At 48.0% G+C, this 71,133-nt stretch overlaps 4 protein-coding genes across 6 annotated transcripts in view; all 4 read right to left on the reverse strand.

Moving 5' to 3' along the window:
* Positions 1-1,839: 1,839 nt before the first annotated feature.
* LOC144951703 (G1/S-specific cyclin-E1-like) lies at positions 1,840-16,438 on the reverse strand. Its single transcript, XM_078882012.1, has 12 exons — positions 16,106-16,438; positions 15,323-15,412; positions 13,512-13,590; positions 11,245-11,322; positions 10,614-10,768; positions 9,439-9,574; positions 8,524-8,670; positions 7,392-7,487; positions 6,256-6,390; positions 5,217-5,328; positions 2,826-2,983; positions 1,840-1,953 (listed from the first exon to the last, which is right to left on the reverse strand). Exons 2-12 carry the CDS (start codon positions 15,334-15,336, stop codon positions 1,855-1,857), a joined length of 1,209 nt encoding a protein of 402 aa, XP_078738138.1. The 5' UTR covers positions 15,337-15,412; positions 16,106-16,438; the 3' UTR covers positions 1,840-1,854.
* Positions 16,439-22,214: 5,776 nt separating this feature from the next.
* ORC2 (origin recognition complex subunit 2) lies at positions 22,215-42,759 on the reverse strand. Of its 3 annotated transcripts, XM_078882058.1 has the most exons (16): positions 42,560-42,759; positions 41,931-42,086; positions 40,253-40,330; positions 38,693-38,779; positions 37,967-37,986; positions 36,405-36,462; positions 34,281-34,444; positions 32,875-32,973; positions 31,927-32,036; positions 29,580-29,712; positions 29,047-29,143; positions 28,284-28,430; positions 27,803-27,974; positions 25,925-25,986; positions 24,771-24,889; positions 22,215-23,470 (listed from the first exon to the last, which is right to left on the reverse strand). In XM_078882058.1, exons 1-16 carry the CDS (start codon positions 42,600-42,602, stop codon positions 23,384-23,386), a joined length of 1,632 nt encoding a protein of 543 aa, XP_078738184.1. In that variant the 5' UTR covers positions 42,603-42,759; the 3' UTR covers positions 22,215-23,383. The 3 variants fall into 3 exon arrangements, with proteins under 3 accessions (XP_078738184.1, XP_078738181.1, XP_078738182.1); XM_078882055.1 differs by lacking the exon at positions 22,215-23,470 and having other exon boundaries at positions 23,525-24,889; XM_078882056.1 differs by lacking the exons at positions 22,215-23,470; positions 42,560-42,759 and having other exon boundaries at positions 23,525-24,889; positions 40,253-40,319; positions 41,931-42,042.
* Positions 42,760-43,969: 1,210 nt separating this feature from the next.
* LOC144951669 (uncharacterized) lies at positions 43,970-59,960 on the reverse strand. The gene is made up of 6 exons (XM_078881960.1): positions 59,725-59,960; positions 55,743-56,276; positions 55,194-55,341; positions 53,356-53,471; positions 50,474-50,624; positions 43,970-49,654 (listed from the first exon to the last, which is right to left on the reverse strand). The coding sequence occupies exons 1-6, from the start codon at positions 59,815-59,817 to the stop codon at positions 49,389-49,391; spliced, it is 1,308 nt and encodes a 435-aa protein (XP_078738086.1). The 5' UTR covers positions 59,818-59,960; the 3' UTR covers positions 43,970-49,388.
* Positions 59,961-61,954: 1,994 nt separating this feature from the next.
* COX18 (cytochrome c oxidase assembly factor COX18) overlaps positions 61,955-71,133 on the reverse strand; it is a 12,188-nt gene continuing 3,009 nt past the window's right edge. Inside the window, exons 2-8 of the mRNA XM_078882033.1 lie at positions 70,734-70,851; positions 68,365-68,650; positions 67,457-67,557; positions 66,495-66,652; positions 65,267-65,388; positions 63,165-63,272; positions 61,955-62,221 (exon numbers count right to left, since the gene is read on the reverse strand). Of these exons, the coding sequence (XP_078738159.1) occupies positions 62,018-62,221; positions 63,165-63,272; positions 65,267-65,388; positions 66,495-66,652; positions 67,457-67,557; positions 68,365-68,650; positions 70,734-70,804 (1,050 nt within the window). The 5' untranslated portion in view covers positions 70,805-70,851 and the 3' untranslated portion in view covers positions 61,955-62,017. The remainder of the gene's footprint in view (positions 62,222-63,164; positions 63,273-65,266; positions 65,389-66,494; positions 66,653-67,456; positions 67,558-68,364; positions 68,651-70,733; positions 70,852-71,133) is intronic.

Here is a 71,133-nt window from a genome sequence, read left to right on the forward strand (position 1 = left end):
ATCCCCTCGGTATTTACGAAATTGCTATCTGCGATTTTGGCTTTCCACGAATCGCGTCTGGAACTCGACTGCATCGAGAGAGAAAGTGACGTGACGAGGTAAAGTGATAAGAGAGTATGGGAAGTGATGATGTGTGGCATCATCATAATTTAAGGTAAGTTCGTTTATAAAGTATTAATATTTACCTCCTTTATGTTTGTAATAACCAATTTTTATTGTTGTGTTATGATTAATTTCATGTTTTTAAAAGCTTATTTATGTATTTAAGGAAATTCATTAAAAATATAGGTTTTCGTCGGGCAATATTATCCGAGAAATTTGCTGTTCGCGAGTGTCTACAGAACGTATCCTTCGTCGCGAATAACGAGGGAATCCTGTATCACCTCGGCAGACACAATGGGCCTGTTAGGTAGATCTATTTAAAAGCACACAAGTGCGCACGCACGCACGCACACACACACACCGTCCCCCTAGGTTCTCTCAATGTATGTAACATTGAGGCATTTAATTCAAGCGGGTGTCTCTACCCCAATACTGCAATGCATTTGGAAACTCCTGCAAAGGGTTCACATTTGTGCGGTTGAGTTCGAAGCCCCCGGGTTAGTGTTGGTCACTCCGTCCTCCACCACCCCTCCAATTTTATAAAACTGAAATATTAACTTTTTATTTTACCAGATAAGTCCCAGAGCTATGTAGCTCTGTTTCAGAAGTGACCTGACCAAAAATGATAGCCCAACAAAGTGGCTTAGCACGTGAAAATTTATAGCAGTCAAATCCTAAAGCAGTGTTCTTCATTGCAAGGCCTGTGGGCCCCTGGTGGCCTTTAGTGCGGCCCCTGACAATACACAAATGTGAAAACACCCGATTGTGCTGTCAAACCCCAATGGTTTAAAATGTGTGGCGGCCCTCGCACTGACGATGTCTTATGGGCGAAAGTGGCCCCCTTCTGAAACTTAGTTAAGAACACTGCTCTCGACGCGTGTTAATTCTAAAAGCGGAGGGAAAAACCAGAGGACCCGGAGAAAAAGCCACGCGACCATGGGGAGAGAGAAACGTTCAAACTCCAAATATACAGTAGGCGTCAAGGGTTGGGATCGAACCAACCTCCTGTATACCAGGCGAGGTAGTTAACATTAAGCCAACCGCAGGCAATGTCTCTTTGAGGAGATGGGATGATTACGAGCCGTCCTGTCGGGGCTGGTTGAGTGAGAGCAGCTGCTGCCACCTCTAATGTGGTCACCAGCCACTGCAGTTGAGCTCGTCGCACTAACACCACCACGCAAGTTGGGTTTGTTCTCCCTCCTCCTCCGTCCTCGAATTTACTTAAAACCACAAATGCCACCATTCCCAAAAGAAGTTCAACGTATATACGTACCCCAGTCCATTGTTAAAGCCATTGACCAAAAAAAAGCTGAATTCTCAGTAAAATCGCAGGGGGAGGTAGCGGCCAGCAACATCGGCATCAGTTCAGCGTTGAGCAAAGCCTCACGGTGGCCACTTCCTCCGGCAACGCGATGAGCAACTCAGCACTTCTACTCGAGCCGCTTCGACGTGCCCCACCACCCCCCCCCGCTGCCGACTCCCCCCACCTCCCGCATCACACTTCACGCAAGCACGCAGGCCACCGTAGATGCAGCCGAGTTGGTGAGCGCAGGCCGGCCATCCCTCGACTTCTCTTTGCTGGTCTCATCCGCGGCCGTCTTGCCGGCAGCGGTTGTCATCCAGGAGCGATTCCCGAAAAAATATCCACGAGGTAGAGAACCCAAGACATCCGTGACGACACCGGAGGGTCGACGGCACTGCACGTGACTTGCCATTGTGGGCTCTCCCCCCCCATCCCCCACCCCCCCACCTTTACTTCTGCCCGCTGTGCGGTGGGGTCAGGGTGCCAGCAGGCACTGGTGACTCCTGACTCTGCCGCAGGAGCTCCGCCTGCAGGGTCTGGGCCCGGTCCTGGAGCACAGGACAGCGCCAGGGAGGGGGGGTTAAGGGTCGAACATGACACCAGGCAGAGGATGAGTGGTTGATGGGTGCGTGCGTGTATCTAAAGAGGGGTGTGGTAGTGTAGTGGTAGTGTCGTGGTTATTGTGCTACGAACCCGGCTACCCGAGTTCGATTCCTGCTCACGGCCACCACCAGTTACCATAATCTGAACCGGTCCTGGGCCTCCACGAGGTCAACTCAGCCTTAAATGAGTACCTGGTGAGGTATGTTTAAATATCACAAATAGAGATACAAAGGGGGCCAGGCATGGTGCTGGCCACCCAACTGCTCATGTGCCGTGCCAGCCTTTATAGGTGCTCCCTCAGCACTTGTCCTAACAACTTGGTAAAAGCTATACAGGGAATATTTATCTGTGTATGGTCAGATTTTGCAAGTGGCAGAACAGCGATTAGTGTTCTGCACCAGGATCTGAGTTCGACTCCCAGCCACGGCTACTAACATCAGTCGCAAATGATATCAGAATTTTGGCTGGTGGGGAGATGATCTTGAAGCTGGTAAGGGGAATGGAGATGGTGCTGGTGAGATGACCTGCTGCTGGTAAGTAGAGTTACGGATTTAAGGATAAATATTTGCATTTGTAAGGCGCTTCAATTTCTTAGCATCAGAAAGTATTTTCCATAATTGTATTTCTTTTTTTGTTGAGTTTGATGTCATTCCCCCACCCCTCCGATTAGCACTGTTGGCTACGTACGGTGTGAAAGAAGTTCAACATACATCACATATCATCTCAAACATTCCGTCACTTTGCTGCACATCTGCTCCGGGAGAGAGCGCAGTGGGGGGAGAGGGGGGGGTAAGGGTGAGGGGTGGGGGGAACTCACCAGGTTTGCCAGTGCGCTGGTGTGCGTCTGGATGTTGTGCCAGTTATCGGAGGGGATGTGCGTGAAACTGCGTGGCTGGGCCCGCCCGGCCTCGCGCACTGCCATGGCGAAGGGGACCATCCACCGCACGCACTCGCTCAGGTGCTCCCATCGTAGCCCTGCACAAACGATCAATCAACGTATTGGCGGTACAACGGTGAGCGGTAAAAAAAAAAAAGCTACATTTTCACAAAATTTATTTACCCACGATTCCCAACTGCAGTCAGAAAATCTTGTGGAGTGGTACGGTAAGAAGACAAATGTTGTTATAAGCGGTTCAACACGAAGCTCGAGTTTGTTGCCGTATAGCACCCAGCCTGATGACGATTGGCTCACTTGTACCCAAGGCCGGACGGTTCCTCGATTTATTTCCTGGATAAGTTCTTGGCGGACTGTGGCATCAAAAGATTATGGTGTCACACGTTCAAATGCGAAATCTAAGGCAACTTTTGATGGAGAGTGCAGCTCACTCGAGGGCAACAGCGACATCCTCAGACTGTTTTATGAGGACCGGTGTGTGTTATGCTACACCGGTGTTCCGCCAGCAAGTCCAAATACACAACGCAGTGCGGGGGTTGACGTAGCGTCTACACCACGGACTGCACGTCCTGATGCTCAATCAATCGATCTTGATTTTACGTGCCAATATCACGCTCAATAAAGTGGGTATCGGTGCGCATTACAGCGGATTGGCAAAGGGGGTACAGGGCAACAGAAATGAGAAAAGAAATCCATCACAGCTAACAAAGTACAAATGTGTATGTATGTTGAAATTCTTTCGCACCTTATGTAGCCAACTGTGCTAATCGGAGGATTAAATTTGCAACCGCGCCCAAAATTAAGTGCAACCATGCTCACCAAAAACCAAAAAACGGTAGATAGTAAGTAAAAATAAATAATAAGTGAAGGACAATCAATCGTAGAAGAAACAGCTGTTTTCATTTTGAAGCAAGAAAAGGAGGCACTCAGTCCTGGGCAGAGGAAGACAGGAATGTTTTGAGCCTGGAGTGGAAAGAGGGCCTGTGAATTTTAGGGTCTATGCGAGTCCATACAATACCACGGACATTTACGTGGCATCTAAATGTGACAGCTTACAAATCTCCAGGTGCTTTACGTCAATGACAATGGGAGGGGGATGGATAATCAGTATTGATATTGCAGGAGGAATCCAATGGGCTATAAAGCTCTTTGTCACAGATGTCCTGTAGGGGCGGGCCAGAACGTTACAAAAACAAACAATACAAAAACACGATAGGAGTGCAAAGCATAGGAAATGTAACTCCTTCTCGTGGAGGCAAACTGCCCAAATCACATAAAAAATATTTTACTAGGTAAAGCCCACTGAGCTTTTAGCTTCTTCAGAAGCCACCTGGCCACAAATTATAGCTCAACACAGTGGCTTATCAAGTGGAAATTTACAGCAGCTAAATAATCTAAACGCATGATTATAAATAGGGAGGAAAAGACCAGAGGATCTGGAGAAAAAATCCACGCGACCACAGGGAAAACATGCAAACTCGGAATATATACAGAAATCAGGGTCAGGATCAAAACCCCGACCTCCTGCATCCCAGGCAATGAAGAACACATCTCGCCACCGTGGCAAAGTTAAAATATTAAATGCCTTCTCAAAGAGTTTTTAGGCGAGACTTGAAGATTCCAACCAAACGGAACTCCGTGACAGCCCTCGGCATAGTTCAGGTGCCACTGAAGCCAAGGCCCGATCGTCCATGCACTTGGGCTTCGTTCTGGGGATGCAGAGAAGATCTAAGTCTGTCGATCTCAGTCTGCCGTTCTTGTTGGAACGTGGGGGGCACAGCAACTCCCGGATACACGGAGATGCGAGATCATTCAGGGCCTTTAATGTGAAGGAGGACCTTGAATTCAATACGGACTTTAACCGGCAGCTCTTCACTTTTTTGTAATGTTTTTTCAAATTTTTAAATGTTTTCACCTTTTGCTACACACATGCAGAAAATGACTTAAGGATGTTCAAATATAAGTGTTTGTTTTTACTGAAAAAATGCTTTTTAAAGTTATGTTAAGTTACAATACATTTCTTAGGGTTATTTTAATTTATTTTCAAGTAAATTTTGGTATTAGTATGCACTGGGTTTCCAGGAACGGAACCCCAATTTAAAACATGCGCCCATGGGAAATAAGGGTTTGACTTACAACGGCTCGACTTGCGACCGTTGTCCAGGAACCAATTAGGTCGTAGGTGCTGGGGTCGCCTGTATATAAGCAGTCAAATGCAGAAAAAAAAAGGTCTTGAGGCAGGCATTGAACAGGGACAGGGAGTCTACGGGAAGGGAATTCCTCACAAGGGGAAGCACCATGACCCACACTTACCCGAGACTCTGTACACGAGCTCCAGGGAGGTGAAGTGGTAGAGGGCGGAGGCGGCGATGGTGCTGTATGTGAAATCCAGGCAACCCATGTCCAGCACGCACAGGTCCAGCAGCTGTAGTGGACGGATACACGCACGGAAATGTAATAATGAGTACTTAAACTTAAAAAAAAATATTTTACCAGGTGAGGCCCACTTAGCTACATAGCTCTTTATCAGAAGCAACCTGGTCACAAATGATAGCATAACGAAGTGGCTTATGTGAACATTGTTTAGCAGTCAAATTCTCTACACATGTTTATAAATGTGGAGGTAAAAATAAGAGGACCCGGTGAAGTCACACGTGACCACGGGGGGGGAACACGCAAACGCCAAATATACAGGCGCAAGGTCAAGATCGAACCCACAAACTCCTGTATACCAGGCGAGTTAGTTTCTTAGACCTTGCCAGCACCCCGGCGGTTACTGGTAGATATTGCACATCGGTAGAAGGGATGAAAGGCCACTGGTCGAGACGAACGATGGAGAAGAAAACATGTCTGATGATGTTGGAGAATGAGATGAAATCGGCTGGTGTGCTAGTACTAGCGGGATTGTTACACCGCAGGACCGTGAGATATGGCGACAGCTAGGAGAGGGGCCTTCATTGAGCAGAGGACAGACCATGCAGGACCACTGCAACTGGTCAGATGTATTTACAAATGGCGTCCGTGTACAGGGTAGAAACCCAAGAATTGTGCCCCAATGAACACTGCACCGTTGTTTTGTGGGGCAGCCCACAATTAAAATTTGCAAAGCCAAAACAACCTGAACATCAAGCTGGCAATAGCAATCTCTTAATTCTAGGAGCAGGAATTAATCCAAGTTAAGTAAAAACCCAAATTTGATGACTAGGCTGAGAGCCACCAGTTCACGACACCGAAGAACTTGCTTCAAGTCACAGGCGACCGCTGAACCCCAGATTCAAGCCCGGGCCTCTAAACAGAGCTCAGCGCTGTGACCTCAAGCACGCGTCACGGCGAGAGTGTTGCGCGCTCTCACCTGGGAGATCTGCAGGAAGGTGTCCTGGCTGTATTGCGGGAGCAACATTTGGGAAGTATTCTTGAGGCAGGCGATCTGCAGGTACAGGCCGAGCCAGGAGATGATGCTCACGGGGCACAGGGCCCACTTGAGCGACTGCGAGGGGGACACGCACGCGCCGCAGCCAGGTAATCACACGTCTGTCTACGTGCTCGATATATACGCGCGGTGTTCATACTATAACGCGTTTGCGATATAGCGTGGTTCTTCCATTCAGGAACACTTCGCACGTGTCTGTTATAACACGAAAGGCATACCCTTTTATAAAACGGAACGCGCTCCGTCATAACGCGGAACGCGCATCGTTATAATGCGGAACGTGCACCGTCATCACGAGGCTTCTGAGCGGTCGACGTCAAACTACTTTCTTGTGCTGCGTGGCTGAGCGGTACAGTGATAGAGTACACGGAATGATATAATAACACGGCAGCATACCCGCAGTTATTTTCCCTGCCATCTCACTGCGTGTGCATAGTACATCATATCTTGCCAAACTTTATTATTACATTATTTTGGGGGAAATTGTTTTCGCTTTACGCCTCTTTCGCTTAACGTGGAATTCTTCAGGAATGCATCTACCACTTACTACCAAAATGTAATCCCGAGTGTGCTATTTATATCATGTCACAAGTTGAATAATCTATGCGTAACTCTCGCAAAGCATTGCAACAACCCTCCGCAATTCCTTCAAGTGACCTCTAGTGTCTGCAAGTACTTTGAGACTCGCTCTGCTACCGAGAGTGAAATTAATCGCATGACAGATTAATATATATTTTAATAATCTCAGAAAATGAGAGCTACTTTGCTGTGAAGTCAACAGTGGTTGTCCTGGAGAGTTTAGTGTGGTGTCCTTCCTCGTACCTCCGATTAGCACGGTTGGCTACGTATGGTATGAAAAAATTTCAACACACAGGGCTATAAATGGGAAATTACCCTTCCCCAATGCAATTTTTTTACAGGAAAATCACTTTGACTTTTAAAATTCTATTTTAGCACTTTAACCACCCTGGGCGCAATTGCGAGCACATAGCATCATCACAGACGCTCATGAGGGACTGAGGTCATGTAAGCCAGAATGTGGAGCATGGTCTCAATACCTGCAGCATGTTGAGTTCCATGACGACGATGTCCTCCTCCGTACAAGCTCCGTCCGTCACGTAGGCAAATTCCGTCAGCTTGGGCGGGTAGATCTCCTGCAGTCACGTATGTATGTACATATGTATGTTGAACTTCGTGAGCACCGTACATAGCCAACCGTACTAATCGGACACCACAAGGGACGTCGCTAACAAAGGCAGCGATCCGCCCCCACCCCCACGTAGCCTGTACAAGACCGCTGGAGCAAGTGCTGTTCGCCATCATCATGGTTATCAAATACTGGGTGGTCCAGATGTCTTGTGACCCCCCAATTAATTGACCCAAATTAGTTTTTTTCCTTTTCATATCTGTTTTAAATAAACCCGCCTTAAAAAATATTAAGTTTTAGAGAATTAAATGGGGGTCCCAAGACATCTGGACCACCCTGTATATTGTGTGGGCGATCTGAAGAATCATATCTCGTCCGAGCCGACACCAAAGCACAAATTCGGACGAGGTTGGAATACTCTTGCCAAGCACCCAGCTCCTACTTCACTGTATTTTATAGAATTCAACGTAACACAGTCTGGATGACTACCGACTGATTCACGCCAAGTCACTCGCTCACCAGCAGCCAGTCTCCCACCTTATCACTCTTCTATTGCTACTGCTACCATGGCTATTGTTCCTGTACACTTCACTCGTTGACCCCCCCCCATACTGAGGACTAAGAGTTAACCGAGTACAGTGTTCACCCACCATAATGCAGGTCACCACAACTTACTCGTTCAGCCACCATAATGAAGGTCACAACAACACCACACTAAATGATTCCTCCACCCATGTTGAACACGGTCTACCAGCAACGGTTTCATCTCATCCATGCTGTGTTGAACCATCACACTGCAGCTCACAACACCACGTTCCATTACTTCCACAGCATTGCTAGACTTTGGAATTCCCTCCCATCATCACGATTCCCAAGCTCTTATAGTCTTGCTAAAATTAAATAAACGTTTTAACTCTTAATTATTGCAACTTTGATTATCCTATTTGTCGCTGGAAGTTCAGACATTTTGTTCGGGCCTTTAGGGCCTGTGCTCGGCAAATGGTGTTAAAAACAAACAAAACTATTTGGATAAAAATACGCACCTCCGTCTTGGCTGCGATGAAGAGTGCGGTGATGCCGATGAGCTGCAACTGAGACTTGCAGACATCCGTCTGGGTCGCAAGGAACCTGTCGAAGTAATCCAGCGCCAGGTACAAGGTCTCCCGGTGCAGGCGGTACACCTCGCACACCTGGGGGGGACGGGTGGAGGAACGCAGGGCAATGAGCGGTTCGCGCAGTGTTCTTGACTAAATTTCAGAGGGGGGCCGCTTTCGCCGATAGGACATCATCAGTGTGAGGGCCGCCACACGTTTGAAACCATTGGGGTTGACAGCAGCATGATGGGGGGCATCTGGGGCCGCACTAAAGGCCACCATGGGCCGCGCTCGGGGCCTTTGCAAAGAAGAACACTGGTCTAGGGTCAACCCGAGTTCACTCCCAAGATCTCACGGGGATGGGGCACATCACGGATGATTCGGTCGCAGGTTCCATCCTATGTACGAGGTTCACCTTTTCCCCATCAGCCCTCCACGACCCGTGGCCACGTGGTGGCGACAATGGCGACTTCTGAAGCAGATCAGTGCTGGATACAGCAGTCACATTTGCATTGTAACTTAACCTGTGTAATATCAATAGTTAAATATAAAAACAATGTGCCATTTTATCGAGAAACTGTGTTGCCTTGGTGTGGCCTGGGACTGTTTTGTTGTTGTTTTTGCTGTCTTTCCCAATCTTTATAAATTGGGACTTTTATAATGAGTGTATTTATTATTTATTTCTATTTAGTGACTAGCTTACCGTGTTCTCTATTTTGTACTCCTATTGTGTTTTTGTATCGTTTGCCATTGTAACTTGCTGACCAGCCCAATCCTGGACATCTTTGAAAAAAGAGCTTCAGAGTTCATCGGATTCCACCCCCCGACCAAAATAAAGATTTCGATTCCGATGATTCCCCTCACCTCCATGAGCCAGTCGAGCAGCACGGCGCGCATCCTGGCCGTCAGGGCCGGGTGGCGGTCAAGGAAGTGGCGGTCCCGCTCGTGCGACTGCTCCTTCTGCAGCAGGTTCGACCACACCTCCTCGGGGCAGGCCCAGCTGCAATGCAACGGCGCCACCGTAGCAGCCAACGGTTAGTGCAAGCGAGTACTGGGGTGCCGCGGTGGCGAGATGTTAACTACCTCGCCTCGTACACAGATGCTTCGTGGGTTTGATCCTGACGCTGACAATGCCTGCATATTTGGAGTTTGCATGTTCTCCCTATCCGTGGTCGCGTGGATTTTTCTCCAGGTACTCCGGTTTTTCCCTCCAAATTTAGAAACAACATGCGTTTAGAATATATGGCTGCTGAACATTTCCACATAAGCCAATTCGTTGAGCTATCACTTATGGCTAGGTCACTTCGAAAAAATAACTTAATATTAAAACTAAAACTATTTTTATTTTACCAGGTATGGTATATCTATTTTTCAGGAGAATGTATGTTGGACTCATTTCGCGACATACATAGCCAACCATGCTCATGAAAAGCGACCTAGCCACAACTGATAGTTCAACAAAGTGGCTTATCATGTGGACATTTTTAGCAGCGAAATACTCTAAACACATGTTTTGTCAAGAATCATAAACCATCATGAGAACTCCGGTCAATCCACACAGCTGCTTTTGGATAGCCATCGAACAAAGACGGTCACTGCATCGCACGCTTTCAGATGCGCTTCTGCGGCCATCTGGAACGCTCTTCCTTCTGATGTTAGGAAGCCACTGAAGCTATGAACTTTTAAATAATCTATATTGAAAAACATTTCTTTCCAACTGTTTTTCGTGTTTGTTGTCCTTCCTTCGTGCCTCAGATTAGCACTGTTGGCTACGTACGGTGCAAAAGAAGTTCAACATACATGTTTCTAAATGCGGAAGGAAAAACCGGAGGACCCGGAGAAAATTTCACGTGACCACGGGGAGAACATGCAAACACCAAATATACAGCATGCATCAGGGTCGGGATCGAACCCACGAGCTCCTGTATACCAGTCGAGATAATCAACATCTCGCCCATTCTTGCTTTTTTTGGGATCAATATAAAAAAATCAGAGACATCCATTATATATATACATATATTCGCCAATGTTTTCAGTACCCGAGCACTGGCAGTGGCGAGGGTCGGTCTGGGAGCAGGCCAACGCTGGTGCAGCGGCTCTTGGAGAAATGCGGAAGGTCACGTGGCTCCTTGTCTGGCGTCACCAACGATTCGACGTCGCGTAGCTCCAACACCTGCTCGTCCAGCCGGCCAAGCTACGCGGCAAAACATGCGGCACAACCAAACCACATCAGTGCCCGTGCTCTGCTGCCGATGCCACCCTTAAGCGAAAACGGATTCTTGCAGATAACCTCGCACGGTATTGTTCCCTCCTCGCGAGGATAAGTTAAAAATCAGAATTAAATATTTGCACCGTTTTCCCAGTAACTCAACAACCGCTGCAGTTGAGCCCGTGGGTGAGCGAGCGAACGAGGCCCGTTACATCTCCTCGTCACAAACTCCAAGCCACGACAAGACGCCTCGTGATGTCAGGAGCAAAATAATCTAAATAACTTTAATGCATGTTTCTAAATGTGGAGGGAACAACCGAAGGATCTGGAGAAAAAAATCCACGCGACCACGGGGAGAACATGCAAACTCCAAATATACAGGCATCGGGGTCAAGATCGAACCCCCGTTCGCCTGCATCCGAGGTGAGGAAGATAACATCACCACCGCGTCAGTTGCCCACCTTAATCTCATGCAGATGCTTCCGATTGGTGCGTTGGTGGGGTGAGCGCACGTACACAGGAGGCACATCTTCATATTCCTGGACAGGAGACAAGGAACACATGAAACAAAGACCCAGTGAGAAAGAGGACATTATGTACGTATGTTGAACTTCTTTCGTACCGTACGTAGCCAACCGCACTAATCGAAGGTTCAGAGGAAAGACAACAAATTAAACACAAAAAACCATGAGAAAGAAATTAGTTTTCTAAGAAATGTATTTTTACATATACTAGGCAAAGGTGCAGTCCTGCAATTGCATTCTAATGCCGCTGCTTTGTAGTTTGCCTCCACGAGAAGGGGTTACCTTTCCTATACTTTGCACTCCTATCAGGTTTTTGTATTGTTTGTTGTTGTAACATTCTGACCCGACCCTACAGGACATCTGTGACAAAGAGCTTCATAGCTCATCGAATTTTTCTATTCCACAAGATTCTGATTGTATTCTGGAGTACAGCAAACTCTTGCCCATCGTGGCGGTTACGTTCCAGAAAATAGCCGCAATTGGCAAATCCGCAAACTCAAGTTATATGGGAAAACTAGGGTTTGGTTCATAATTCGTAATACGACACGTTCTTCTTTTGTTTTAAGTTACCCTACATCAACCCTAAAGTTAAAACAGGAACTATTTTGATTGTAAAATATGGTTCATATTTTCTCGTGTTAAATAACTTGTGCGGTAAAAGTATAACATGAAAAAATATATATGTACTGTACAATACTGTACACATATCCGTGTACAGTACTGTAAATTGCAGGAACAAAAATGGTGTGGCTGCACCTCACTGGGGACTGGGAACACCGCATGACCTGGGACCCACGATGGGTCGCATGGGAGACGAGATGGAGACAAAATGGCGCGTGTGTTCTTCCGTAACAGCAGCATCATCGCGAGCAGTACAGTTGCGATGCGTGCCGGAATCTCGCGGTAAACCGCGAATGGGCTAGACACACAGGGCACGATTTGCGAACTGTACCTAAATAATTTGGTGCAAAACTGTGATGGCTAAACCCACAAGAGGAAATGTATGTATGTCGACCTTCTTTCACACCGTACGTACCCAACCGTACTAATCGGAGGTGCAGGGGAAGGACAAACTAAATACAAAAAGCAGATCGAAATAAATTAGTTTTCAATCTAGATTTAAAAGTGCATACATAGCTGCAGTAGCTTCCTAATATCAGAAGGAAGAGCATTCCAGGAGGCCACATCACCACTATCACCACCATCAACGTCAACTTCCCCCACTTCCTCATCATGCAGGTACCTCAAAATCACCACCATGAACATCACCACCACCAAGTGAGGGAAGAACAACACACTACATAAAGAGCTTGCCAATCAATGGTCTTCTCATTCTGCCACAATTTTCCTAATTTCTGTATCCAAACCTTTATATTGCTGAGGACAAGCGCCATGTCGCAAAGCGCTCCATGCATACGCGAGACAGTCGTGGTGCCTGTTGCCTGCACGCACGCTGCACCATAACCCAAGGTGGTACCGTAGTAACGCAGCACAGGGACTTTAAACGATGGAAGGAGAAGCTGCCTAGTCACTCGGGGGTGGGGGGAGGAGGAAATGGTTTTCTGTATTTGGTCTACGCTTCCAGGTTGGCCAGACATCTTTGGAGAGTGTTCGGAGGAGATACTTCAACCCACCACACTCCAATCTATCAATCGACTCTGGTATACCCATTTATACTGGCAGTTAAGACAGAATCGGGGAATAATAAGAATTGTTGTCCATCATTTCAACTGGCACGCTGAGAAATGTGTTTACCTTGCCTATAAATTGCACTCCTAAAGTTCTGACCTACTCCTGCTGGACATCTGTAAAAAAGAGCTTCAGAACTCTTCGGATTCCTCCAGTATAGATATTTTGATTCAGCCAGTGTGTTAACTATTACATTGGCACAGTATCCAGTTACCAGGGCACGATGAATATTCACACGGTGGGCACGAGTGACATGACCGTGAAAACGAGGTCTCTCTACCAGTATGTGGTGGGTATAACGGAGACTCAGTCGAGCTCTGGAGGCAACACGTTTATTAACATTAACACAGAAGGGGTGACGGCCCCTTCACCCGGGTTAGCTACGGTCCTGGCAGTACGTCACATGGCGAGCCTTGGCCAGGTAAGCCCCGCAGACGGCGACATGCGACGATGTCGCTACAAGAACACCAGCTTGGAAGAAACCCCTTGCAAGACATTCACTGGCTTCCACTTACCTGGCACTTTCTCTTCCTCGTCCGCAGTACAAATGAGCCATTCTCATCGCTTCTCTCCCTCTTGGTCACCAGCCGACTGCTGCTTGGACAAAATGAAACAAACGACAATCACAGCAAAGTGTGAAAAGTTACAAGAAATCAAGCGATAATATAAAACATTAAAAGTACAAAAAAAAATATTTAACCAAGTATAGCCCACTGAGGCTTATCGTGTGGAAATGTATAGCGGCCAAACACTCTAAAACATATATTGAAGCCAAACATATGTTGATCCTAAATGTGGAGGGGAAAACCAGAGGACCCGGAGAAAGGTCCACGCGACCACAGAGAAATACTATGAAAACTCGAAATATACAGCGAGCTAGTTAACATCTCGTCACATCGGCGCTCTAGAAATGGAATGCGTCAAGAGAGCATCTCCCAAGGATATGGAGCAACGAAATCGGTTAATGTGCAGATGGTTGGTGGATCGTTACATCGTCGGATTGGAGGGGTTGGTGGCCGTTTTGGGGAACCTTTATCTAACAGCGGATTGAACATGGGTGATGATTGTATTCTCAAAATCGGATGGTGTAAGATGAAATGGGGAAGTCAATCGTGGTCCAGCCAACTTCATTGCGGTACCAAAATAACTTTACTCCCATCTCTGACCACCGCCATCATTTAGTCCAAACAAGCAGCGGGTCTAAAACATTAAAATGGTTTGAATAAAACAAACAAATATTTAACATTTGGAAAAACCGAGATTAAATAAAATTAGAGTTCAAACGTTGTACAGCCGAACTTTATAAACATTGTTAGTCCATCTCATCACCACGACCACCCCTCCATCCACCACATTAACTCTGAACAGCAGCCTGTTATAAACAGTGAGAAAATAAATACATTATTTAAGAGTATTAATAAGCGAGGCTAAATGTACCTAAAATCTAAATATGGTCCCGCCAATTTCAAATGAAACAATTACTCGACTTTCGTGACAGCAGGAATTCATATTCTGTGGGTCTTGCGGTAAAGTCACGTAGGTAAGTTCAAATAAAATAACCGAAAGACCCAAAGAATATGAAACAATTACTCCATCTCATACAATCCACACCACCACGTCTTACTCCACAATTCATTACCAACGTTTAAACTGCAGAAATGTGTAAAAAAAATTGCCAAATAAAAACGATTGCTTGCAAAGTTGAAAGGCGCGAGTTTAAAATAAATCAGCAAAAAAACGTGGTCCCGCCGATGTTATGCAATTAGTCCATCCCACACAACCACTTCCTCTATCCTCACCACTCATCGGCCATTCCCTCAACAGGAGGCAACCAATAACGTAAAAAAATCGAAAGATTAACAAATTAAATATGAAGCAAAATACGCGATCCCGCCGAATTTCATGGGGTCCATCTCACCCATCACAACCAAAACAAAGATCCCCCCGTACAGCCTGCAAAAGACTGTTGAGGCAAGTGTTGTTATCGAACAGCACCTATTAAGGCCGGCATGGCACACGAGTGGCTGGGTGACCAGCAACACGCCCGACCGCCTTTGTCTCCCCAGGTACTCATTTGAGGCCCAGGACCGGATCAGATAATCGTCACTGTTGTTGGCCGTGAGCGGGAATCGAACTCGGGAAGCAGGGTTGGTGGTAGCGCAGCGCGCTTAACCGATGCTCTACCGCTCCCCACACCCATCACAACCACCACCACCATCATCATCATCACAACCACCACCACAACCACCATCATCACAACCACCACCACCATCATCACAACCACCACCATCATTATCATCACCACAACCACCACCGTCCATCTCACCTCCTCCTGAGCATCTTCTTCGCGGCAGAATCCAGCTCAAGCAGCTTTTGTCGCGGCGAAGTTGATTTGGGCTTTTGGTATTGTTTTAACCTGAGACACAACCCACATCAACAACAAAAGAAGAGCAAACTAAGGGGCTGAATTTAACTTCGCCAAATTCCAGAGAAACCTTTCGGCCAGCGCCGAGTTGGCGACTCCCGCTCAAACTGCGGGCGCGGAAAATAAAACCGCGCGCAATCCGCTCTCGAACCCCCCTCGCACCTTAGCGACACTCACACACGCGGAAAGGAACTCGCAGATCTACGATCCCCATCCCCTCTCGGTGAGTGCTCGTGTAAATTAATAGAGGCAAGAGCTTCATCGTGATGAGGATACTCCTCCTCGCAAGTCGTCATTGAAACGAATGGCGGGACGGGGCTAACACGCACGGCGCATTGCCCTCACACGGCTATAACAAGCACGTCGTATACATCACACATTAATCAGCTCTTAACTAATTACGACGATCCATGCTCACCAATTAAGCACAGGAATGGCTGATTTAACGGCGAATTAGTCACGAGCCGAGATGTCTATTGTGCTTACTGCAGCTACTCCGGTCTACTCTAAATGACCAAGCGCACAACATCGGCGAAGTACGACCCCCACGCTTCTTGAAGAAAATCAGCCTCACCCCAAATCGTTAATAAAGTAGCTCCCACTGATTAACCCAATCAAGTCACCACAAAGACAAACATCCCGCACACACAACACACGAGCGAGCGACTCGCCAGCGATGACTACCTCTCTGAGGCGGGCTCCTTGCCCTGGAAACTAACAAAAAGCCGAGCTCGGGGGGAAGGCGACGAAGCCGTTCACGTTCAGCCTGGCGGGTTAATCGTCGGCTTCGATCGCTGCTGCTGCTGCTTGCGAGGCGTTGTAGAGGCGTTGTAGTGAAGGAACAGGAGGAACAGGAGGAGGTGTTGGTGGTGGTGGCCGCTGCGCTCGACTCCCTCCTTCTGTTTCCCGCCAGCACCGCGCGCGCGTTCGAACGCCGCGCAGCGGTGACGTCACGTCCGCGCGGGGCCTCATTAACATATATTAACATACATTAACACACATTAACAGTCATTAACATAAACCACATTTGCGCGCGACTCGTTTGCTTGACAATATAGGAAGATTTAAATAATAAAGGTGTTTTTTTTTGTAAACCTCCTCCCCCCCCCTTAATTGTGGATAATATAAACAAACCTTTATTACGGATAATATTGGTGGCGAAAGCCCACGTGATAAGAATTTGTATTAATACTGGAGGAATCCGATGACCTATAAAGCTCTTTTTCACAGCTGCCCAGTAGGGGCGGGTCAGAACATCGCAACAACAAACAGAACAAACACACGAAAGGAGTGCAAAGTATAGGAAAGGAAAGGTTTAACACGTGGGCTTTCGCGACCAAGATGTATTACCGAAGCTACCAACAGAATGTGTGTACAGGATTAACTGCACGCGTGGTGAATGTTACGTTGGGCAAACAGGACGAATGATCAGCACGAAACTAAAAGAACATCAGAGAAATATTAAATTCTCCCAAATGCAACTGCCAGCAGTAGCAGAACACGCGTGCCAACAAGGACACTCAATTGGTTTTGATAATGTTGAAGTTCTGTGCAAAACCAGCTACTACTGGCCAAGACTAATTTGAGAATCTATCGAAATTTAAAGAAATAAAAATAACTTTAACCGTTCGGATAGCTACCGCCTCAGTGCTGCGTTGCAGCGAATCATCTAATAATACATTATTTAAATGCATGCCTACACAGGGCAGCGTACTTCAATAGGCATTACTGTTGGTAGGGCTATTTTAATAAACACAATAGACAGGGAGGACAAGTTTAAAGGGCTCGCATCGTGCACATGCATTGTGCAAGAGCGGAGAAGCGTGGTCACCACATCTACGCCTCTATATTAGGAACGAAACAGGAAGACTTCTCCACAAATCTGGCTGTCGCCTGGTGAAGCTAGTTGTAATATCTGGCGAAACGTCGTACTCAGATTGTAAATGTTGTGGCTTGGCTCTCCAACACACCGGTGTGCTGTACTAGTATACTACACTATACACTACACTACACACTTGTGCTGCACTAGTGACAAATTGGCACGTTCTGTTTACGTGACAACCCTTACTAGTTGGCTGTGTCGGGTGGTGGCGGGTTTTAACGAAACATTTATATATTTTTCAGGTAAGGCCCATTGATCTGTGTAGCTATTTTTTTAGAAGCGACCTGGCGATCACGAATTACAGCTCAGCGAAGTGGACAACACCGGAGGACCCGGAGAAAACCCCACGCGTCCAGGGGGAGAGAGAAACATTCAAACTCCAAACATACAGCGGACATCGTCAGGGTCGGGATCGAACCCAGGACCCCACATACAGCGGGCGAGGTAGTTAACGTCTCGCCACCAACATGGGCGGGTCAGAAAGTTGCACAGCAAACAAGACAAAGACTGGGTTCCACTTGCCTCGAGAAAATGGTAAGCAAGCTACTAAATATCAACAATGAATAACTGTATTATATAAGTACGACTTATCAAGGTTGGGCAAGGCAGCAAGAACAACAAAACAGTCCCAGACCACACCGATATAACACGGAGGAGTGGATTCTTACTCCGGGGTCCTCTGATATTTCCCTCCGCATTTAGAATCAACATGATTTTAAGAGTATTTGGCTGCTATACATTTTCACATGATGATAAGCCACTTCGTTCAAATTTCCATTTAAAGCTTTCGTGACTACAGGGATTCATATTCTTGGTTCTTTCGGTAAAGTCACGTAGAAGGGAAATAATAAAATACAATTTACATTATAAAATTCTCACGACGTTTCGGCCCCAACGCAAACAGCCGTCCTCAGGTGAATAACAAAACTGTCGGAAAGACAGCGTCCTTAGGACCCTAGCAACGGCATCCCTCTGTTCTTCACCTGAGGACGGCTGCTTGCGTTGTGGCCGAAACGTCGTGAGAATTTTATAATGTAAATTGTATTTTATTATTTCCCTTCTACGTGACTTTACCGAAAGAACTATGAATACGACTTCGTTGAGCTATCATTTGTGGCCAGGTGGCTTCTGAATAAGTGATATAGCTCAGTGAGCCTTACCTGGTAATATAAAAAAGGTTTAGTTTTATTTATAGATTATTTGTGATTTGCTTATATATTCTATTCTGTGCACTCCCGTCGTGTTTTTGTATTATTTGTTGTTGTGACGTTCTGACCACTACTGGACATCTGCGAAAAATAACTTCATAGCTCATCGGGTTCCTGCAGTATAAATAAATATTCTGATTCTGAAGGAGAAACATCAAACCAATAACGCTTAGGCTGCACTATTTATTCACCCAAATACAACAACATCAATGACACAATCAACCCCATTACACTCCAAGAGCAGAAGTCAGCACCTAACGCAAGATAGGTTCGTGCTGTTGCTCGGAACGCTGTTACTAGGGATGCCGTTGCTAGGGTCGCCGTTGCTAGGGATGCCGTTGCTAGGGTCGCCGTTGCTAGGGATGCCGTTGCTAGGGTCGCCGTTGCTAAGGACGCCTGTTATGGAAGCATGTTGCTAGGGACGCCATTGCTAGACACACCGTTGCGAGCGATGCCGTTGAAGGGATGCCGTTGCTATGGACGCCGTTGCTACACACCTCTGTTGCTAGGGATGCCTTGCTTGGGAGGCCATTGACATGGCCAGTCACTGCATATGTGCCGTGGTACGGACGCCGTTGCTAAGGACGCCGCTGCGAGGACCGCCGTTGCTAGGGACGTGGTTGCTAGCGATGCTGTTGCTAGGGATGCCCTTGTTGCTAGGGCCAGTCATTGATACGCCGCCTTTCTTCCGGACGCCGTTTCTAGGGACGCCTGTCTGATAGGAGGCCGCCGAGAGGGACCGCCGTTGCTATGGACGCGTTGAATTTATATTCCCACTGTCATTTTCCGATTCCAACAGCTGGCAGGATGGTGGTCCATGGCAATGCTCACCTCCTCGTCTTGACAGGGGAATCACTCGGCTGGCCGGGTGGTTGGAGGGCAGGCGAGGAGCAACTGGGCCCGAGTGGAGGACCACGAGCAGGGGGACACCATGGAGGTGGCCCGGGCGGCCACGGTGCCGCAGCTGCGTGTGCTCAAGACGTCACGACGAAGTCGACACTTCCGCTCGACTCCTTATTTGGACATAGAGCATGACGTCATTACCTAGCTCCCCCAACTTGAACTCTGCTCCTTATATGGACATTGTGTATGACGTCACTAAGCAGCCACCCTTCCACTCCGTACGTCACATGAGGCATGACGTCACTACGCAGCCCACCCTTCCATTCTACTCCAGATGACATTGGGCATGACGTCACTATATAGCTGACCTCACCCCCACCCTCCTTTCGGCAACTTTGCTGTGTCGATCAATGAGGAAGGGCCAGAGTTATGATCGATATCGCCTCTTCTACTTAATGCTGAAATCGTTTCTCCAAGTTGATACGGCTCAGTGTTATCAGAATCTGAATAAGTAATATACTGGAGGAATCTGATGGGCTATAAAGCTATTTTTCACACATGTTCAATAGGAGCGGGTCAGAACGTTACAACAACAAACAAAGAAACACACAATAGGAGTACAAAGTATAGGAAAGGTAAACAAATCATCATGGGACCTAAACAAATCACTTAAAATAAACCGATGAAAACTCAACAAAGTTTTATCTTACCAGGTAAAACCCACTGAGCTATTAATTCATTTTTCAGGAGCGACCTGGCCACAAATCATAGCTCAACGAAGTGCCTCATCACGTGCAAATTTATAGTAGCAAAATTATATCTAAATAACCTCAATGCATGTTTCTAAATGTGGAAGGAAAAACTAGAGGACCCGGAAAAAGAATCCACGCCACCACAGCGAGAAACACGCCGCAAACTGCAGATGGCACCAAGCTCGTAATAAATACCCCACGTGCGAATTTGTACCATCCTACAAAAGCTGTCCATAGCAGCTGCACTTCCATGACCCCGAATAAAGAGGTCAATAAACATTTTTAAAATGTTTACATTTCTAAGGTGCATTACATCCGTAGATGAGCCTACGAAGTCCACACGACGCGAGCATCGAGGAAACTTTGTAAAACAATCAGAACGAATTGCCAAATAAATATATTTAGGGGCCGTCCATAAATGACGTCACGCACCTGGGGAGGGGGGGGGTCAGACATTTGTGACGATGTGTGACGAAGAGGGGGGGGTTGAGAAATGTGACGTCACATCAAAATGCGCAACTTTAAATAAACATAGACAACACGTTCTACTTAATTAGACTTTTAAATAAATGTTTTATCCTACAACATCAGAGTGCAGCGTCATATTTAAGGGGGGGGGGGGTCTGACTTTTTGTGACGTCGTGTGACGAAGGGGGGGGTCAAAAATCGTCCCAAATAGCGTGACGTCATTTATGGACGGCCCCCTATATAATTATTGAAAACACTACAACAATAAAGGCCATTCGCCGCAAAATTGTGGTGACGTCACCACAACGCTTGTGCCAGGCCAGGTGCACCTTGCGGCCACGTGAAGTGTCGAAGGCTCGCTGGCAGGAGGTCACGGGACGGTCCCCAGAGCCACGGGTCGACTGACTGAGATGACCGAGATGACTGGCTGATGCACCACCTGTGCCCCCTACTGCGCCAACTTGCTGGGATTTAGCCGCCCGGCGCTCCGCTCGTTGTTGTGAGCGTCGCTCCTCCGCCCTCTGTTGTTGTTGGAGGGCGACTGCCTCCAACTGCCCAGTAGCGTCCTTCACGAGCCTCCTCCACAGAGGCGGATCTTGACACCGCTGGCACCAGTCTTCGGCAACTCCACTCAGCTCCACATCCTCCTGTGCCGCATCACTCCATCTCTTCTCGAGTCCGTGTCGTGCCCGTTAAGCCCCCTCTACCCGGCCAAACAGAAGCTTCTTGTGCATGCAGTGGTTGGTCATGCTGGCTACGTGTATCCACACACACACAAGGAATACGTGTACACACACTGAACATATATACACACATATGTGGAACACGTGCACACACACTCATGCCCACCGAGATCTCAATCTTAATTGGCTCTTTAAGTTCTTCACAATCATCGGGTGATTGCGGAAAGTCGGAGCGTGGTGGGTGGGGGGCCCACGAGGCTTGGAGTCCCGATGCTCTGTGTAGACGAAAGCTCCAAGGTGCTTCCATCACGAATGACAGCTTCAACTGGGCTGGCGGGGAATTCGTGCCTGGATATTTGTGTTTATTTAAACAATTTTGACCGAAAGGGACGTCGGATGCTCATAAGATCACGAAATCCAGCGAGTCACGGGCGTGTCGGTCTCAACACCCCTACAGTCTGTTAATGCTATATGGGGGATCTTTGTGTACGTGTGTGTGTGTACACGTGTGTGCGTGTGGTGTAGGGAGCGGTTGAGTCGAGCTAGGGTAGACCCAGGGCCAGATATTACTCGTCACTGATGTGAGCCGTGAGCGGGAATCTCACTCACCTCGCCGCGTTCGTAGCACAATGCGCTAAACCACTGCACCACTGCTCCCCATACCCACACAGACTGTGGGGGGGGGGGCAAGAGGTCCTCCCCCCTGGCTGGTGTTTGTGCTTATTGAAGTCTATGGGACGATTTAACATTGAAGTCTATGGGAGCCTTTTCACATTAACCTCTCAATTCAACCCTTATCTATTAGCTGTAATAATGATCTATTATTACAGCTTCGAACGAGCTGTTTGTTGCTGGCCGCTTGACGTTTTCAGCCTGTGATCAGAAATTGTGTAAACAACATTGCACCCTCCCAGCATGAAGGATGAACAGTGGACAAACAACCAAAGAGTGATTGGCATATGCATTTAGTTTCAGGCAAAATAGCCATGTGACTATTTACCAAATACCATTTACAAACAACGTAGAAGCCCACTTTGAGAGCAAACAATTGAGAACACTGCACCGACAATGGCAAACCAAGCACAAATACAACTCAACACCTTCATCAACGAGTGGCTTTATAAGGAAACAGATATAATAGGCTGGACAATGACCTACTATGTGCTATGAAGAAGGGCTATTGCCTGAAAAGTCGCCGAAGATGTACGTACATTTTTCATGACGAGACGAGCATGTTATTGATGAATGTGAGTTTTGTGACGGGTCATATCAGTGACGTCACTGAAGGTAATGTTACAGACCCAGCAGCTGACACAGACACGTGTGTTGACATTAAACCCATTCCTGGACTCATGATAAACACACTTTTCATTTACGATTCTTATATTGTGAATGTTTCCTGCAAACCCTAAAGACTCGTGTGTAAACAGGGTGCTTCAAAAAAAATGTTAACACTTCCGAGAAATTGCAACAACACCACAAGAAATGTGCCTCCGGGGCTCTGGAGACCACCTGGAGAAGATTCCAGGCGTCCGTTGACAATGATGGCGAACGAGTGGAGACTGACTTTCTGAAGCTATGTTACAGCGTATTATCCATTCTTTTTCCATGAAAAACGATAGTCCCTTGTCAAAAGGCACAATACATTGTGTAACACAAAACTACGGGGTTTCGTGTCGAACAAGAACTCATATCTCACAGAGAAGAACCTTTTACCTATAAACGTCTGGCAACTCGCCAGCATTAATTCACGCGGGGCTGACGGATGATAAGACGCTGAAAGTTGAAACGGGTCCAGAGTTTTGTTTGTGTTGAAATAAAGGAGCTGCTGAAATTATACACTCACAGAAAGCAAGACTGTGTGGCTGATGGAATGTGTAAAAAAAACACTTTATTTATTTTCTTGTTGAGGGACAGCTGTGTGAGGTAGAACCGTCTACGTCATGATTGTTAGACATTGCATGCGCAGCCTCCTCCTGATTTGACTCAAGTGTTAGATTTTGCCGCATAGATGTAGTCGCCACTTAAGCCTCTTGTGATGATCAATGCCAGGGGTACAACGCTCCGTCCGGAGTTATATCCACGTCCAATCCAGAGCATGGGCCCAACTATTCCTACCGCTCTGTTCACGAATCCAGGTCTTGGTTTTCCATGAAGCTGCTGAGCGTCGAAGCGTCGATCGGAATGCTCAGGTACTCCACTCCATCAGCGCCCTGCAAACACGAAAACACTCTTAGGATGGCAAGTTACCATTCTTGAATGTTTTAATCGATAAGAGACCAGATGGCTCATTGGGACACTGTCTACAGGAAAGCCACCCATACGGATGCCTATCTAAAACCTGGATGTCTTTGTATTGACAGGCTGGGTGTCCACTGCCCCAGCCTCTGTGGTTGGACCATCTCTAGCTCCACCCACCTACCTTGATGCACCCATCTCAGGCCTATACAAGACATTGTCTCAGCAGCTTTCTCTCTCTCTCACCTGTTGCGATCGAAACGTCGTGATCTATTTTCTATTTAAGTGACTGGACCGAAATACCCAAAGAGTATGAATTCCTGCAATCACGAAAGCTTTAAATCAAGATTTAAAACTCTTAGTCTTTCACAAAAGTCATCATTCGTGTCGTTTAGGAGAATATCAGTAAACAACATGTGCTTCTGCAGCCATCTGGAACGCTATTAGGAAGCCACTGGACCTATGCACTTCAATTGAAAACTAATTTCTATTGAACTGCTTTTGTGTTTAGTTTGTTGTCCTTCCCGCCGCACCTCTGATTAGCACGATTGGCTAAGTAGTGTGAAAGACGTTCAACATACATACAAAATAATCCTAATTGAGTCATTTACAGAATTGAACCTGTGGCAATGTTGTTGTTTAGAACCACCAACTTAAAGAGTTCTAACGGGCAGCAATGAAACAAAGACACCTGTAGACCAGTTTCATCTTAATTAGGACTCATCATCAATGATCACTGCTGCCAAATGTCTCTTAGGCTGGCGGTCTGGATAAGACTGAGAAAGTTCATACATGTAATACACGCCTTTAGTTCGTTTTTAAATCTACACATGGCAGTGTTAACCAAGGCAGCCTACCGGAATCGAACCGCGAAGCTCCCTCTGGGTCATGTCACCACCTATTTAAAATGAAATAAAAGTCACTCCCCATATTTACCCACCTGGTCTGTGCCAGCTACAGGAGCCCTGCACACACAACGACTCGGCATGGGCAGGGAGGGGGGTCCAGTAAGTGACTAGGGCAGGGGTTGGCAACCAAGATAACAAAAATAGCCAATTCTTTTCGAATTCGGTAAAAAACACTCAATATCTCAGGAGCCGTAACGCATGTGAATAACGTCACCAAGTGGTCCCTAAAGAGCCGCATGAGCCTCCGGAGCCGCAGGTTGCCAACCCCTGGATTGGGGGAATGACCGCAGCATTGAATCTCAGCGTGGCGGTGAACGCGACGGCAAGCGACAGCGACACGCATCCCTAGCGGGGCACAGCAGGGCACCTTCTTGGTGCGGATGAGTTTATGGTCGCGGAACTCGGTGAGTTGCGCTCTCAGGGTGAGGTCGCTGTTCACCAGGAACGCCACTCGGCAGCGCTCGTAGAAGTCCTGGAACGACAAACCTGAACGACGCAGCTCGCATGAGCCTCGAGCAGGGCAGCCCTGGCGTGGCCGCCACGAGACCACAACAGACGAAGATCTCTCGTATAGCCTCAAGAGACTGTTAGGGAAAGTGCTGTTTAGCGAGCACCTATGAAGGTCGGTTACGGGCACACAAGAGGGTGGGTGACAAAGCACCACGCCCAGGCACCTTTATCTCCAGAGTGGCGATGTTTACGCATTGCATCAGGTACTCATTTGAGGCCGAGTCGATTTAGGGGAGGGCCAGGACCAGTTTCTGACAATCGTCACTGGTGTTGGCCGTGAGCAGGAAGTGAACTCGGGTCGCTGGGTTTGCAGCGCGGTATGCTAACCCTTGCGCCACCACTCCCCCAGAGACCACACACACTCAATCAGCAGCAACTCGTGCAATACATGGGAAGCATTTGTTGGACGAGGAAAAAGTTACGTCAAAATCCACAATACAGCCCTTTGCAGTAAGCGGTGGAAATTCCACATTCATATGTCAGGGACGAGGCTCTCCATTGCACAATCACTGTTGACTACCTACAAAGGGTTACTCATTTTATTAAACTCCAAAAGACGATCATTAAGTCAACACTCAACCAGGATTTGAGCTCATGAACTGGTACAACTCAGACAATACCAAACTAAAACTATGTTTTATTTTACCAAATAAGGCCCATTGAGCTATATAGCACTTTTTCAGAAGCAACCTGGCCATTATTGATAGCTCAACGAAGTGGCTTATCACGTGGAAATGATTAGCAGCTAAATACTCTAAATGCATGTTGATATTAAATGAGGGAAAAACTGGACCCGGAGGAAATTCCACACAACCATGGGGAGAGTGACACGCAAACTTCAAATATACAGCAGGCGTCAGGGTCAGTGTCGAACCCATGACCTCCTGCACAGGTAACATGTCGTCACCGCGGTGAGATGTTAACGGTACACTCAAGCAGCAGCCGTGATGTCACGAGTGGCAGTCTAGGCGACGCACGGCAAGTTGGTTAGGTGTGGAGAGAGCCTCTCACCTGGGTTGGAGGGGTTGTTTTTATTGTCGATCTCATGCTCCACAAGCAGCTGGAATATTCCCCTGTAAGGAGAGAGTGATTGTAAATGGTCACGCTCCATGCAACAGACAGCCAGTCAATAATAATACCCACACACAATGAACAATGATGTTCTCATCGAAAGTCAAACCATTAATATGCTTGGTACAGAAATCTTATCTTAGCTGTCATGGAACGGCTGCGTTGCTCATCTGGCTAAGGAGGCATCTAAGAAGCGTGGTTGTCTTCTCCCTGCCAAAGCCTCTTCAACTCTGCACAGTCATTACTGCTGCTACACACACCACCGAGTCAGCTGAAGTTGGAATCCTGCTGCCGTCATGATTGGGGTGGAGCACCCAGTCCCTCCCTCCCTGGTCCTGACAGAGTTCCGAGTCAAGCGGTCAGGGTGACTGGAGATCCAGCACTGCCGATTCACTCCCACCTATTAAGCAGTGCAACTCAGCTTTGCAACCTCATCACCTCTGCAACTCTACTCGTTTCAGTGCCAAAAACGTACGAACCCTGACCAGCTGTGAATCTTCGCTCGGTCTGTGCCCTAGACCTTCGATCCCTATGAGCTCGTGACCCCCGCACCTTGGTCAGCGAGTCCCGAGACCTTTAACAGAATCAGAATCTTTATTGAGACTGGAGGAGTCTGTGCAGCACTGATCGGCCTGTGTTTGATACTCGTGAGTTGAGGCTCACACCCCTTCCTTGACTGAGCACTTGAGTCTAGACTTTCGTCACTAACTATTAGGACTGTGTTGTTTTTGTTATTACCTGACCATGTACTTTATACTGCCGTTAATGTTGATATTGTTCATGTGACTTGCATTATTCCATTGCCCTGTAACCGTTGAAAATCTTTTCATATTTGCTTGTTGTTCTTTTCAAACACCAGTTACTCGTTTTCTCTTTGCCTCGACTCTTGCCCCAGAAATTGGTTATCTTGATAGGTCCATGGTTTGAGACACATGCAAGTGAGATTTTGTTTGTATAACTCATACAATATTGTGGTTTATTTTACATTGGACCATGACCGTTTCAGGAGGTGAGATTGAGAATAAATGTCAAGAAAACCAAGTTGTGACTGGACTCCATCTTGTGTTCATAGCTGGTTGTTTGGGTTGTCTGCACTCAGGGATTGGGTTTAGTGGAAGGCTGGGTTTTGGCAAAGTCGGAGTTTCTCCTATTTCACCTTTGGGAGGCGATAACCACAATCTTGACTGCTACAATACTGCTGCTAGATGGACAGGAGCAACGATGCATTATGGGGGCATTAGGAACCTTGCACCATTGTTTCAACTGCCACAACGGGACACGGAATCGAACCTGCAACCTTTGGATTTTAATTCCAGCCATTTGGTAACATTTACACCGCTGTGAGAGCTCCCCTTCTCATCACACAAGGTCAAAGTGTTACAATTGTCGCTCTAGACATTTCTATACGTGCAGCACACTGGTAACTGGCAATAGTTACTGGGTCCTTCATGCCGTTACCGGTGATGCAACAAGAGAAACGATTTCAACACTCCTGGTGTGGATGCACCTGGCAAATATCCAAGTTTGATTCCTGCTAGCAGCAAATATCGATAACGAATATCTGAACAGGTTCTGGGCTACCCTTGGTAGACTCAGTCTTAAACGAGTACCTGGTGCTGTATGTAAAAAAAAAAACACACAAGCAATGGGGAAGACGGGGGTGGCCTGGCGTGGTGCTGACCTGCACCCCCTCAAGGGCCGTGCCAAACTTCATGGTGCTTGCTAACGTCACTTGTCAAAAATCTCTGTCAAGGCTACGCGGGGTGTCTTTGTTCCTGTGTTCGTGTGTGTCGGCCTTGGTATCGGCGTGCTTAGTACCTGGCATTGGGCGTCAAGCTGCGCAATACGTGGGTGAGAGAGCTGAGCGCAAGCGAGTCCGACTGTTGGACGAGCAGCGAGTTCTCGTACGACGTCTCCTCTGCGTAGGGCTCGTAGGTCGTGACCTCGCACCACAGCCAGTTAAACCAGCCAACTTTGCTCTGCTCCCAGACTTAGACGCACACCACACAAAGATGCACCCATATCGCATTTAACGGACTGTTGGGGCGAGTGCTGTTAGTCAGAAGGACCTATGAAGGCCAGCACGACAGCACACGAGGGGGTGGGTGGGCAACACCATGCCCGGCCGCCTTTGTCTCCCTAGCGGCGATGTTTACACACGGCACCAGGTACTAATTTGAGGCCGAGTGGACCTCGGGGAGGCCCAGCACTTGTTAAGATAATCGTCACCGGTGTTGGCTATGGGCAAGAACCAAACAGCGCGGTAACCGCTGCAGCGAATGTACGCGTGTCCCCGTACTGAGAGGGCCGTTGATGTGGTCGACGCTGGCGATGAGGTGCACGTTCGGCAGACTGGCCAGTTGGCCCAGGACCCGCTGGCTCCGCTCGGCGCGCAACATCTCCCCGTCGATGTTGTGAATCACCAGGTAGAGCTCCAAGCTGCTATCTGCCACAGACATGAACACGGACACTCGGGTTCACAAAGTGCTTGCCACAAATTAACCACAATACCTTGCTGATCTCGTCAAGGAGCATAAAGCATCACACGAATTCTGGTCATCCTCGCAGTGGCTTTTGGCGAGCCAAAAGACGGTCACTGAGGTCGCGGCTTTAAGATGTGCTTTTGCAGCCGTCTGGAACGCACTTCCTTCCGTTATTAGGAAGCCACTGGAGCATGCACTTTTAAATATATATTGAAAACTAATTTCTTTAGAATTGCATTTTGTGTTTAGTTTGTTGTCATTCCCCTGCACCTCCGATTAGGGTGATTGGGTCATCAATCACCCTGACCGCTTTACAACGGAACTCTGTCAGATGCAGCGATGTAGGAACTGGGTGCTCTCCACCCCAGATATGACAGCAGCAAGATTCCAGCTTCAGCTGACTCTGCGCTGTGTGTAGCAGCAGTAATGATTGTTCAGAGTTGAAGGGGTTTGGCACGGAGAAAAAAACCATACTTCTTTGACGCCTCCTCAGCCAGATGAGCAACAACACATTCATGAGCATCCAGGTGGCATAGCATCATTCTGTGTGACGACAAACGTGCGGACAGCTGAACCCACCCTGCCGGAACCTGGAGCAGATGTGAGCCAGCTGCTCCATAGGGTTGCGAATGCCGATTCCATCTTCTAGAACTTCTGATATAATTGAATTCAACACCTGTAGAGCCGGTAACACAACACCAATCACCACACCACGTGGGCCACTTTATGAGTCTGTGGGACTGTTTGAGTCTGTGCATCTTGTTGCAAGCCTGTGCGAGTCTGTGGTGTATCTAGCCTGGCATAATCGCAATGAGGATATTACCGCCACTCAGTGGCAAACAGTAGTTGTTGCGAATCTGTGGGTCTCTGTGAGTCTGTGTGTCTCAGGGTGAATCTAAGGGTCTCTGTGTGTGTATGTGGGTCTCTGTGCAAGTCTGTGATGAAACTAGCTTGGCACAAGAGCTATGGGGACGTCACTGCAACTCGGTGCAAACACTGGTTGTTGTTTTAGCGAATCTGTGGGTCTCTGTTGGTCTCAGCAACAGCAACTTGAGGTGTTACATGATAACTCTTCTACTGTGTAATAGCTCGTATTACACTGCACCACTGACCATCTTGATGGTGATGGAGGGGAAGTATCCGTTGATGACCACATGGCAGCGGTTGGGCAGGAGCGCACATCTGAACTCCTCCAGCAGATTGCGCTTGGACCCCAGTCCATACAGCAGCACATTGAACCCCAGTCTACCGAACAGACCGAGTGAAATCAGCCAGCGTCATCATGTACACGGTGGAAGTGGGTCTGCCACTTTCAGTTAGCCGGAACATCTCCTCCATCAGCCAGAATCTATGGGGAGGTCTGACCCACATACCCAATGCAGCCATTGCAGTTGCATGAACCACAATCCTGAATCTTGACTTAAAGCTTTCGTGACTGCAGAAATTCATATTCTTTTGGTCTTTCGGTAAAGTCACGTAAATAGCTTCAAATTAATAAAAATAAGTTAAACAAAAAACTACGACGTTTCGATCACAACACAAGCGATCGTCATCTTTTTTTCCTCCTGATGACGATCGCTTGTGTTGTGATCGAAACGTCGTAATTATTATAATTTTTTTATTAATTTGAACCTATTTACGTGACTTTACCGAAAGACCCAAAGAATACACAATCCTGAACCTCACCCATTTCCTCTCAGCATCAGGAGGAGGGGGGTATGATGCCGACCTCAGCTGCAAGCGCTTATGAATGTCTCGCTTGCAAACTTCACGAGCTAGTCGAGACTACAGAAGGTCGGGTGTCAAGGACATGGGCCCCCGTTCACTGCTCTATCACTATACAGTCCAGCAGATGTTGTGTGGATGCGGCAGTGTGTTGGTGATGATAAACCCATGAGTTTCACACAAGTCCAACAGCCCCTGACCATTGTTATTGAGCTGCTCTGGTCCATGCCTTTCAATGACTCTGGCCTCGGTGCCTGCGTCATAACTCACTTGGGCATTAAAGTCACCAAATGGGATGATGTTTTCCCGAGGGGCCGCTTTAGCTAGCACATAGGACAGGAGGTCATAGAATGTATCTAAATCATCATCCTCCGATGTTAATTGTTATTGCCAAAACAAAGACAAAGATCCTCCAAAGCCTTATCATACCATTGGGGCAAGTGCTGTTAGTGAGCAACTATTAACGTTGGCACCGTACACAAGGGGGTGGGTGGCCAGCACCACACCTGGCCACCTTCGTCTCCCAAGTGGAGATGTTTACACACCGCACCAGGTACACATTTGAGGCTGAGTCTACCTCGAGGAGGCCCAAGACCGGTTCAGATAATCGTTACTGACGTAGTGTAATAGCGCCGGCTGCTGGGCAGCGGCGGCAACTGTGGTGGACAGACGACACGCTGGTGAGCGTGTGCTCGCGTGTGTGGGCAGGGCGGAGGAACTGGGGCAAGGGTCATGGAGGACCCCGTCTGGAAGCCCCTGGAGCCCGCTACTAGTGGGTTCGAGAAGAAAGGCGTGGCCAGGCCGCGCTGGTAGAATAAAAGGAGCCGAGAACGGGAGCTGCCGGTTCTGGGATTGGATTCATCTCCTCGCCGTTGCCGTCTTCGTTCGCTATTGCGCTGCTAGAAAGTAGTTGGCTGTATCAGTCAGCACCGTCAGTGTTAGATAGCTAGTGTTGTGTATAGGCGAAGCTAAGCGACTGTAGAGCGTGTGTAGACGAGACCGTGAATGTTCTAAATAAAAAAAGTTGCCTCCTACAAACCTCGTCTCCAAATCACTGATACTACACTGGTATTGGCCGCGAGCGGGAATCAAAGTCGGGTTGCCGGGTTCGTAGCGCAGTCCGTCAATTTGAGAAACGTGTCAACTCGTATCAGTTACAGCTCTGATGATTGTCGTTTGCTGCCAGTCGCTTGACATGTTGAGACTTTGGGCCCTGTGCTGCGCAGCTGCGTTCAAAGAGTGCAAGAGTGAGGGCCAGATGGTCCCCTATTCTTCTAAAATCTGGTGCACAGGCCGGGAGGTCGGGTGGAGGGGACGGCTATTTGTGCGGGTTGTGCCCATCTTCCGGGAATGGGCGGGAGCGGAGTGCTGATCCGTGGGACGTGAGTTCACAAGTTCATCTGCTGCGTGTGAATTATTGTATTTGTGGTGCTTTATTACATGGCTTCCCCTCTTTTGCCTTCCATCCCCTTCTCTTCCACGCCCCCCCCCCCCAGTTCCCCCCCTAGCCCTCTCTTTTTCCCATTATGTTAGTTACCTTTTCTCTTACCCCCCCCCATCCCCCGTATAAGATATCGTGTCCACACTAGTGATCCCCACCCAGTTCTCCCCCTTCATTGGGCCCTGACGCGTCAAACTCGGGGCTGTTGTTCACGTAACTTTTGTCCCCCCTCCGTTCTATGATCGGTGCTTTGAGTTGTAACAATACAGAGTGCAAGGGGCGAACGTCCCGACCTGAGCTGCGTCATCCACTTTGCAAAGAGGCCTCGGTACTCCCGCTCCAGCTGCTTGCGCTCCTCGCGGAACGGCAGCTGCACAGCTCTGAGCAGGCGGCCGAGGGTTTCCTGCACGGCGCGCAGCACCAACGGTATCACGACACTGACGCTGCCGCCGACGCCGACACCGTCACACACGTAGCCCAGTCCCGCAGCAGCAGCTGCTGCACAGTCAACGTGCAGCCACTTCCAACATCACACTTCGTATGTACAGTATGTTGAACTTCGTTCACACCATACGTAGCCAACCGTGCTAATCAGAGGTGCGGGGGGAAGGACAACAAACTAAACACAAAAAGCAGTTCTAAAGAAAATTCGTTTTCAAAAAGCTCTAATAGGCTCCCGTCCACCATCCGCTCTTAGGTCTTCTCTTCCCTTTTGTCACCGGACTCATGGAGATCGCTGCCATGCCGGTCTCGGCAATCAGCCCTCCATCCGGCACACATGTCCCACCCAGCACCGCTGTGGTATCTACAACGCTCACCTGCCACATTCTCTTCCGGACATATGCATTGTATGTATGTTGAACTTCTTTCGTACCGTACGTAGCCCACCATGTTAATTGGAGGTGCAGGGGAAGGACAACAAACTAAACACAAAAAGCAGTTCTACAGAAATACGTTTTCAATCTGGAGGATTTAAAAGTGCCCAGCTCCAGTGGCTCCCTTATACCAGAAGAGCGTTCCAGACGGCCGCAGAAGCACATCTGAAAACACGCAATGCAGTGACTGTCTTTGTTCTGGCTACGAAATGTTAAGTGTGGCAACAAAAATTTCCAGCATTCGTTACAGAAACCTGAGCTAAAATGCCAACAAGATTTGACTGTGCGTCTTCGTCCGTTTAGAGTCCGGGTCTCTGAACCAAACGGTAACCCAGATGGACACACAACCCAAGCACGTAAGCTCACCTGGTCAAGGCGTGGAGACTGCAGCTTGGACAACGTGCGGTCAGAAGTGATGACCTTCGAGGTTTTGTGGGCATCAAAGTAATCTTCCACCACTTCTTGCTGCAAGTGACAACACAGTGAACCCCCGGTTTGGTGAATCCCCAAATGTCCAGAATTCACACTTGGCCAGACGAGGTCAGCTAAAAATAAAAAATTTTAAATGTACATAAAATGAAAACACAAAATAATTATTTTAATCCGTTATACTTGATGAACCTTATGGCGGGACCCCGGGGTCCCATAAGCCCCCGGCTCTCGTCCGTGACCAGGCAGCCTGCTAACCTGCCCTGATCACGTTATGTAGTATCCCCCTCCCCGAGTGCGAATGAGATTAGGAACGGTGGTCACCACCTTATGTATCGTGTTCACGTTGGTTGTTGTGTGTTAATAAATAGTGTTGCCTCCAAGTTGAGTGCGTGCCTCAATTGAACCCACTACACTTCTACACTTGTAATACACCACACTGAATGTCTAGTTCATCTCAGTTATAATTGCTTCACAGTCGTGACTTAAAAACATTGATCATGCCCGAGTCATTGATATGGCAGAGGAGGGCGTTCCATAAGTGGGGGGGGGGAGGCACACAGCTGAAGGCCCAGTCGACCTGGAGAGGAGTTTCGTCTTATGTTGCATTGAAAACTGAGTACGTGGAACAAAGATTCAGAGATGGAATATTGGGATGGAATAGGTCCCTAAGGTAGGTGGGTGTCCGGCCCTTCAATGCTTTACAGGTTAGAAACAAGATCTTACGGTCGATTATAAGCTTCAGCGGGAACCGATGAACAGAAGCCAGAAGAGGTATGATAGAACAGGATGTAACACTGAAACCGGAAGAGCGCCTTTTCAGTTATGCCAATGTTATTTTTGCAGCGGTTCAAAAGGATCTCATATCAAAGGTGGCACTGTGATCCGTCTAAATAAGGATGCTAAGTGTTTCAGAGCCAGTGGTCATCGGAAGATAATTTACCACCTGGCCCACAGCCGTTTCAGTACTGTGCGCCAGTCTAAAAACAGATTGTAAGGGTTCCATGTAATTGGTAGTTAAATCTTTTACAAGTACACTGCTACCGCATGTTTGAGAAACTTTGATAAAAAGTTCCAAATAAGTTCAACATACAACAGAAGATCCAATATCGGTTTTTGTGAGTCTGCGGGTCTCTGTGTCAGTCTGTGGGTCTCTGTCCAAGTCTTTGGATCTCTGTGTGAGTCTGTGGGTCTCTGTGTCAGTCTGTGTGTCATTGTGCAAGTCTGTGGGTCTCTGTCAAAGTCTTTGGGTCTCTGTGTGAGTCTGTGGGTCTGTGTGTGAGTCTGTGGGTCTGTGTGTCAGTCTGTGGGTCTCTGTGTGTATGGGTATCCAAGTCACTCACAGTGATGCGAGCTCCTCGTTTGCCTCTCTTCCTCGCTGGAGTCAACTTGTGGGTTCTGTTGGCCTCCGCTCCTCCTCTGCCTTTCACGGTCTCCTCCTCGCTGTGCGAATCTTCCTCCTCCGACACAGACTCGGACAGCTCGCTCTCACTGTCTGACTGAACCTCTGTTCCAAAGAAACAACCAATCAACAATTAATAATAATATTGAAAGTAATGATGCAACATTTTTTACGAGACCCACAAGATCACACAGAGTCAGACTCGCAGAATCACAGAGACCCGCAGAATCGCAGACAAAATAGACATTTCCCATAAATATGCTAAATTCCTCTTGATATGCAAATTATTTTGTCAAGACGCTCTTCGCTCCTCCATCCCAGCATAAATAGTCGCTCCAAGCCTGGAGCGTGACATTCAGACTGTCTACTTGACGGACCTGTTCTCCACCTGAGGACGGCTGCTTGCGTTGTGGCCGAAACGTCGTGATAATTATTTTATGTTTTATTTTTATTATTTTATTACTTCCCTTCTACGTGACTTTACCGAAAGAACCAAAGAAGAAACATAGACACAATATAATGAATTATCCACGAAGCCAACCTCTGTCAATTATTTAATCATCTAACATTGGTGGTTATGCTCCATGACAACAACGTTAACTTTGTTAACGCGCAGCAAACCACAGACAAGCGGGAAGGCAGCCGACGCCACCAAGAATCGCCAAGACTCGCTGGTCCTGCATTGGGACCTTCGGCCAACTCCACTCACGAGTATTTATATAGGGCAGCGGTGGCCAACTGGCGTCGCCTGAAGCTCTTGGTCTGCTACAGGTTGGCCACACCGGATATACGGGTTTCTGCGCTCACACTTGTGCACATGAAGTAATCCACGCAGTGATTTTAACGAATCTATTCATGTATTTATATGCACGTGCGCGCACACACAATTGTGCAGCACACAGCCAAAGACCCAAAACGCCAAGTGGCGTTATAACCGGTTTGGGGCAGTGACATGACGCCACGGTTAGTGCGTTCGCCGCTTGGAGCAGAGGTCGCGATTACTTTCCTGCAGACCACCCTGGTTAATACTGCAATAAGAACACTAAAAGACCGTGTGCCGTGCACTTCAAATATCCCGTGGCGTTATTCGAAACGAGTCGACCATTGTGTGCCGAATTTCAAAAATTACACTGCAAATTACTCATTTGGGATCACGTACACCGCAGCAATCATCGCCCCCTACTGGCAGAATAATGCCCACTGGCAGGCCAGATGCCAAGTCACCTTGTACCGCCAAGGGACAGCTGCCACGAGGGGTGCCCGTCGAATGTTTGAGATGAAATGCGATGAAAGTTGCTAAGGCATTTCAGCAAACGTCATATAAATGCAAAATAGAGGTATTTATTATTGTAAAGCTCACGACACATGCACCGAATGTCACGTGTATGAATTATTTCACGATCAATGTAATGGATGCACATGATCACTGCGTCCATTGGCGTTGTTTCCATTCAATGCAGTCTTATAAGATTAGTCCAGTTTTAAATTAAGCGACAGACACACGCATCATCAGCGCAGCTGCTACCTGAAAGTCGTTTTTAAATACCGTTGCTGAACACAAGCCCAAATGCCAAGCAGCCACCGATAAACAGCACAATTACAGTTGTAGTAGCTGGGAGTTAAAACGTTTGTTGAATTGAGCAAGGTTATTGTCCAAATCTTTATTTATCGTGGAGAAATCCGATGAACTATGAAACTCGTTTTCACAGGGGCGAGTCAAAGAAAGAAGCAGAAAGATAAGTGTTGTGACCTGCAGTATGGTGAGTGGGTTTGTGGGTGAATGAGTGGTTGGGTGGGTGTGTGGTGAGTGTGTTGGTGTTACCTGCAGTGTGGTGAGTCGGAGTAAGCAACTGGGTGAGTGTATTGTTTTGACCTGCAGTGTCTGTTCCACCGATTCCTCTACATGCGTGGACAAATCAACCAGTGAAGGTTCAGCGGAACAGTAACTACTGTCGTAGCGATAGAACAGTGATAAGGAGGTGATTGAACACAGGCGAGCAAGTGAAGCCGTGAGAACTGGATCATCAATCACTCCAGACTGCTTTGCATCGACGGCTTCTCTAACCTTTCAGTCTCTTGCGCAAACGATACGGCGTTGAGGCTACGCCATGTAGAGATGCTTTCTGTCACACGGGCAGGACACACAACAAGACACACAGTGCTCACTCTGTTCTCCTCCGACACTCGAGCTACACAGACACAAGTTGACATTCTGTTGCATAAAAGTAGTAAATAAACAAACAGGATTCAAAGGGAGATGGAATCTAACAACGTGAATATACGCTCCAGGACTTTAACGCTATAACTTTCACAGCGAGTCAGAAAGCCATAATAAAACACCGTAGGTCATGCTCACCACGTATTGTACGAGGCTATGTGCGCCGAAATTGTGGTTAGTAAAAATAGATGTCGAAGTGATTTCCTGCTCAAATGCGCATTGAAGCATTCATTGGTGCGCATCTCCTGTTTACAGCCCTAAGCCAGTGGTGGTTGAGTCTATTGAACCACCACCGTTGACTTCCCCACACACGGGTACCTATTTTATCGACCCCAAAGAGATGTTGGGCTGAGTCATGCCCTAACCTGGATTAGAACTGGCCATGCTCTCGTACCAAGGGTTGGCAGCCTGCAGCTCCGGAGTGGGCATGTGGCTCTTCCAGGACTGCCTCGTGACATCAACTATTTCCCACCACCGTCTAGAATTGACATGCATTGTGTGCCTCCTGAAATAGAGCTTTTTTTTCACCGAATTCGAAAAAATGGCTCTTTTTGTTGTTGTGGTTGGCGATCCTCCGCCGCACGAGTGCATCATTTCGCAAATGGCGGGTGGCAGAACACTCGCGTGCTGCGATAAAACTCCCGGCGTACCACGATGTTTTCTGAATTACAGTGCCGGAAAGAACCCCAAGCCCCCACACGCCCCACCCCTCTCCATTAGTGACACAAGCGCAATACGGCAGCAGCACACAGCCGTGAAGTCACCCCCACCGCGGCCCTCAACTTCCACGATTCTGTGCGAGCCGCTACAAACGGATGATGGGCTAAATCAGGCACACCCCACCACCACCACCACCCACAAACGACATTTTTAACTCGCAACTTTAGATTGCGAGCCACTCACTCATCTAATGGCAGGGCAGGGTAAGCAACTTGGAGGTTCAGACTAAGGCATTGCAGGAGAGTTTTGCAGTTTTAATCAGAAAGGAGGCTGCGATGGATGGGACACGTCTACAGGGAAGAGGGAGCAGCAGGTTACAGAGAGACAGACATTGGAGTGACACTCAGAGGGATTTTTTTATATATATAAACACTTTTTTTATAAACACAGTTAAAGGCAAAAACGTTAAATATCCAGAAACAAACAGCACTATTAAAATTGTAACAGATAAAAGCTAATGCGTTTTTAGAATTGGGAAAAGAGAGGATGGGAGGGTAATTCCCAAGTGAAGCAGTCAGAGGGAAGACGCAGAGACGGCAGTCGTGGCCAGCAGAGTGGTGAGAGGGTGAGTGGGTGAGTCGGTGTGTGGGTGGTTGATGAGTTTCAACTTCAATAAAATAAGTTGTGACTGCCGGCATATGTTAATGTGTCTAATGTCACTCATTCTGTGATAAACTGAAAATTCTCACCTTTGGCTTGCGGTGAAGAGCTGAAATATTGCACAAACAGCGATTAGACAATGCCAATGACATTAAACAACTACATTAATGACAAGCACACATTTTGGAAGATTATTACGTGGCCCAACCCAAAAAATCTACAGCAAATCGTAACACTGGCTGCGAAAACATATGTAGTAAGCGCCATATTATTCATGAAGACAGACGGTGCACACATGAAGTGGTGGCGAGTTGTAAACCTCACAGCCGCTCTGCGATATTGCGTGTTAGAGAGTCGCCTTTGGAAGGCATCGATTTTCCGCTGAGCCACACTCGGGGCTGGCAGCAGTAAGAAAATCGAACCCAGCCAAAAATCAAAGTCAGAAAACAAAAACATCTGTAGATTTTCTTGAAACGAAAACTGAACCCAATTGAAATATTCTGCTCCACAATGAAAATTTCCCAAAAAGAATTTGGTTCCCAGTTTAAACCAGTGACTTGCTCATCAACTCGCACTTTGTAGCTGTAAAGTTGAAAGTGGAACTTACTTGATTTCACTGCTACCTTGCTAGAGAGAGCATTTGCCGTGGTCCCTCCTGTGGCTTTTATGCCGAAGGTCACGAGTTCAAATCCTGGTTATTTTGTTGCCCCACATTGACGCGAGTGATCATTCCGGGAGAGGACGTGGTCTCGGGGCCAACCCAGACACTTCCTCCATGGCTGCTACCGTTGGCTGTGTTGTTCGTGGTTCCCCACCTGGTGACCGCTGGATGGGAATGGGCTTCTCAGCAGGAGCCCGGTGAAGGGAAGTGCCGCTCCGGGGTGTCCTGGCCAGTTCCGTGGCTGAGAGATGCAACAAGGACGGAGAACACCGCGGGTGCGCTTACAATTAACGAAGAGTGCCTGTGATAATGACGATAACAAGGATATCTGCATTTACACGGAACTTGCTAGTGCCTCAGCATCTACGCCGCGTTGCAGCACATCTCACAATTCATAATAGGTTTTTGGGTTAGGCCACGTAATGATCTGGAAAGATGTTTTGCTGTGTAACCCGTCACCACCCAAACAAACGAAACTGTCACACGTGGAAGATTTTAAATATTACATCATCTCGCAACAGCAAATTTGGGTAATTATTTAATCAAATTAATAAAATCTGTCCATCAATGATGAATTGTAATATTGGCTACGAAACCCGTGTTAAATCACCTCATCTCAAGTATTTAAAGGGCATCCCCAGTGGCAGCTGTCCCCATGTGGTACAAGGTAACTTAAGCACCAACTGGCTTGGAGCAGACATTTCCTAATCAAATGAAAATTGAGGCATTGGCGTTCATCTCCTGTTTTACAGCACTGAGCCTGTGGTGACAATTTCTCATTCATATGGTGGCGGCGAGTCTATCCACAGGACTGTTGATTTCATTACCAAGTGGTATTCATTTCATTGACCCCGGAAGGATGATGGGCTGAATCAACCCACAACTGTGTAGCCAAACGTTAACTACCTTGCCTGGAATGCAGGGGTCGTGGGTTCTATACCCCGACCCTGAAGACTGTATATTCGGAGTTTGCATGTTCTCCCCGTGATCGCATGGATTTTTCTCCGGGTCCTCTGGCTTTTCCCTCCACATTGAGAAATGTGTTTCGAGCATTTGGCTGTTATAAATGTGCACATGATAGGCCACTTTGCTGAGCTATCATTTGTGACCAGGTCACTTCTGTAACAGAGTTATATAGTGGACCTTACCTGGTAAAAATACAAAGTATAGTTTAGTAGTAGTACTTAGGCGAGTTGCTGGTTTTATTGTTGTGTTGCAGCAGCTAAGCCTGAAAGGGTTGGTAAAGCATGTCAGGCTGAACACACGCACTGGCGCGCGCGTGATCGGACAAACCACACTGCTGTTATTTTGGTTGGTGACCCCTGCACTAGAGAGAACTTGAGAGAGGGTTTTTGGTCTACTCTTTCATACTTACCGGACGTCTTGGAAGATGTGGGTGTACCCATACTTTACCTGACCACACGGGACCTGCCTGGCCACAAACTATGGTGGTGACCAGAGGTGGTGGGGTGTAGGAATTTAAGGACTATTTGCGTCATTGTTAAACCTGCCGCTCCGTGAGATGGAATCAATATCGGCGACCGCTGGATTGCAAGCCCAATGCACCACCACGGTGGCAGCTCCCTTCATCTCTCAGTTTAAAAAAATGTAAACGTTGTTGTGTTCATCGCTATGGACATTCCTGTACGTTTGCTGCGCATAAAAGAAATGTCTAGGATGCAAGCAGACTTCACGGCCATGAGGAGGTACTCACCGACTTCAGCAAGTTTGTTCTTTTTGCTGGATGTTTTAAATGCGAATGTTCCCAACAGCATCGGCACCTCCTTGGGCCCTGGGGGGGGGGGGGGGGACACACTATGGTGAGAAGCTCACGAGAGGCTGCGTTACCCTGCAGAAGAACGTCACTTTAAGGGCCAACACCAAACACCAAACGTTCCTCTTGCTTTACATATTTGTAGTGAGTCCAACTGAATTGCAGACGTTGTTCTTCAGAGGCAACACTTGTATTGTAACATCAACCTGTTAACACAAAGGGGCACAGCTAAAACCCATTCGGCAATAACTGTGAACAAACAACTGTACGTGGTCAAGTTCCAAATGGCCACATCATGCATCAACATGTGGTACAACCAGCACAAAACATACAAGGCTAGTAGAACACATCACATGCAAAAAGTAATCTATAACTTAAATTCCGCAAAGCACGTACACGTTAATGGAAATCTGAGGTCCAAAAGTGATTTCAAGGAGGACAAGGGTGGTAAAGTTGCGATCCCAAACATTTTTGCTGGGTTATTCCAGAGACTAGGAGGTGCCGCCACACCAACGGAATATAAACCAAGTTTGGTTCTCACAAGGGGGGGGGGGGGCTTTTGAGTAGGGCGAGGGAGGAGCTTCTAAGAATATGGGAATTTACCCGAGGGATTAAATGATCCAGAATTTATTTGGTAGACTTATTTTGTAACACTTTTGAGGGTGAAGATAGCCCAACACCATTTCCTGTGTAGATCGGGGGGGGGGGGCTGATAAGAGTTTAAATAAAGTTTACAGTGATGGGTTCTGTAGCGTGCAGAGGGAAAAATGAAGTGTGGAGTGGCACAAAGGAACCCGTTATTTTTATGTTTGCGCTAATCCTACATTAAGTCTATAAATAAGACAATAGTCAAAGATGGAGAGTATAGCGGCTTTAACAATATCCGATTGTAGTCCGTGTATAGAGTATTTGGCTGCGATAAATGTCCACATGATAAGCCTCTTCATCAGGCTATCATTTGTGTTAGCCAGGTCGCTTCTGAAAAAAAGCGACATAGCTCTGTGGGGCATTACCTAGTAAAATAACAACAAAGTAACAAGTTTTAGTTGAGGAATGCAAAGTGCAAGTATTTGATCGGTCAAGAAAATCAAGAGTCTAGCACCGCCAAGGTTGTGCTGAACTTGTTTCTAAAACCTGATAACCTGGGGTGGAGCAGGTTATTCTTGTCAGTAATTTGTATTTTGAGTAGCCTTTCCAAGATTTTGATCGGAGGTATGAGATCGATCATTAATCAGTCGGTAGAGGGCACACAAATGCAGTTTTCCATTCCTCAGGCACTGAGGATTCCTGGATGGAGAGGTTCAAATTATAGGGGAGATGAGTTCAGCAAAGAGGTTTGCCACTCATCGAATGGCAAAGGGTCGGCAGAGTTTGGTTTAATATCAAATATAAAGATGAGCGATTTGTCACTGGGATGGTTGCCATTTAGGATGAGGGCTTCCGCGGTTTATTGTACAAACAGCGAGCGTGCTTTGTGGAGCGCAGGACATCAAATCGAGTGAATTAGGAGGATTCCACCCGCACGGCCGCGGGGTCACCGGTCATCGTTGAACAACAAAGCCCCGCGGGGTCACGGGGTCACCGGTCATCGTTGAACAACAAAGCCCCGCGGGGTCACCGTGGCTGGAGGTGGGGGTGGCAGCGCCGCTGCTCAGGATCTGCAGGTAGCGCTCGTCGGTGGCCTCCTCCTCCTCCACGTCGCTCTCCTCCTCCAGCGACAAGAGGCCGCTGCCGATACTCGGGGCCACCACCACCGCTTTCCTGGCGCGTAACCCTGGAAAACAATACAACAATATACACCACAGCGCATTAACAGGTCGCCTCCTTCACACACACAAACATTTGTCCTTTTACATGGATGTTAAAGTTGTTTGTTCACACATCCCATCAGCCACACGGCCTCCTGGGGGAGTGCATCAATTCAGCAGCGTCGGTGTCCCCGCCACCTCTTGAGGGGCGCGATTGGCGACGAACGTGCGAGAGAAGTTCAACATCCAACACCAACTCTGCGCTAGTTCGGGGAATCGGTGTCCCATCAGCAGTCAGGCGCGCACGGATGACTGCGCGGGTGAATGAGGGAGCAGAGGAGAATGAATGAGTGGATGTGTAAATGACTGATGGGTGAATGAGGGCGTAGAGGAGAATGAATGAGTGAATGAATGTGAATGGCTGATGTGTGAATGAGGGAGTACGACGCGAGGGGAGTGATTGAGTGCGGGAAGGGGTGAAGCCTTGCCCAGGCCTCACCGTATCTGCGCTCCTCCACGGCGCCGGTCTCTCGTCGCGGCATCCCGGCCGGGCTCCCCTCCTCCCTTCCTCTCCCCGAGAGAACTTTAGACAGAAGCCTGAGATCGGCGACGCCAACCCGAGTGAAGGAAAGCGAAAGAGAGTGGAGAAGAGTGAAGGAAGCGTGAGGAGAGGTCGCTGAGGAGGGAGTGGACCACGACACCGAGCGGCGCGGTAAACAGAGGCAACGCCGCTCAGTGGTGGGGTTTGCCACGGCCCCGATGCCTCCGTTTTCAGAACAAAATTAAATATATCGTGAAAATAACAAAACTCAGCACACCACTCGTCAACAACGTGGTAATATATGTATAGTCAGCAACGTTTCGGACAATGGTCCTTCTTCGTCGCGGATAGAGCCACTTGGAATAAAGTGGTTAAGAAGAAGAGTTAGTTGGACACTGCACTTCGAGCTTGTAGAAAATTACATTCTTAAAATGTTGTCTGATGTCCAGTTTTATCTCATGGGGATGCGAATCATTTAACGAATTGTAGCGATTGAATGCTAGACAAATCATTAAATAATCAAAAGCATTCCTTATGAAACACATTTATATTTAAAACGAAACGTTATTAAATATTACTGCCAAAATGCATTGTGGTAAGGTTCTTGTGGGCGCCGTGGTGGCTATGAGATGTTAACTCCCTCGTCTTGTACACAGGAGGTCGTAGGTTCGATCCTGATCCGAATGGCTGCTGTGTATTTGGAGTTGGTATCTCTCTCATGATCACGGTGGCTATGAAATGTTAACTACCTCGCCTGGTACACAGGAGGTCGTGGGTTCGATCCCGACCCTGACGCCTGCTGCTGCTGCTGTATATTTGGAATTTGTGGCGTCTCTCTCCCCTTGGTCGCGTGAATTTTTCTCCGGGTTCTCCGATTTTCCCTCCACATTAAAAAAACACACGCGCTTAGATTATTTGGCTGCAACTATAATTCCCCACGTATGATGTGTGGCAAGGTCGGCTCTGAAAAAGAGCTAATAGCTCAGTGAGCTTTGCCTGGTAAACAAAATAGTTAAGTTTAGCAGTGGCGTGAGGAATTGCAGGGCTGCGCATTTAGCCTTCAGCCGACAGTGAATGAACCACGCGGCGACTGCATTTTTAAAGCCAATGGATGTCAAAAGACGTCAACATTAAGCTTCATGAAATTACAAATGTAATTTGCAAATAATGCCCATATCTTTTAAGTCACAAAAGTTGGACAATTTGTCGCCTTCCCATATCTGTCCATTCACGTAAAAAAAACAATTCGTATTTTTTCACATCCATCAGCCACACGGCCTTCTGAGTGAAAACAATTACGCATCGTGGGTTGAACACACGCACACATTGCAGATTTTTAAAATTGAAAACTGCCATTTATTTATTTTCCATCAATACAACACTGTGACATATACAGTAAAATAAAAAAACCCTACTGTGTATATTAAAAAACCCACGTTATTATACCACCCTGAAAGTGTTCCACGTTCCAATGTTATTGGAGGTAAAGGTCCCTCAGGCGATTTACACGGACGAATGTGAATTCAGACGGTGTCCACGGGGTAAAGTAATCACGAGCGTCGTTGTGCAAAATATTAATAACAAAATAAATAGCAACAATTAAACAATATATAAATAACAAAATAAATACAAAATTTCGCCTCCTTCAGATGTCCCTCCATATAAATAATACCCTCCCCAGAAGGCTGAGTAGATGTGTACAAAATACAAAGACTGCAATTTTGCCTATAAAATGACAACCCATTTTGTGAAGCCATTACCTGGAGATAATTATAACATTGCGTATTTGTATCGCGCTTGCTTATCATCTCAAACTTTTGAAGGTCACCCACAGTGGCAGCTCTTCCTGTGCGGCACAATGCGACTCAGCAGCAGCAGAAAGCAGCAATTCGTCTGCCAGTAGGGGGCGATGGCTGCTTGCCGAGTCGGGCTGAACGATTAATCGATTTCAAATCGAAATGGCAAATTGAAACAATGCGATTAGCAAATCGCAAAGGCTGCGATTTGAAAAGTCATATTAATTCATTATTGGAATTGTTTTAATTTTTATGATTAAAACGTTATTTATTTAACTTAACAATTGTTCTATGTTTCATTGTTCTATTTAAATTAAAACATGAAATAAATACATGTTGGAAGCAATTAATATATTTTAAGTCCTCATCCTTGCATTAGAATATATAGAGCAGTTTATATTTTGATGTATCATGTGGTGATGCTCCATCACATGTTTTAAAGCTATTACACAGTGAATACTGAACTGAAGCTTGACTTTAAAAAATTTAATCGCAAATCAAATGTCAGAAAAATCTCAATTAGATATTTCCCCAAATCATTCAGCCCTATTGCTGAGTGCGATCCCAATTCAATAATTTGCAATGTAATGTTTCGACTTGGGGCAATTTGATACCAGCACGCAATGGACGACTCGTTTTGAATGAGCTCACTGGATCTTCACCATACACTGTGAACAACCACACAGCGCAGAGATTGGAATGGGCAATCCACACCGCAGCGTTAACCAGGGCTGCCTGGCGTGTTCAAACCACGGAGCTCTGCAACTCGCAGCGAATGCGCTGACACTGGGCCTTGTTAGCAAAAACTTCATCCCTTCCTTGTTGCACGTTTCAAATGACCACCAAGTCATCTTCACACAGCGGTAGTATACTGCAATGTGTAACATTTCCCAAGCAACATATATACAACACTGTAGCATTATTCTTCATGCTATACTGTTATTTCATTGGATGATAAAAAATGTATATACATATTAAAAATTACCGTCATTAACAATTCAGTTGTAAAATTACCTAATTAATTCCATTCAATGTTAATCAACTTTACTAAATACAAGTGTGTTTATGGACCTGTGCAAAGAATAGCTCATCTCAAAATTGCTTTTCAGGTGAGGCCATGTAATGATCGGCCACATTTTTGCCGTTAAAACCCTCCACCACCCAACACGGCCAAACAAATCAAATTGCCACATGTACAAGCGTTTGAACAATGCGCCACCTATTATTGATTTCAACTCAATGGTAACTTAAAGAACAATCATTTAAGTCACCTGACATTGCGTCAAGCATCCTCGGGACAAGATCCACTAAGTCAGAATACAATTCAGGGAGTCAGGACGGAGGGTCTTATGACACTCACTAGGCCAGACCATTACTTGGCCTTACCCCAAAAGCAATGATCAACCACATTAGCTGCGAAATCCTACTTGTTAAAAGTCTGCCTCAGCAGCAGATCATGCTTTCACACCTGATGTCGGACGCTTGTGTTGCGCCCAAAACGTCGTGATTTATTGTACAACTACGTGACTTTACCGTAAGAACCTAAGAGTATGGATTCCTGTAGTCACGAAAGCTTCAAATCAAGATTAAAATTGCAGTGTTTGTACCTGTGCAAATAACAGGCACAGGTACACAGACACACTGCTGTTTCCAAATGGCTGCACGGCTGGGATACTCTTACCTCTTTGACTTATATCTCCAATGCTTTAAGTGAAACGTCATTCAAAAACACAAACTCTACTTTTAAAATGTCAAAAAGATCCCAAGTCCACCGAAGCGATTCACGTGGTGTGGTGGGAGGCAGTGGGCGGGAACGCCCGGCGACCCGAGGGGTCGCCACGCAGGCCCCATTCCATGGTGCCACTAATCCAACGACGCCGGCCACAAGCGGGTCCCCGCTGAATGCGGTGCACATCACGCCCGTTCACATGTGCTTCTACGGCCGCCTGGGACGCTCATCTTTCCGATACCAGGAAGCCACAGGAGCTATGCACTTTTAAATACAGATGTAAAAGTAATTTCTTTATAACTTTTTGCGCAAAGTTTGTCACCCTTCCCCTGCACCTCCGATTAGCACAGTGGGCTACGTACGGTGCAAAGGAAGTTCAACACACAACTGGCCTGAAAAAGGTATCGACAAAAACCCCACGAGCCCTCCAATCATCCCCAAGCCCCTGAAGAATAAAGCGGCTGTGATGCCAGACGAAGCTTCACGAACCGGTCAGGGCTGCTGCTGCTGCTGGACATCCCGCGAATAAAACAAACATACGCCTCCACCTCGTTAAGCTAATTGTTTTTACACATCCCATGAGGCACGCTTGGGAGTTGCCGAGGCATTTTAACAAGCGCCATATACATGCAAAAATTATGACCTAGCATTTGGCTTCACAAAGTGGGTGTCCATTATTTCAGAGGCCAAACTGAGCCTTGCTATATATTTGACACATCCCATTCGCTCCACGGCCTTCTGGAAGTGCTAATAATAATCTTTTAAGTGCAGGGCCAGATATGGGAAGGAGGAAAAAAACCTACTTATGTGTTACTTATATTCTCCACGACCAAGCTGATCATCGTTGTGTGTTGTGTATTATATAGTTTGTGGTCGCTAAAGGAGACATATTTAAACATCAGCATTGGTTCAAGAAAGCCTTACTCTGATGACGAGACGCCGAATGTTCAAACCGGTCGATAATTATGCTTGAACCAATGCTGCCGAAATTAAGCATTCCCAGAAGAACGTGTGGCTGAGAGGATTTGTAAAAAATATACTTCTTTTGTTACGTGGACCAACATCAAACTCCTTCAATGTCTATGAAGTGACGTTGTGTTGCAAAACATAAATCTTATTAAATCTTCCTGTGCAAAATATTAAGAGGACACTTATGCTGAAAAAGCCACATTAATTGCCCCTTAATATTGACATCACCTGCTCTTGGGCAGTGCATGCAGCCAAACTCGCGAGGTCATTCCGCTCACCTTTTCAGAGGTCAAAATTCATTCAGTGACCGAGCATGATCCTTGTCTTCATAATAAAATCAGTTATAAACCCCAGCCTTAAGTTACAGACAAGTGCTTGATAGAATCCAACACAGAGCCGTTCGCTCACGGCGGTCGGTCGTCTCCTTATCTTTCTTCTAGAACTATTAGCGTGGGTGCTATCCTCGTTAACTTCACTCGTTTATTTCTCCAAACTCTTTTGTTTAATCTACGCTGTGTTCAGCCACCATACTGCAGGTCACAACAGCTCACACAACACACTCAACCCCCTAAACAAGCAGTAAATACCAGAGGTGGGACAAAGTCATTGTTATGCAAGTCCAAGTCGAGTCGCAAGTCATCAAATTCATGACTCGAGTCTGACTCGAGTCCAAGTCACATGACTCGAGTCCACATCTCATAAGTGGGACAAAGTCATTGTTATGCAAGTCCAAGTCGAGTCGCAAGTCATCAAATTCATGACTCGAGTCTGACTCGAGTCCAAGTCACATGACTCGAGTCCACACCTCTGGTAAATACTCACTCACCCATTCACCACAGTGCAGGTCACAACACACTCACTCACTGACCAAGTCACTCACCCGTTCAATGACCACACTGCAGGTCACCTCACGTTCCTACTTCTTCCCCTGCACTGCTCCACTTGAGAATTCCCTCCCACCGTCTATTCCCAAGCTCTCATAATAACCTTGCTCAATCAAAACCGTGGTCGCTCTCACCGCTTACAACTCACTCGCGATGTTTGTTGCTGGCCACTTGATGTGCAGTTGTTTTTGCACAGATTTCCATTTGCTTCATTGCCGTACTTTTATTGTTTTGCTCTCGTCATTTTCAGACTCATCCTGGTCCCTTGAGTTCTCACCTGGTTCAACAAGTTCAACTTGACCTGCCGTTCTGAGCCTTGGGCTTAGCAACTGTGTTAAAATAACCCTTTCCAACACTCGTGTACACTTACACTTTGAAAGCGCAAGCAGCACCATACCATGGGTAAGCTGACACGTCTGAGTGTGTGGTCTGTGTAGAGTGAGCGTGGTGGACAATGTGAGTGTGTGTGCATGTGTAAAGCAGTGGTGCGCAACCCAGACGAGTTGGTAGGCCACATTAACAGCCCTCCTTCACATCAGCAGGCCGCAAGTTTGACATCGTGCTCGTGCACCAATCGTGAGCCCACGTGTCGCCCGAGACACACTTAGACCAGGCCGCCACGAGGGGCTCCAGGGCTGCATGCTGCCTGTGTGCCAAAGGTTGCCTACCACTGGTGTGTAGTGTGTGTGGTGAATAGTTAGTGTGTGTAGTGTGTGTGTAGTGTGTGTGGTGGATAGTTAGTGTGTGTGTAGTGTGTGTGGTGGATAGTTAGTGTGTGTGTAGTGTGTGTGGTGGATAGTTAGTGTGTGTGTAGTGTGTGTGTAGTGTGTGTGTAGTGTGTGTGGTGGATAGTTAGTGTGTGTGTAGTGTGTGTGGTGGATAGTCAGTGTGTGTGTAGTGTGTGTGGTGGATAGTTAGTGTGTGTGTAGTGTGTGGTGGATAGTTAGTGTGTGTGTGTAGTGTGTGTGGTGGATAGTTAGTGTGTGTGTAGTGTGTGGTGGATAGTTAGTGTGTGTGTAGTGTGTGTGGTGGATAGTTAGTGTGTGTGTAGTGTGTGTGGTGGATAGTTAGTGTGTGTGTAGTGTGTGTGGTGGATAGTTAGTGTGTGTGGTGGCTAGTTAGTGTGTGTGTGTAGTGTGTGTGGTGGATAGTTAGTGTGTGTGTAGTGTGTGTGGTGGATAGTTAGTGTGTGTGTAGTGTGTGTGGTGGATAGTTAGTGTGTGTGTAGTGTATGTGGTGGATAGTTAGTGTGTGTGGTGGCTAGTTAGTGTGTGTGTAGTGTGTGTGGTGGATAGGATGTGCGTGTGAGTACAACAAGGTGTGGTGGAGTACACAGTACTGTCTGCTTCGCGGTTTCACATGAAGCAAGCAGGAAGCCTTGTGCCTTACCCCCCCCCCCCACCGCTTCTCTACCCATGATGCTCGGTGTGGTATGGGAAGGCCGGAGGGACAAAGTGCTGCCCGTTCACGGCCGCCGTTGCCGCCGCCGCCACCCTCTCGAGTGCCAGCAGGCAGCGCTCGGCGTGTGCCTTCAGCATGTTGGAGAAGCGGAAGCGCAGGCCGCAGCCCTCGCACGCGTACGGCTTCTCGCCCGTGTGTGTGCGGCGGTGCCGCTTCATGTTGGGGCGGCTCGTGAAGCGCTTCCCGCACGCGTCACACGCAAACGGCTTCTCGCCTGCAACACGTGGCACACACGCACACACACAGATTTGTATTGGTACTCTACACACCGCACACTCGACACACACACTCGTACAATTACTCTACACACCGCACACTCAACACACACACAGACTCGTACAATTACTCCACACAACGCACACTCAACACGCACACACAGACTCGTACAATTACTCTACACAATGCACACTCAACACACACACACAGACTCGTACAATTACTCTACACAATGCACACTCTACACAAAGATCCCCCATATGGCCTTCGTCCGACTGTTGCTGTTAGCGAGCACCTATGAAGGCCGGCACGGCGGCCGCCTTTGTCTCCCCAGTGGCGATGTTTACACATTGCACCAGGTACTCATTTGAGGCTAAGTTGATCTAGGAGAGGCCCAGGCCCAGTTCAGATAATCTTCACTGGTATTGGCCGTGTGCGGGAATCAAAACTGGGTCGCTGGGTTCGAAGCCCAGCGCGCTAATTACGACACTACCGCACACTCTACACAAGATGCGAACTAGTGCTCGACACAGACACACTTGACACACACCCTACACGGCGGCACACACTATCCACCATACACTGGCTTTGAGTAAATGGGTGGCCGTGTTAGTGAAATGGGTGGCTGTATTAGTGAATAAGTTGCCAGGTTAGTGGATGGGTTCCTGTGTCTGTGGATGGGTGGCCGTGTTTATGAATGAGGGGCAGTGTTTGTGAATGAGTGACCTTGTTAGTGGATGTGTGGCCTTGTAGGTGGATGGGTGGGTGTGTAAGTGAATGGGTGGTTATGTTAGTGACTGGGTGAATGGGATCTCACCTGTATGTACCTTGAGGTGCTCATCAAAGTACTGCTTCATGCTGAAGTCCTTCCCACACCACTGGCACATGAACTCCTTGTGTCCCACGTGCACACTCATGTGGTTTCTCAGCTGATAGCGATACATGAAGCACTCAGTGCAGCTCTCCAGCTGCAACGACAGACACCAATCACTCACACATCCAGCCAATCATGGACACTGCCACCCATTCACTAACCTGGCCACACATTCACAAGTACAGCCACCCATTCACTAATACGGCCACACATGCACTAACCTGGCCACATATTCACAAGTACAGCCACCCATTCACTAATACGGCCACACATGCACTAACCTGGCCACACATTCACAAGTACAGCCACCCATTCACTAATACGACCACACATGCACTAACCTGGCCACACATTCACAAGTACAGCCACCCATTCACTAATACGGCCACCCATTCACTAACCTGGCCACACATTCACAAGTACAGCCACCCATTCACTAATACGGCCACACATGCACTAACCTGGCCACACATTCACAAGTACAGCCACCCATTCACTAATACGGCCACACATGCACTAACCTGGCCACACATTCACAAGTACAGCCACCCATTCACTAATACGGCCACCCATTCACTAACCTGGCCACACATTCACAAGTACAGCCACCCATTCACTAATACGGCCACACATGCACTAACCTGGCCACACATTCACAAGTACAGCCACCCATTCACTAATACGGCCACCCATTCACTAATACGGCCACACATGCACTAACCTGGCCACACATTCACAAGTACAGCCACCCATTCACTAATACGGCCACACATGCACTAACCTGGCCACACATTCACAAGTACAGCCACCCATTCACTAATACGGCCACCCATTCACTAAAACGGCCACACATGCACTAACCTGGCCACACATTCACAAGTACAGCCACCCATTCACTAATACGGCCACACATGCACTAACCTGGCCACACATTCACAAGTACAGCCACCCATTCACTAATACGGCCACACATGCACTAACCTGGCCACACATTCACAAGTACAGCCACCCATTCACTAATTCGGCCACCCATTCACTAACCTGGCCACACATTCACAAGTACAGCCACCCATTCACTAATTCGGCCACCCATTCACTAACCTGGCCACACATTCACAAGTACAGCCACCCATTCACTAATTCGGCCACCCATTCACTAACCTGGCCACACATTCATAAGTACAGCCACCCATTCACTAATACGGCCACACATGCACTAACCTGGCCACACATTCACAAGTACAGCCACCCATTCACTAATACGGCCACACATGCACTAACCTGGCCACACATTCACAAGTACAGCCACCCATTCACTAATACGGCCACACATGCACTAACCTGGCCACACATTCATAAGTACAGCCACCCATTCACTAATACGGCCACACATGCACTAACCTGGACACACATTCACAAGTACAGCCACCCATTCACTAATACGGCCACCCATTCACTAATACGGCCACACATGCACTAACCTGGCCACACATTCACAAGTACAGCCACCCATTCACTAATACGGCCACACATGCACTAACCTGGCCACACATTCACAAGTACAGCCACCCATTCACTAATACGGCCACACATGCACTAACCTGGCCACACATTCATAAGTACAGCCACCCATTCACTAATACGGCCACACATGCACTAACCTGGACACACATGCACTAACACGGCCAGTGGGGGGCAGCACTGTCAAATCACCGACAGATGGGGTATATTTATTTTTGAAACACCGCACAAAATTCCAAGCGGCCAGCAATAACCAGCACCATCAAGAGACGTAATCACCCAGAGTTGACAGGTTTCTTGAATTGAGCAAGGTTATTGTAAGAACTTGGGAAAAAGAGAGAATGGGAGGGAATTACCAAGTGCAGCAGTGCAAGGGATGAGGCAAAAAGAGAAGATTTGTGACCTGCAGTGTTGTGAGTGAATGCGTGGGTGACTGAGAGAGTGAATGTCATCTGTAGTGTGGTGGGTGGGTGAGTGAGTTTTTATGTGATGTGCAGTATGATGCTTGAGTGTGTGGGTGCGCTACAAACCCGGAAACACGAGTTAGATTCCCGCTCACGGTCAACACCGATGACGATTATCTGAACCGTTTCTGGGCCTCCCCTAGGTTGACTCAGCCTCAAATTAGCACCTGGTGCGATGTGTAAACATTGCCTCAAGGGAGACAAAGGCAACCGAGCATGGTGATGGCCACCCAACCCCTCGTGTGCCATGCCAGCCTGCATAGGTGCTCGCAAACAGCACTTGCCCCGACAGTCTGTTAAGGCTATACAGGGGATCCATAATCTAGGTTTTTTGTGTCAGATCGCGTAAATATAATGGGTCGTTAAACCCGCCATCAATGTTGTGGATTTGCTCTCCAACACACCGGTGTGCTGTACTAGTAACGACTTGGCATGTTCTGTTTACGTGGCAAACCTTAATAATTGGCTGTGTTGGGTGGTGGCGGGTTTAACGACACATTTATATTTACGCGATCTAACCCAAAAAACCTATATTATAGATATTGGTCACGAAAGCCTACGTGTTAAACTATACAGGGGATGTTTGTTTTTACGTGACATGCAGTATGATGGTTGGCCGAGAGGTTGTTTGAGTGGGTGCCCGAGTTGTTGTAACCTGCAGCGGGGTGGTTGAACACAGTGGAGTGAGTCAAATCTGGTAGACGACAAATTCCTTCAACACGAGTGGAGGAATCACTCGAGTGAAGTACGTGGAGGGCTGGCTCCACGTGCGCTGTACGTGCGTAGTTGAACCCGTAGCCGACCACATTCACCGGAGGTGCTCTCACACTCGGCTCTCACCTTGCACTTGTACGGCCGGAGTCCCGAGTGCTTCATGCTGTGCACCTTGAGGGACATGCTGCGTTTGAAGGACTTGCCGCAGGTCTCGCACGTGTACGGCATGTCCTCGCGGTGAGCTACGGGAGGGGAGGTGGATGACCGGCAAATCGAGTTACAAAGTTTCCCTCGAAAATATTCACAGTATGTACGTTGAACTTCTTTAGCACCGTACGTAGCCAACCGTGGCGATCAAAGGTGTGGTAAAGCCTCTCACACCCCGTTTAATATAATTAACACATTTCTTTGGCGATGTTGGTTTTCTTTGGAACTGCTTCTTGTGTTTAGTTGGTTGTCCTTCCCCCATACCTCCAATCAGAACAGTTGGCTACGTACGGTGCCAAAGGAGTTCAATATACGTACATACACACGGCAGCAGTGCACGAGCACACAAAACGAACGCACAACACATTGTTCCATAACACTGCAGACTTCTTCATGTGCCGATTTAATATTGATGTAGAGGGACCCTAATTTTACATCGAGGTGGCTAACGAGCCATATGATTCGTCAGGAGTAGCTGAGTGGTGAATCTTCGCTATCGCGATGCCTCCTCCATATTCGCGAATTGGTCACCGAGTCGTTCTACGCTCCGTGGTTCTGTTGTGGGTGGTGACTGCAGTTTCATTATTTATATATATATACATATACAGGGGCACCACGGTGGCAAGATGTTAACTACCTTGCCTGCTATGCAGGAGATGGTGGGTTCGATCCCGACCCTGGCGCCTGTATATTTGGAGTTTGCATGTTCTCCTTGTGATCGGGTGGATTTTTCTCCGGGTCCTCTGGTTTTTTCCTCCACATTTAGAGTATTTGGCTGCTATATATTTCCATGTGATAAACCACTTCGTTGAGCTATCATTTATGGCCAAGTCGCTTCTGAAAAAGAGCTCTATGGCTCTGTGAGCCTTACGTGGTAACATAAAAATGGTTGAGTTTAATTTCCCATTTGTGCATCAATATTAAGTATCTGCATCTGCTGCCATGGTTTGTGTGCGGATGCGTTTCAGGGTTGTGGTCCCGAGCTTCACGGAAGACTGAATCCTGGAATCGTCTGCGTCGGGTCTTGCACGAGGAGGTGTGACTTCTCATTAATTTTATTAATATTTCCAAGCGTAATTTTGCACCTCCGTTTAGCACGCTTCGCTACGTACGGTGCGAAAGAAGTTCAATATACATACATTAGGGTTGTGGAGCCGCACTGTCGAAGGTTTAGGGCATGGGTCCAAAAGGAAAGACTTATAAAAGAGGTGACGTATCGGACAATGCGGCTCTCCGACACATCACATAGATGATGAAGGGCCATTACTGGCCAGGCTTGCTTGAACTAATGCTGGTGAACTGTCAGATCATCTATTTTAGGCAAAGGCCCTCTGTGGTAGACATGGTTCCTGATTCAGCACAATACCTAAACAATAATTACATTGTATATTATCCACAATGGGGCGAGTGGTTGTTTTGTCCCGTGTGTGTATATGTGTGTATATATGTGGGGAGCGATGGTGTAGCGAACAGTGTATTGCGCTAGGAACTTGGTGACCATCCGAGTTTGATTGCCACTCATCGCCAACATCAGTGACAATTATGTTGTCACTGGTGTCAAATGAGTACCTGGTGTGGTGTGTAAACATTACCGCAAGGGAGACAATGGCAGCCAGGAGCGGTGGTGGCAAGCCACCCTCTCGTGTGCCGTGCTGGTCTTCATAGGTGCTCGTTAACAGCACTTGCCAAAAAGTCTGTTATAGCTATATGGGGGATCTTTGTCTTTATATATATGTCAGGTCAGGCTGTGGACTCACCGACCAGATGTTTCTTGACCTGGGCCAGGGTGTAGAATTTCTTTCCGCAGATGTCACAGGCAACGTTCCTCTCTGCGGGGCTGTGCACAGTTTTCATGTGCTGCTGCAGGTACCACAGCTTCTTGAATGACTTCTCACATGTAAAGCACTGGGGGGAAATACAAAGATCCCCCATATAGCCTTTAATAGACTGTTTGGGCAAAAGCTGTTAGCGAACACCTATGAAAACCGATACAGCTCACAAGAGGGTGAGTTGCCAGCACCACGCCCAGCTGCCTTTGTCTCCCTAGTGGCGATGTTTACAACCTGCACCAGCTACTCATTTGAGGTAGAGTCAACCTCGGGGTGGCCCAGAACCGATTCAGATAATTGTCACTGGTGTTGCGCGGGAATCAAACTCGGGTCGCCGGGTTCATAGTGCGGCACGCTAACCGCTGCACCACCGCTCCGCACACACACAGAACCGTCCAGAGCAACACACACAACAGATTTACTTTTTTAAACAGCGATTCTGAACCCGGTGGCCGGTCGTCCTACGACAGCCCGCACCTGGATGCTGCGCTCGCAGTCCGTCTGCCGGTGTAGGCCGAGCTCCTCCTCCCGCGAGAACCTCTTGGGGCAGCGCTCGCAGGCGAGGCTCCGCCGGTGCCCGGTGGCGAGGTGCCGGCGCAGCCGCGTCTCCCCACGCAGCACGCGGCCACACGTGCTGCACGGAAAGCGACGACTCCCCTCCTCCTCCCCCTCCTCCTCCCCCCTCTTCGTCTCCTTGTCCTCCTCTTCCTCGTTGGTCTTCTTTCTTCTCTTCCGACAAATCTTTTTCTTCTTTTCTTTCTTTCCCTCTTCCTCAAGCCTGCTTTTTGGAGGAGGGGGCCCTGCCGGCCCCCCATTGCTGCTCGCTCTGTGCCGAGGACGCAGCCTCCGCTCGTTGCCAAGCTGCTGCTGCTGCTCCGCAGCCTCCTGCTTCACCCGCTCCTCCTGCTGCTCCTCCTCCTGCTTCACCTCCTGCTTCACCCGCTCCTCCTGCCGCTCCTCCTCTAGTTTCACTTCGTCTTGCCCGCAGAGCAACGCCATTGGCTCAGAGACCTGGGAGACGGCAATGTGCGGTGGGGGGGCAAGTTTCTGAGGTGCAGAGGATGGTTCATGGTGATGATGGATGAGGTGATAATGGTGATGGGTGGGGTGATGGGTGGGGTGATGGTGATGAGTGGATTGATGGTTATGGGTGGGGTGATGACGGTGATGGTTGGAGTGATAACAATGTTGATGGTTTAGGTGATGATGTGTGGGGTGATGATGGTGTTGATGGTAATGGTTTAGGTGATGATGAGGATGGGTAGGGTGATGGTGATGGGTTGGGTTATGGTGGCGATGGGTTGGTTGAAGGGTTTGGCGATGTCAAACATAGAAACCTGGATGCATACGGAGTCATTACGCACCCTGTGGATCTCCTTACACTGGCGATGATGACAATGACGCAGGATATAGTGATAGTGACAATGATCACATTTACAATTCAGATTTTACAATTTTAAAACCACAATAGGAATTTACACTGTGTCGAACCGACGATGGCAATAGTGTTGGTCTAACTGGTGACACTGATAATGGCAATGCTAATTGATGCTGGTCACAATCTGGATATACGGAGGTCTAATATACACATGTATTTGAAAACTACCGATGCCGATGAAAGGTGTTGCAATTGTGCTTTACAATTTGGATTCACGGAACATTTAGACTTTCTCGACTTGCAATCGGAAGAATGTTGAATCAAATATCCTGGTGGCAGGTTAACTCAAGCAAATTAAATGAAAAACCACCTCGTTGTATGGAGCCTGGCCATGATTTTGGGAATGTAAATTCAACAGCACTGGCTCAGTGCTTCATATGAGATACACACCATCGCTGCCCTGTTAGGTGATGGTACTGACGATGGTTGTCGAGCAAGGGTGTTCAATGCCTGAAGGAAGACTTGCAGTGGTGGACACATAGTGGGGTGCAGGGCCCAGGACAAGACACCCCCCCACCCCCAATGCCTCAAGTATTGCAACTGACACCGTGACATCGAAACGTGGGGCTCCAAAAGCGTGGGGCACGGGACGGTCACCCCAATTTGCCGTACACTAGGGACGGCTCTGAGTGGACACGTGCAGGTATACCATAGTACGTCAGACCGGCGCTTCTCAGAACACCAAACACGCACACCGGCACTTCTAAGAGCAGTTCCCTATCCCTATGCCATGAGGTTTCCACAGAGGGGAAACAGCAGTGAGCATGGGCTGCTGCAGAACATAAGGGTTTCCAACCAGCACCGGAAACACGCATGGTTCCAAGCATGCAAGGCCATTTAATAATATTTAAATTGCAGTGAATTTGTAACTTTTATTGTATTTGGGCCAGAGGTGGGACAAAGTCATTGTTATGCAAGTCCAAGTCGAGTCGCAAGTCATCAAATTCATGACTCGAGTCTGACTCGAGTCCAAGTCACATGACTCGAGTCCACACCTCTGATTTGGGCTACAACACCAGCCGCACAAAAAAGTACTTGCTGCTTGCAAGTGATGCAATCCACTCTATATAATATTTTGCACTTTGGTAAATCCACGCAAACGTTAATTACCTGGTGGTAGCTGTAGTGGGAATCGAACCGCTGGCTCCGTGTGAACAGGCTCAGAGGCCAGTGCCATGACCGCTAAGTGACGCTGTCAGTCCAGCAGTGACACATGCGGCTGTTGAAGTCGAGAGGGAAATTCAAGTCCAAGTCCTTTCTCCAGTGTATGATGAAACCAGCCCCTCTGATGGTGAAGGTTGCTTTTCCGATAGTGGTCATGGCGATGATGTTGTGGTGAAACCAGCAAATTGGACACTGGAGGATTCTGTGGTGATAGTTATGATGGTGGTGGTGGCGTTGTTGGCCATTGTACTATGTGGCCATGGGTCATTGCGTTGGTGGTAAATGAGGCAATGGTGGTGATGGTGGCGATGGTAGTGGTGGCGGAGGTGAAGAATGCAACTGCAATGGGTGTTCTCTTCCCGTCATATCTAAATGCGGAGTTGGCAACCCCAGAAAAACCTGAATAAAAACTCTCCCCAATGGGCCGATGGGCTGGAGACACAAAAACACAAACAAAAGAGAAAAATGACAATGACAAAAGCAACAAAATGGAATAAGAACTCATATTTAACGCAAACATGTAGCATCAACTGGAAACTAATATAAACATATCAGCTTTTAATGTCCACTTGTAAATACGAGTTCACGATTGATTTTTGGGTTAGGCCATGAAATATTGGTCAAATTATGTGTCTTAGGACTCCTCCACCACCGACACAGCCAAACAAATGAAACGGTCCCCCGGTGTACAATCAGAATCATCGTTTAAACAGGAGGAATCCAATGAGCTATGAAGCTCGTTTTCACAGATGTCCAGGAGCCAATCATTTCTATGCTCACCAGTAAATTGACGAATATTTAACAATTATAGATGCGACATTTCGCTTGAAAGTATGTCACACATCTTTAGGGTAAGATTCAGGGTGTCAGGAATATTTCACCTGTTGCTTGGGTCGGGGTCAGCGCTAGATTTGCGAATATCAAATTTCACAGGCACAAATAAACTTGCCAAAATGAGAAGCTGCATTCAGATGTTCACTCTAAACAACCGTACAACATAATACATTCATTTAACGATTTAGAATGTTGAAAATGCTCGCCGTTTCTGTTTAAGAGGCATGGGAAACCACTGAGAGATGCAGGAAGGCAGCAGCCAGGCGGTGAGCCGTCGCAAACGATTGGCCAAGCTCTGCAGTCCTCTGTATATTAAGATGTTGTTCGTTAATTCATGGTTTTTTAACATCAAAACTAAACAATTAAACAAAAATATATACTTGACCAGGTAAATCCCACTCAGCTACACATCTCTTTCAGAAGCCAAAAATGATAACTCAACGAAGCGGCTTATCGCGTGGAAAAACCGAAGGACCCGGAAAAAGTCCACGCGACATTGGAGACACGCAAAATCCAAATATACAGCAGCAGGCGTCAGGATCGGAATGAAACCCACGACCTCCTGTGTATCAGGCGAGGGAGTTAAACTCACAGGTGCGAGGTGGCACCGTCCCTTTCCCACCCAGATGAGCATTAGCTATGGGAGGAACCCTGAAGACACCCATGTAGAACAGGAGGGGGAGAGAACACACAAACTCCACACCGAACGGTGCCCAATGTATACGCGTCCAAGTGAATTCCGACTCAAATGAGCCCCGATGCGGCGCTCTCACCTCCTGTTCACAGTCCTGAACCAGTTGTAGAATATTCCACGTTCCTACGGCGGGAGCGAGTCCATCCAAATGACCACAAACAGTGGCGTGGCTTTAATTTATCGAACCAATCGGAATGTTGCAAAGTTAAAATCCTGGTCAGGGTTTTACTCAGCCCAACATCGATACAATCAGCGCCACTTTGTGTGAAGTCAAAAGTGGTTGTCAAATGGAAGTACTCGTCTCCGCCATAGGAACGTGGAATGTTTACCTCTGGCTCTGCAGGGCTGTGATTAGACGAGCACCAATGCCTCAATGGTAACTTGAGCAGAAGATCACTTTGATACCATTCCCAAGGGCGCATGCCCCCCCCCCGCTCCTGGCCGCCTTTGTATCACAGCAGCGAGCGTCCCAACGCCGCGGGGTTTTTAAATCCGAGAGCGAATCTCCGTGAGAGCGAAACTCCGATCCTCGCTCCCCGATCCAACCTCCCCGCTCCTCCCTCCCCGGCGCTCACCCTGCAACCGGCGCCTCGCGACGCCAAATCCGAAGCCCTCGAGCAGGGCCCGCTAAGCACAGGCAGAGCGGAGTGGAGGGAGCGGAGAGAGTGGAGGGAGCGTGCGTTGACAGAGAGAGGAGAGAGCAAAGAGTGGATAGAGAGTGGAGCGTTGACAGAGAGAGGCGAGAGCAGAGAAAGCGCGGGGTTACCTCCTCTGTGGAGACGGAACCAACAATCGACTCCGCGGTGACGCGATCACCACGTGCCGGATGCTCCCGAGCGCCATGTTGGTCAGGGGAAGTCTGCGCTCAGCAATCGAGGGGGGAGGACTCGCGCCGTGACGTCATCCACACGCGACGCGCAGCCCCAGCACGGAACGCACGTTGGCGTTTGTAGCCCCTTGCCAACATGGCGCCCGCGTAGCCTCGTGGGCGAAGCGCGGCCGCACGCCCCACTCGGAATCTTCATCTCGCCTGCAGGAGGCTTCCGCTGGGCTCTGAAACTCTTTTGTCACCGGCGGGTTACAACAACAATAACAACAATATAAAACACGACAGGGGTGCAGAGTAGAGGAAGGGTAAACAAAGCACGTAAAAATAATACAAATAAAACTAAACAACGGTTTTTATCTCACCCGTGAGGGTGGGTGGTTAAAACCGGTTTCCAGCGTAACCGGTAATCTATGAAAAACGCTAAAACTCGGTTATGAGTTTAGCACACTTCAAGATTTTGCTTGTCTAATCGCATAAAAATGACGCACCACCTGCTTTAAATGGGACGTTAAAGAGCCCGTGACGTCAGCCATAAACAATTCGGCCCATTGTGTGCCGGTGTCATGGTCCAAATAGGAAAAAAAGACCGCAAACTCCTCAATTGGGATTAAATAACCCCCCCTCCACCCCATAGTGATAAGACTTGACAGGACCCTCCTGAAAATGAAGCTTGTGACTCTTTCTGAGTAAACACGCGATAATACTGCAGCGACGAGAGCGCTGGGTCGGAATTCCGGGAAAGTCGCGTTTGCAATCGTGACCTGGGTGACCAACGTTACACAAATAATACAAAAGCATCTCGTGTACCGATGTAGAACTTCCTTTGCACCGTATATAGCCAAACGTGCTTACTCGGAACTGCGGGGGAGGCTAAAAACCCAAACACAAAAAGCGATTTTAAAGAAATCAGTTTTTAAATCAATTCCTGCAGATGGTGCGTGAGCTGCCTGATGCTACTGAGCTGTTCAGAGCTTCATCCACATCTTTGCGGAATGGCAGCAGATGCCCAGCAGCTCATGGCACTCGTGACAATCGAGGTTATTCGAGTTTCCCGTTTCTAAATGTACTGCATAGCACTTGGCCGTTATGTTGACCTTACGGGGTTTTTAGGCCACGGATTTATGCAACAAAAAACACTTTTAAGTTGCAACTTCCAAGAGCGACTTGGAGGGCACTGCGGTGTATTTGGGGCATCACTGTCTGCGAGTTACATTGACTCATATCCACTCATGGGGCTGCCTGCCAATCGAAAGAAAAAACTATTTGGAAACGTTTATTTTTAATAGTTGCCCCACCACCACCCGACACAGCCAAATACGTGTCACGTGTGCAAGCGTTTAACAATGCGCCAATTATTGTTTTAGCTCACCGGTGATTTATGAACAATAATCACCACCAAGTTTTGCAATTATATCGACAGCGTTTCAATTGAATCTGCATCTTCAGGTCAGAACCCAGGAAGTCAGAATAACTGTGTTGCCTGACCCAGCTTTTTAAATCGGTGTGTCATGACCTCACAGGAACAAGTAATCACATTCAAACTATAGATGACAAATTAAACTATTAAAAATGTATTCTAATTTATCTAATTGACTTCACCAATAACCTCTCACAAGAGCCAGCATCATCTCCAGAGTTCATTTTGTATTTGAGCTGTGAAAAAACATCTGCAACAATGTGATCACACATACAATAATATGAAAACGGCTCCGTTCTACAAATAGAATAGGTTTTTATTTTACTATTTAGTCAGACTATTCAAGCAAGGCCTCGGCCTTTCACTTCGTTCCATTTCATCTTCGCGCCTTGGGTGTCTCCGCAGAACCGCCTCTGTCCATGATCTTGGAGCGGAATGATCGAGCCAGGTCTCTGTATGGTGTCTCGGAGTCCATGGGGGAACGTGGGAGATGCAGGAGGGAACGGACTCGTGGAGCGCGCAGAGCCAGGTTCTGAGCCAGACCCACAGCGCTGGAACTCACCCAGTACAGGCTCACAGCCTGAGTGGGACACAGGAGGCACAGGTGAAAGATCACACACTCTCCACTCTTACACACACGGGATATGTTCTCAGTGGGTTACCGGTGTCTGGCTACAGTTTAGGGTTATATGAAGGCGAGCGCACATTTGGCATGCACTTAGCAGGAAACAAAGGTATTCCAGTAAAATTCGTCAATTCCAACTCGGAGGACTAACATTTTACTGGGATGTTTTTTATGCTGTCATTTGTGACTTGGCTGAGATCATCAACTAAAACAAAACTTATATCCTGCTCAAATGAGTATTGAGGCATTGGTGCTCATCTCCTGTTTACAGCCCTGAGTCAGTGGTGGAAATTCAACATTCCTATGGCAGGGTTGAGTGTCTATCGAACAACCACTGTTGACTCCCCCACATAGTGGTATTCTTTTTATTGACCCCACAGAGATGACGGGTTGAGTGAAGCCCCAACCAGGATTTTAACTCGCGACCCTCTGCTTGTGAGCTGCTCGGTCTACGGCTGAGCTACCTGGCTCGGCACGAGTGCAGCACTTCGCAACCGGTGGGCCGCACAGCACCAGCGTACTGCAATAGAACTCGCAGGTGTGCCGCAGTATTTTCAGAATTACTGTACAGGAAAGAACCTCAAGCCCCCACCTCCTGCCCTCCCCTCTCCAATGGTCACGCAAGCGCAGTACGGCAGCAGCAGCCGACAGCTGTCATCCTCCACCCCCGGTCCTCTCAACCCCCTCGATCTCGCATGCGCAGGGGGGTAAACGGCCGCCACCAGCGGCGTGTATAGTGAACTACGATACAATGTTCCCAGCCGGACCTACCGTCAGGACGTTTTGCTTCGGTGTGCCGCGTAGATCTAGCGGGCTTGAAAGTGAGTGCCGTGGAATGAAAAAGGTTGCGGAGCACTGCTCTGACTGGCTCGTGAGCTGTGAGCTTGAGCATACGCACCGACGGGACCGCTGCGGCGACTGGCACCATCACTATTGACAGCAGTCGGATGAAGTTTGTAGCAAACCGCTGCATGCGCGACATGTCCTTCCTCTGCAGCGCAAACATCTGCAACACAGACATGGACAGCTAACTATAAAATTTTACCAGGTAAGGAGATACTTAATATTGATGCACAAATGGGAAATTAAACTCAACGAGGTATATTTTACCATGCAAGGCCCACTGAGCCATAGTGCTCTTTTCCAGAAGCGACCTGGCCGCAAATGATAGCTCAACAAAGTGGCTTATCACCACTGGTGGAGCCAGTGGGGAGGGGTGGGGTGGCACGTGCCCCCCCAATGATCCGATCGAAATCCCTAATTTCGATCGGATCATTGGCATTTATTAGTAATAAATCGGCATTTTGCGACCCCCACTGCCACCGTGTAGCATATTATTACGTGCCAGGGACTCTATGAGATGATAGGGCAATAGTCTGAGTCCATAATTGGCAATAAGTAACTGCAAAGCAGTTATAAGTGACTCAGAATTGTGCGCAGTTGCGTATACAGTACACGACTTCCCTGAAGGCATTCACCTTCAGCGAGCGCGATGCCGATCACACACGGTTCAAATTCGACCCTCGATCAATGGCTGCGCCATCGCTGCACACGCGTCGAATAAAAAGCAAGGGACAAGTCCTTACTTACTAACAACTCCTATCATTTTGCATTGCTGAAAGGGTTGCCCCCCCTACCTGAAAATCCTGGCTCCGCCATTGCCTTATCACATGCAAATTTATATCAGCCAAATACTCTAAATGCATGTTATAAATGTGGAGGGAAAAACCGGAGGACCTGGAGAAAAATCCACGAGACCACCATGGGGTGAAAGAGACATGCAAACTTCAAATATATAGGAGTCAGGGTCGGGATCAAACCCACGATCTCCCGCATACCAAGAGGGAGTTAACATCTCGCCACCATGGTGCCCCTTGCTGCCATCCATCAGCATAACACGCAAAACCCGCCCCACAATACGATTGTGCGTAAACATAAAAATGGCTTTTAATCGAGCTTACAGGGCCGCAAAGCACAGGCAGAGACAAACCAACAAGAGAACAGGCAGGAAGTGCAGGCAGACACCGCAGGGACCTCCTCCGTGGAAACGGAGTGGAACATAAGAAGCAGGTGGTATTTTCAATAATGAACCGCGTTTTTACTGCCGCACTGGGAGATGGAATCGAATCGGTGATCTCTGGATTGTAAGACCAGCGTGCTACCCGTTAGATTACAGCAGCTCCCTTAATATCTCTGTTCACAAGGTCACACGTTACGTTTATTGGTTACGAGCAGGAAGTGCCCGGGGGAAAAATATATTTCAAAACTTGTCTTCTATTAAAAACATAACATATACATACACAAACACTAAGCTATTGTGAAAGCCCGGCGTTCCGTCTGTCTGTCCATTTGTCCGTCAACAAAATTCTAAGAGGCTTGCAGAAGTCCGGGGGCTTAGTGTGTGTGTATCTGTCTACTTTGTTGAAACGTAAACCCAACAGTTTGTTAGTTAAAAGCGTTGCAAAGATAGGCGTGCGCAGACAGACAGACAGAGAAACAGACAGACAGAGAAACAGACAGACAGACAAAAAATTACGTTTATAGCTAAGAAGACATATGGATAGTCCTCCATTTACGAACGAGTTCCGTTCCCAAAACCCGTTCGTAAGTCAGGTGTTAGTAAGTATATGTCTGTCTGTATGTATGTACGACACATCATATATATTTTTCACTATTCGGTCACGGGCGACAAGAAATAGCCGATTTTAAAACCCTAGTTGGAACCCCCCCCTGTCTTTCCCTCCCTAGTTAAGTCTTCATCTTCCCCCAAATGCGAGGTCCCCACTTGGCTGGGGCAGTGGGTGCCCCTATTCCCCTCCTTCTCATGCCCTTTCGTGTGGTTCCGTCACACCGGAGTGGATTACCGTGGATTTTCTGTACCCCGTCACTGGAATATTTCGGGGTGTTGTATCGGGCTGGCGTTTTGTTGTAATAAAAATGTGTTTCAAGAAACTCGAGTTGGAAATAACGTCACCTTGGTTCAACAACTTCATCACAAACCTCGACAATGAGCAGGTTTATGAGGCCGAGAGAAACGGGCAGAATCCACGTGGCGTCCGGTACCGTGAGATTGGAAAACCACAACATTCCTCCTTCCAGGAGGCCTCCATACACGCTTGACTCTGCAATCAACACCACACTTTATCAGTTGCGCATTATCCCCCACTCTCAATACCATCCACTCCTTTGCAGATAACACACTTTACACATCACTCATTTAAATCACAGGCTGAAAAATATTTAGTTGCCCAATGTGCAGATACTTTCCAATCAATCACCACTGACTTCAAAATTAGTTTGATTGGGATGACAAAACCAAGGCATGTTCAACTCAGAAACTCAATCAACGATTATATCACGTAAGGTTGACAATTCCACAGTTCCGTAACAATGATGTTCTTATACATACTAAAACCATTTGTCTGCTTGGCACAGCGACCTCAGCTGAGCTGTCATGGAACGGTTATGTTGGTAATCTGGCTAAGGAGGCATCTAAGAAACTTAGTCGTCTTCTCCGTGCCAAAGCCTTTTCAACTGTAAATAATCATTACTGCTGCTACTCACAACACAGAGTCAGTTGGAGCTAGAATCCTGCTGCTGTGATATCTGTGGTGGAGTGCCCAGTTCCTACATCACTGCACCTGAGTTCAGAGTAGAGTCGTCAGGGTGATTCATGATCCAGCACTCAAGGACTCACTCCAGTCACTCGCTCAGTGATGGCCAGATACCTCCTTATCACTACTACCATGGATACTTTCACCGTGAAATTCACACATTGATTCCTACCAATGTTGAGCACTCTGTCGACCAGACGGTTTTGTCTCAACCACACTGTTCAACCACCACACTGCAGCTCACAATAACATACTCACTAATCCACTCCAACACCTACCTCACTGCACCTGACAGATTTACGAGTAAAGAAGTTAGGGTGAGTAATGATCTAGAATTCACTTATTCAATCCAGTCAGTTGTTCACCAGTGGTAATTCACCCCCGTTAGTGGGTAGGTTGGTGGCTGGGTTGGTGGTGTGGGTGTGTGTATAGATGGGTGAGTGGGTTGGTTTGTGGGTGGGTTGGTGGGTGGGTAGGTTGGTGGGTAGGTTGGTGGGTGGGTGGGTTGGTGGGTGGGTTGGTGGGTGGGTGGGTGGGTTGGTGGTGTGGGTGGGTTTTTGGTGTGGGTGAGTGGATTGGTCGGTGGGTCTTGAACCCTCTGGCCTCTGTCTCACCATCCTGTGCGAGCCGGGAGATGTTCTGCAGGGAGACGGTTAGGATGATCCACAGGGGGATCTGGACCCACATGATCAGCGAGGTCTTCACAGGGTGGCAGTTGTCGCGCACATACAGCTCACTCACCAGGCGTTTCAGCTCCTTGCGGAACTCAAACCTGCGCAGGGGATAAGCTGAAAGGTAAGCTCACCTGAGCGGACTTTATCTGGCTAGGTGAGAGCCCAAACAGACAGGAAGTTTCTTCTACCAGACTGATTGCTGCATCTCATCTGTACAGTGTTCCACCACTATACTACAGGTCACAATTAAACACTCACAATAATACAATAATAATAATAAACACTATTTGTAATGCATGCGTATTTCACGTATCAAATGAATTGTTCTACAGAGAATTCAGAGGTGCGGAGCCAGAGCTCAAAGTCCTCCGGAAGCGAACCTGAACGTTTGAGAGCCTGAACAGGTGAGTGCCTGAACAGGTGAATGCCTGGACGGGTGAGAGCCTGCATATACATGAACTGATGGGGAGTCAGTGCAATGGTTTTCACAAAGTCATGGAAGTCATATGGCCATGCCTAATGCCCAGAATGTGAGACAAGTTGTTTTGAAGTCGCTGTAGTTTATTGAGGTGTTTTCCTGATGTTCGGGTAAGGATGGTGAATAAATGAGTGCGTGTGTTGTGATCTGGAGTGTAATGGTTGAACACAATGTGGTGGATAAGACAAAACAGTGTCTGGTAGGTAGACTGAGTACTCTATATGGGTGGAGGAATCAAGGAGTGAAGTTCACAGGAATAGTAACGATGGTAGTAGTGATAGAAGACGACTGCTGCCTGACGATGCTACTGCTGATGATGCTGAGGCGATTATGATGATGCTGCTGATGGTGGAGATGCTGCTGCTGCTGTTGCTGCTGCCACTCATTACGATGTGGGTGAGTGAGCGGTGAGTGTCAGTCTCACCGCGCTGTGCTCTCTGGCCAGCCGCGCTGCCGCGCCGTCACGGACACGTCGCGCCGCAGCAGCCGTGCCAGCTCCGAGATTTCCTGTTGCAGTGCGGAGAGCTGCAGCCAAGGCAGGCGGCACGGTGAGACTCAGAATCACACAACAACAACCCGTGTTTTTCATTCAGTAGTGGTGACATCACCATGGAGCTCGTGCCAGACTATGTGCACTTTGAGGCCACGTAAAGTGTCGGAGGCTCGCTGCTGGCAGAATATCACGGGACAGACCCAGGTGTTATGGGTTGATCGACCGAGATAACTGGCAGATGCACCACCTGTATACCCTACTTCGACAGGGCCTACATCTCTGGTCTCATGACTTGGTCAAATCCTTTGATACCATCTATAGGCCAGGGCTTTGGGTTGGTCTTTGCTTTTGGGGTTCCTGACCCTCTGCTCACAATGATTAAGGACCTTCATGATGGCAGGCAGGCCCAGGCAAAGCTAATTGACTGGGAGTCAAGTGCCATTTCCTGCTCACCTTGGAGTGTGACAGGGATGTCCTCTGGCCCATAAACTAGTCACACACTCACATATTTAGACAAAGATCCGCCGTATTGCCTTAACAGACTGTAGGAGCAAGTGCTATTAGCGAGCGCCTATGAAGACCGGCACAGCACACAGGGGGGTGGATTGCCAACACCACGCCCGGCCGCCTTTGTATCCCCAGTGGTGATGTTTATACACACCAGGTACTTATTTGAGGCTGAATCGACCTAGGGGAGGCTCAAAACCGGTTCTGATAATCGTCACTAGTCTTGGCCGTGAGAGGGAATGGAAATCTAATCGCCAGGTTCGTAGTGCACTACATTACCGCTCCCCACTCACAATACACAGTCAGTCACTCACAGAGTCACCCACTCACACCTTGGCCATCACGTGCATCTGGTAGACTGTGAGGGGGAGGGTGACGCACGAGCGGAGGGCGACCGTGCTGCAAGCGATCGTAGCCCACCAGGGCAGGCCTAAGGAGGCCTGCGTCGCCGCCAGTAGGTGCCCAGCAAGTAGCACAGGCGCCGTGTCTGCCAGGGAGCTATACAAGCCAACACCAGGACCAAGACTGGGACTGGCATGGCTGGGCGCAGACACGGAGAACGCACGGCCAGAGCAGTGCCGATGATCAGGGAAGAGGGTGAGGAGACGTGGCGCAGGGCTGGGAGAGATGGGAACAGCAGAGGAGCAACACTTCTGATTAGCACCGGTGGCTATGTACGGTGCAAAAGAAGTTCAACAACATACATACATAAGTGTGATGAAGTTGCTCACAGAGCCAGACTGAGGTACCACATAGGGCTGGCAATTCTAATTCCTACCATTATATGTGTCAATGATATTCTTATACATCATAAAACCATGAATCTGCTTGGCACCACAGTCTCATCTAAGCTGTTATGGAACAGCCGTGTTGCTGATCTGGCTAAGGAGTCATCTAAGAAGCTTGGTATTCTTCTCTGTGCCAAAGCCTCATCAACTCTAGACGATCATTCCTAAGCTGGAATCCTGCCGCTATCATGTCTGGGGTGGAGTGCCCAGTTACTAACTGACTGCACCTGAGTACAGAGTCGAGTCGTCAGGGTAATGATCCCACACTCGCCTCCTTATCACTCTTCTCTCACTACTACCATGGTTACATTCCCTGTGAAACTCTCCCATTGATTCCTACCAATGCTGAGCACTCGGTCAACCAAACTGACTGCTTTGTCTCATCCACACTGTGTTCAACCACCACACCGCAAACAAAGACCCCCGTGTAGCCTTAGCAGACTGTTGGAGCAAATGATGTTAGCGAGCACCGATGAAGGCTGGCATGGCACGCGAGGGGGTGAGTGGCCAGCACCACGCCCAGCCGCCTCCGTCTCCCTTGTGGCGATGTTTACACACCGCACCAGGTACCCATTTGAGGCTGAGTCGACCTAGGTTCAGATAATCGTCACTTGCGTTGGCCGTGAGCGGGAATCGAACCCAGGACGCCGGGTTCGTCGCGCGCAGCGCGCTAAACGCTTCACTAACACTCCCCATACCGCGGCTCACAATAACACTCACTAATCCACTCCCACACTCTCTCACCCAACCACTCAATAACCCACTCAACAATAACAACTACCATTCGCCACTAAGTGGCGGTTATGCCACCATGGTTCTTTTGCCAGGCTAGGTGCACCTTGAGGCCACTAACTTGTTGCGTTTTAGCTGCCTGGTGCTCCGCTCATTGTCATAAGCACTGCTTCTCTGCCCTCCGTTGTTGTTGGAGGGCGAATGCCTCCAGCTGCCCAGTAGCAGCGTCCTTCACGAGCCTCCTCCACAGAGAACGATCTTGACACCGCTGGTACCAGTCATCGGCAAGACCAATCATCTCAATATCCTTCTGTACCGCATCAATCAATCTTTTCTCCAGCCCGTGTCGTGCCCATTTAGCCCCCCCTATCCAGTCAAACAGAAGCTGCTTGGGCATTCGATGGCTGGGCATGCGGGCTACAGGACTCATTCAGCGCAGACTCGCCGGCCAGAGGAGCGTACTGGTGGGACTGTGTCCAGATCTTTCAAGGTTATATGAGCTCCTCACACAATCCAGTCTGGTTAAACCCAGGAAAGATTGTAGGCAGGCCAGCCTGAATGTGTGAGCGTTCGAATAACCGACTCACTCACCCACCCACTCACTTACCTGCCCACTCACTCGCCCACTCACCACACTACATGTCAAAACACTTATCTTTCTTTCCTCCCACTGCCTCACTTTGGAATTCCCTCCCATCGTCTCTTTTTCCAAGCTCTTAAAATAGCCTCGCTCAATTCAAGAAATGCCTTATCTATGAAACTATGTTTGCGCTGTTTGTTGCTCGCCACTTGACATTTGGGGCCTTTGGATCTGTGCTCAGAAACTGTTCTTTAGTCACTCACTCAGTCAGAGTCACACAGTCACGAACATACTCAGGCCCTGGCAGTCTCAGTCACTGCTACACCCAGTCACACAATCACTACCTCGCACACTCGGGTTACTTTCAAAGTCCCAAACACACACAGCCAAAAGCACTCAGTCACTCACACTCATTCACACAGTCACTCACGCAGTCTCTCACACAGTCTCTCACACATGCAGTCTCTCACCCTATCACGAACACACACGGCCACTCACTTACTCACACAGTCACACTGAAAGTCACCCACACAGACAGTCCCTCACATCGTGGCACACAGTCACAATCACTACACACGCGACAGCCTCCCACACGGCGCACTTGTTGAACTGGCTCGCTCTGCGTGCCACCAGCCGGACTGTCCCCCAGACACAGTGGTGATGTCCTCCCATGGCGCCACTGGTTCGCGGTTAGACTCCTGTCACTGGCGCCTGCATGCCTGAGCAATGGCCAGATCACACACACACACACAGCGCACTTTCACACAGAGCACCGCAGGCGAGTGACTAAACACATGCACGAACAAGCAGACGGGTCGCCTCCTTCCCCTATCTCCACAGACAAACATATACTATTGTTTACACGTCCCATCAGCCACACGGCAGCATTGGGATGGCATCATTTCGGCAGCATTGGTTCAACACAATCAACACTGTTGACCGGTTTTGAGATTCAGTGGCTCATCAGCAGGCAGGCTTCCTTGTGAATCATCACCATTATC

This window comes from Lampetra fluviatilis, chromosome 63, assembly GCF_964198595.1.
Source record: "Lampetra fluviatilis chromosome 63, kcLamFluv1.1, whole genome shotgun sequence".
NCBI classification, from domain to species: domain Eukaryota; kingdom Metazoa; phylum Chordata; class Hyperoartia; order Petromyzontiformes; family Petromyzontidae; genus Lampetra; species Lampetra fluviatilis.

Coding starts and splice junctions, on each gene's coding strand:
- LOC144951703 (XM_078882012.1), bottom strand. Junction 11,323..13,511: donor CGAGGAAGAGAAAGTGCCAG/GTAAGTGGAAGC, acceptor TCTCCTGTCCAG/GAATATGAAGATGTGCCTCC. Junction 7,488..8,523: donor TCATCGCAGCCAAGACGGAG/GTGCGTATTTTT, acceptor ACGTGACTGCAG/GAGATCTACCCGCCCAAGCT.
- ORC2 (XM_078882055.1), bottom strand. CDS start 42,602: ATGCCGCGACGAGAGACCGGCGCCGTGGAGGAGCGCAGATACG. Junction 36,463..37,966: donor CTCTTCACCGCAAGCCAAAG/GTGAGAATTTTC, acceptor CCCGTGTGACAG/AAAGCATCTCTACATGGCGT. Junction 29,144..29,579: donor CCTCCATCACCATCAAGATG/GTCAGTGGTGCA, acceptor CCGGCTCTACAG/GTGTTGAATTCAATTATATC.
- LOC144951669 (XM_078881960.1), bottom strand. CDS start 59,817: ATGCGCCCTTGGGAATGGTATCAAAGTGATCTTCTGCTCAAGTTACCA. Junction 56,277..59,724: donor ACAGCCCTGCAGAGCCAGAG/GTAAACATTCCA, acceptor GCCGTCTCCCAG/GTCTCTGAGCCAATGGCGTT. Junction 53,472..55,193: donor GGTCAAGAAACATCTGGTCG/GTGAGTCCACAG, acceptor CCCCTCCCGTAG/CTCACCGCGAGGACATGCCG.